The sequence below is a fragment of the Mercenaria mercenaria genome, unplaced genomic scaffold (assembly GCF_021730395.1).
Source record: "Mercenaria mercenaria strain notata unplaced genomic scaffold, MADL_Memer_1 contig_877, whole genome shotgun sequence".
NCBI classification, from domain to species: domain Eukaryota; kingdom Metazoa; phylum Mollusca; class Bivalvia; order Venerida; family Veneridae; genus Mercenaria; species Mercenaria mercenaria.
The window spans coordinates 1-62,128 of record NW_026463787.1 but is presented as its reverse complement, the minus strand read 5'-3'; the positions used below and the strand labels follow the sequence as shown (position 1 = coordinate 62,128).

General features: G+C 37.5%; 1 protein-coding gene across 1 annotated transcript; it reads left to right on the top strand.

Annotated features, from left to right (window-relative positions):
- Positions 1-12,881: 12,881 nt before the first annotated feature.
- LOC128554926 (uncharacterized) lies at positions 12,882-56,229 on the top strand (the record flags this gene model as incomplete). Its single annotated transcript, XM_053536259.1, has 8 exons — positions 12,882-12,991; positions 17,464-17,802; positions 26,547-26,616; positions 28,135-28,235; positions 29,588-29,677; positions 34,869-34,952; positions 50,000-50,095; positions 56,122-56,229. Coding segments are annotated over exons 1-8 (961 nt in total), but the record flags the coding sequence as incomplete, so codon positions are not given.
- Positions 56,230-62,128: the final 5,899 nt, after the last annotated feature.

Here is a 62,128-nt window from a genome sequence, read left to right as displayed (position 1 = left end):
AAGGTCACAGTTACCCAGAACAGTTAAACGGTTTCCGGATGATAACGCAAGAACGCTTGGGCCTAGGATCATGAAAGTTTATGGGGAGGTTTGTCATGACCAGCAAATGACCCCTATTGATTTTGAGATCAGTGGGTCAAAGATCAAGGTCACAGTGACCCGGAACACTTAAACGGTTTCCGGATGATAACTCAAGAATGCTTTGGCTTAGGATCGTGAAAGTTGATAGAAAGGTTGGTCATCACCAGCAGATGACCACTATTGATTTTGAGATCAGTAGGTCAAAGGTCAAGGTCACAGTGACCAGGAACATTAAAACAGTTTCCGGAAGATATCTCAAGAACGCTTGGGCCTAGGATCAGAAAAATTGATAGGGAGGATGGTCATGACCGGCAGATGACTCCTATTGATTTTGACGTCATCAGGTCAAAGTTCAAGGTCAAATTGGCCAGGAACAGTTAAACGGTTTCCGGAAGATAACTCAGGAATGCTTGGGCCAAGGATCATGAAAGTTGATAGAGAGGTTAATCATGACCAGCAGATGACCCCTATACATTTTGAGATCAGTAGGCCAAAGGTCAAAGTTACAGTGACCCGGAACAGTTAAACCCTTTCCGGACGATAACTTGAGAACGCTTGGGCATAGGATCACGAAACATAATAGGGAGGTTGATCATGACCAGTAGATGACTCCTGTTGATTTTGAGGTCAATAGGTCAAAGGTCAAGGTCACATTGAATCAGAACAGTAGAACTTTTGTTTACAGTGAGGAAATAATTTCTGTTCCTTGCAATTACTGAATGCATCAAGGGGGGCATTTCGTGTTCTACAAGCTCTTGTTTACTAAGAATTTCATATTAATTTGAAAGAAGTGTCTAAATCACTGTGTAGAGGGATGTGTACATTTATGGGAGAGAAATGACTTGACTGTGCATACATGTTTGTACATTAATTGGGAAAAAAAGACTTGACTGTGTACATTAATGGGAAATATATAATTTGCCATTGTGGGCAGGTGTGTATGTTGCAGACGTTATACAGTACTGATACATGTATCTTATTCTATATGTATCTTTTTGTGATTGACTAACCTTTTCCTACATATAATATACAGTAAAATAGGGTACACAAATAATCAGAATAACAGACTAATAATTATACCCCAAGATAATAATAGTAAATGTGCACTGATGGTATGTAAAAGGTTTATAAATCTGTCTTTCTCACTTTTGGTTGATGCTTCCATTTGCGAATGGTTATATTTTGTGACCTCTCCATATAATCTAAACCTGGAAAGGATTTTGTCGAGCCTGCTTGCAAAAAGCGAAGACAGTTGTCCAAATGGCAGTTCCTTTCAAAGGTCAAGGTCACATCTGTTTACACAGGTTCAAGGTCATTTCATATATTCTTCGGGTCATAACTTCGATATGCATGGAGGAATCTCGTTTATATTTGACATGAATGTTTACCTCAATGAAAGGGATTGTCATGCACAAACCCCAGGTGCCTTTCTCAAAAGTCAAGGTTATACTTGGAAGTCAAAGGTCAGATCTTGTTTGGGTCATAACTTTGAAATGCATGGAGTAATCTTGTTGATATTTGGCATGAATGTTTACCTCAATGAGATGGAATGTAATATGCAAACCCCAGTTCCTATCTCAAAAGTCTAGGTCACACTTAAGAGTCAAAAGTCAGTTTAGAGCTTGTCTGGGCCAAAACTTTGATAAGTATGGAGCAGTCTTTTTCTCTAATCTGGCATAAATGTTCACCTCTATAAGATGAGTGTCATGCGCAAAGCCCAGGTCCATACCTCAAAGATCAAGGTCACACTAAGTGTATACTATCTGTATATTGGGTTTAAATACTTGTATAATGTCAATCAAAGTTTTACTAGGCATCGATTGAATGTCCATTTCATCTATCGTAACAAAATCTCTGTTCAGTTGGGGAAAAAAACTAAAACCAAACTGAAACTGGTAGACTATACTACCAGTACGTCAATCATTAGCCGACTCTCAGGCCCTTCAGGCCTTTGATTAGCTCACCTGCCACGTAGTGACAAGGTGAGCTTTTGTGATCGGCCTTCGTCCGTAGTCAGTCCGTTGTCTGTCCACAATTTCTTGTGAACACGATAGAGACCACAGTTTGCAATCAACTTTAATCAAACTTGCACACAACTTGTATTGGCATAATATCTCATTTCCTTTCATAAACTGGTCAGATCCCATCATGGGTTCCAGAGTTATGACCCCTTAAAGGGCCAAAATTTACTATTTATGGCTTCATCATAGAGACCACATTTTGCAATCAACTTTAATCAGACTTGCACACAACTTGTATTAGCATAATGTTATGGTTCTTTTTGAAAACTGGTCAGATCCCATCATGGGTTCCAGTGTTATGGCCCCTTAAAGGGCCAAAATTTGCTTTTTTGTCGAGCCTGCTTGCGGAAGAGAAGACATAGTTGTCGAAATGCTTGTTTGGTGTATGTGTGTGCGTGCGTCTATGCGTGCATGCATCCGTCCGGATTTGTTTGTCCGGACCATAACTTTGACATGCATGGAGCAATCTCGTTTATATTTGGCATGAATGTTAACCTCAGTGAGATGGAGTGTCCTGCGCAAACTGCAGGTTCCTATCTCAAAGGTCAAGGTCACACATGGAGGTCAAAGGTTAAATTCAATAATGACTTTGTCCGGAGCATTTCTTCTTCATGCATGGAGGGATATTGATGTAACTTGGCACAAGTGTTCACAACCATGTGACGGAGTGTCATGCGCAAGAACCAGGACCCTAGGTCTAAGGTCAAGGTCACAGTCACACTTAGAGGTCAAATGTTAGCTACAAGAATGACTTTGTCCGGAGCATTTCTTTTTAGCTCGACTATTTGAAGAATAGGGGAGCTATCTTACTCGCCCCGGCGCCGGCTTGAGCGTGAGCGTCACACAAATGTTTAAAGTTTGCGTACCACCCCAAATATTTTCAAAGTCCATTGAAATATTGTTTTCTTATTTTGCATACTTGTTTACCATCATGACCCCAATCTGTAAAAAGGAGGAGGCAACTCTATCAAGCATTTTGACTGAATTATGGCCCCTTTTCGATTTAGAATAAATGTTAAAGTTTGCGTACCACCCCAAATACTTTCAAATTCCATTGAGATATTGCTTTCATGTTTTGCATACTTGTTTACCATCATGACTCCAGTTTGTAAAAAGGAGGAGGCAACTCTATCAAGTATTTTGACTGAATTATGGCCCCTTTTCGACTTAGAATATGCTTATTGTAATGTTAAAGTTTTACTCATTGCTTATATTATACTATCAAGCACTGAGAATAGTCGAGCGCGCTGTCCACTGACAGCTCTTGTTCATGCATGGAGGGATTTTGATATAACTTGGCACAATTTTTCACCATCATGAGTCGGAGTGTCATGTGCATGAACCTAGAATTACTTCCCTTTGTTGTTACTTTAAATAGCTTATATTGTAACTTTTCTATTACTGGTCGTAGGGAAAAATCAAGACCACTTTTCTGTAGTACAATATGCATGTTACATCCAATTTTGTGGTGTATTTTGACCTATCTCTACTAGTAAGGATTTTTGTGTGGACTTAGATTTGTTTTAAAGATTTACTTCCCTTTGTTGTTACTATAAATAACTTATATTGTGACTTTTTTCAATCATTTTTTATTTGGCATAAATGTTTGTCTCAATGAGACAGGGTGTCATGTGCAACTCTTAGTCCCTTTGACAGCTGGCGGGCTCGACATGTTGCCCGTGGGCATCTAGTTTTGCTTGTGAACACAATAGAGACAACATTGTGCAATTAACGTTAATCAAACTTGCACATAACTTGTATTAATATAATGTCTCGGTTCCTTTCGAAAACTGGCCAGATCCCGTCCTGGGTTCCAGAGTTATGGCCCCTTAAGGGTCCATAATTTACAATTTTGGATGTTGCAGCCATATAGAGACTTCGTTTATGGTTTGATCTGATACAAACTTGCAAAATATCTTCGACAACAATAAATCTTTGATTCCATGACGAATCTCTCAGATCCAATCATAAGTTCCAGAGTTATTTTATATCTGATTACCTCCCCTGATTGTAATCAAAATGGATTTATATTGATCATCTGCTGACATAAATGAAATTTTAGATCAGTATTTTCATTAGTTACAGAGATATACCCATTTTAATTTGAAATAAAGGTAGGTAATTTGACTTAAAATCAGTCCATAATTTTCTACCCTGATTGTCTCAGTCCAACTAATGACAATAATGAAGTTTCAAATAAATCCTATAAGTACTAACTGATCAGTATATTTATGTCTCCCCCAGGAGACATATTGTTTTTGCCCTGTCCGTCCGTCCGTCCTTCCGTCCGTCCGTCACACTTCATTTCCGAGCAATAACTGGAGAACCATTTGACCTAGAACCTTCAAACTTCATAGAGTTGTAGGGCAACTGGAGTAGACGACCCCTATTGTTTTTGGGGTCATCCCATCAAATGTCAAGGTCACAGGGGCCTGAACATTGAAAACCATTTCCGATCAATAACTAGAGAACCACTTGACCTAGAGTGTTGAAACTTCATAGGATGATTGATCATGAAGAGTAGATGACCCCTATTGATCTTGGGGTCACTCCGTCAAAGGTCAAGGCCACAGGGGCCTGAACATTGAAAACCATTTCCGATCAATAACTAGAGAACCACTTGACCCAGAATGTTGAAACTTCATAGGATGATTGGTTATGAAGAGTAGATGACCCCTATTGTTTTTGGGGTCACTCCGTCAAAGGTCAAGGTCACAGGGGCCTGAATATTGAAAACCATTTCCGATCAATAACTAGAGAACCACTTGACCCAGAATGTTGAAACTTCATAGGATGATTGTACATGCAAAGTAGATGACCCCTATCGATTTTGGGGTCACTCCATTAAAGGTCAAGGTCACAGGGGCCTGAACATTGAAAACCATTTCCGGTCAGTAACTAAAGAACCACTTGACCCAGAATGTTGAAACTTAACAGGATGATTGGTCATAAAGAGTAGATGACCCCTAACGATTTTGGGGTCACTCTGTGAAAGGTCAAGGTCACAGGGGCCCGAACATTGAAAACCATTTCCGGTCAGTAACTTGAGAACCACTTGACCCAGAATGATGAAACTTCGAAGGATGATTGGTCATGCAGAGTAGATGAACCCCTTACGATTTTAGGGTCACTCTGTTAAAGGTCAAGGCCACAGGGGTCTGAACATGGAAAACCATTTCCGATCAATAACTTGAGAACCTCTCGACCCAAAATGTTGAAACTTCATAGGATGATTGTTCATGCAGAGTAAATGACCCTTATTGTTTTTGGGGTCACTCCGTTAAAGGTAAAGGTCACAGGGGCCTGAACATTGATAACCAGTTCCGATCAATAACTTGAGAACCACTTGACCCAGAATGTTGAAACTTCATAGGATGATTGAACATGCAGAGTAGATGACCCCTATTGATTTTGGGGTCAGTCTAATAAAGGTCAAGGTCACAGTGGCCTGTTCATGTAAAATCATTTTTTGGAAATAACTTGAGAACCACTTGACCTACAATGCTGAAACTTAATAGGATGATTGGACATGCAGAGTAGATGACCCCTATTTATTTTGAGGTCACTTGATCAAAGGTCAATGTCACAGTAGCCTGAACTGTGACTTGAGAACCACTAGGCCACTAGTGTTGAAATTTAGCGGGATGACTGGACATGCCAAGTAGATGATCCCTATTGCAGCCAGCCATCAGTGTCTCTTTGACTTTCCCTCCAGACCCCTATTGACTTCGTGCCTATAGGACTTTGCATTGGGGGAGACATGCGCTTTTTTACAAAAGCATTTTCTAGTTATTTATTTTGGTTTTACGGCGCACCAACACAGTATAGGTTATATGGCGCCAAAATTTGTAGTCCTGTTTGGCGCCATATAACCTATACTGTGTTGGTGCACCGTAAAACCAAAATAAATAAATAAATAAATATATTGATCAGTAAGTAAATTAAAATGGGTATATCTCTGTAACTAATGAAGATACTGATCTGAAATTTCATTGATGTCAGCAGATGGACTTGGACAATCAGTGAAGATACTTATTGACTGAATTTTTGACAAATTACCTCCATTTATTTTTTATCTAAATGAATACACCGTAGCAGCTTCTAATTAGATTTGTTTAAAACGTTATTGATGTCTTCCATGGTAAGAAATAGTCATGTTAGATAACTCTTGATTTAACATTTATCGATATGAATACTTTTCTAATATATTGTCATATAGGCGTGTACATTGTATCTTCTGCATGCATATACCAATGCATGATTACCTCCCCTGATTTCAATAGAAATAGATTTATCTCGGTAAATATTTATAAAGCTCATTTGAAATTTCATTATTGTCTTTAGTTGGACTGAGGCAATCAGGGTAGATAGCTATGGACTGATTTTGTGTCAAATTACCTCCCGTTGTTTCAAATTAAAATGGGTGTATCTCAGTACTGAAAATCACTCTGTACACAGATGCCAGTGATACATGTATTGGTGCATGGTTGACTGAGATACATAACTATTCAGATGATTAGGCGGATGGGGGAGATAATGTGCTTTTCTCAGCCCCTTTGGGCTACATTTTTTTTTACAAAACATATGTCTGTTGTCATAATCATAATGATGTGTATGAAGTATGATTCAGGAATCTTGCTCGAATGTCAAAACACACTTTGAGGTCCAAAGTTGAAATAGTTTTATTTCATATCCACTGGTAGAATTTTGATAAAAGTTGCATTAGTTTTTTACCTCATCAACACGACAGTGTGTCATGCAAGCTATATAAAATTAGTGTCTGGTGGTATCAATCACAATGTCTTACAGTTACAGCTGTAGTTGTTTAGATTGTGCCTCCCAGTATTTTCTTAGGAGATTTTTGTATTTCCTTAAAATGATACTTAAATGCTATAAATTTTATATTGCAATGTCGGTATCACCTGAATGCCAAATTTTATATACATGTATAAAACATAGATATACATTTTGTAGCAATGATGTGACATCTTTAATATTTATATTAAACATTTGTAGCAATGATGTGGCATCTTTAATATTTATATTAAATGTTATGTGTCATTGGCTTAATTTTTTATTATGTTTTAGTCTTGTAGGTCTTAGAATCTGATTAGTTGTATCTGTAAACATATTGTTTTGGACTGGTATATTAGGCCAGAGTTCCAACCTGGTCACAACAAAGACTTTGTGAATCTGTACTTTTTCTTTGATGTCATCTATTCTTAAAGCTTTTTAGCTCACCTGTCACGAAGTGACAAGGTGAGCTATTGTGCCCGCTTGATGTCCGTCGTCCATCGTGCGTCAACAGTTTGTAAAAAAATCTTCTTCTTGAAAACCACTGGGCAGAATGACACCAAACTGCTGGGTTTTTTCTAGCTAATTTGGGAACATAGCCTATACCCCCAAAATTGGGAATTTTGACGCGTAAATGTTTCAAATTGGGAAATATTTAGTCCCATAGGATATAGTAAAGATGTGTTTAAGCACTTTCTCATGCACTTGTTTCACATTGTACAACCTCTTTTAACATACTTCCATTACAAAATTGTCCATAATTTGGTCAATGTTTGTGCAATTTTGATGAATTTTTTTTCAGAATGTAGATTGGGAATTTTTGCACTCGTTTTGGGAAAAGTACATACTTTTTGGCATTGGGAATATAGCCGAATAACGGCTATAAAAATGGCCGAAAAAAAACACCTGCCAAACTTCACAGGAATGATCCTTGGGTGGCCCCCTTTCAGAATTGTTCAAAGAATTGAATTCCATGGAGAACTCTGGTTGCCATGGCAACCGAAAGGAAAAACTTTAAAAATCTTCTTCTCAAAAACCAGAAGCCCTAGAGCTTAGATATTTGGTGTGAAGCATTGCCTAGTGGACCTCTACCAAGTTTGTTCAAATCATGACCCCGGGGTCAAAATTGACCCCGCCCCAGGGGTCACTTGATTTTACATAGGAAAATCATAAAAAATCTTCTTTTCAAACAGCAGAAGCCCTAGAGCTTAGATATTTGAATTGTAGCATTGCCTAGTGGACCTCTACTAAAGTTGTTCAAATCATGACCTCCGGGTCAAAATTGACCCTACCCCAGGGGTCACTTGATTTTACACATGAAAATCTTCAAAAAATTTCTAAAAATAAACCAGAAGGCCTAGAGCTTAGATATTTGACATGTAGCATTGCCTAGTGGACCTCTACAAAATTTGTTCAAATCATGACCTCCGGGTCAAAATTGACCCTACCCCAGGGGTCACTTGATTTTACACATGAAAATCTTCAAAAAAATTCTAAAAATAAACCAGAAGGCCTAGATCTTAGATATTTGACATGTAGCATTGCCTAGTAGACCTCTACAAAATTTGTTCAAATCATGACCCCCGGGGTCAAAATTGACCCTGCCCCAGGGGTCACTTGATTTTACATAGGAAAATCTTAAAAAATCTTCTTCTCAAAAACCAGAAGCACTAGAGCTTAGATATATGGTGTGAAGCATTGCCTAGTGGACCTCTACCAAGTTTGTTCAAATCATGACCCTGGGTCAAAATTGACCCCGCCCCAGGGGTTACTTGATTGTACATAGGAAAATCTTAAAAAATCTTCTTCTCAAAAGGCAAAAGCCCTGGAGCTTAGATATTTTACATGTAGCATTGCCTAGTGGACCTCTACTAAAGTTGTTCAAATCATGACCCTGGGGTCAAAATTGACCCCGCCCTAGGGGTCACTTCATTTTACATATGAAAATATTCAAAATTTTTCTAAAAATAAACCAGAAGACCTAGAGCTTAGATATTTCACATGTAGCATGGCCTAGTGGACCTCTACAACATTTGTTCAAATCATGACCCCCGGGGTCAAAATTGACCCTGCCCAAGGGGTCACTTGATTTTACATATGAAAATCTTCAAAAAATTTCTAAAAATAAACCAGGAGGCCTAGATCTTAGATATTGGACATGTAGCATTGCCTAGTAGACTTCTTCAAAATTTATCCAAATCATGACCCCCGGGGTCAAATTAGCTCCGCCCCATGGGGTTACTTGATTGTACATAGAAAAATCTTCAAAATTTTCTTTAAAAAAAAACCCAGAAGGCCTAGAGCTTAGATATTTGACATGTAGCATTGCCTAGTGGACCTCTACAAAATTTGTTCAAATCTTGACCCCCCCCCCCCCCGGGTCAAATTGACACAGCCCCAGGGTTACTTGATTGTGCATAGGGAAATCTTAATAAATTTTCTAAAAATAAACCAGAAGGCCTAGATCTTAAAGCTTTAGCTAAGAAATTTGTTCAAGCAAGCAACTCTACTCAGGTGAGCAATATAGGGCCATCATGGCCCTCTTGTATGTGGCTATTTTTAGCTCACCGGTCACAAAGTGACAATGTGAGCTTTTGTGATTGCGCAGCGTGCGTGCATCCGTGCGTAAATTTTTGCTTGTGACCACTCTAGAGGTCACATTTTTCATGGGGTCTTTATGAAAATTGGTCAGAATGTTCATCTTGATGATATCTTGGTCAGGTTCGAAACTGGGTCACGTGCGATTAAAAACTAGGTCAGTAGGTCTAAAAATAGAAAAATGTTGTGACCTCTCTAGAGGCCATATTTTTCACAAGATCTTCATGAAAATTGGTCAGAATGTTCACCTTGATGATATCTAGGTTACGTTCGAAACTGGGTCACGTGCCGTCAAAAACTAGCTCAGTAGGTCAAATAATAGAAAAACCTTGTGACCTCTCTAAAGGCCATATTTTTCATGGGATCTGTATGAAAGTTGGTCTGAATGTTTATCTTGATGATATATGGGTCAGGTTTGAAACTGGGTCAACTGCGGTCAAAAACTAGGTCAGTAGGTCTTAAAATAGAAAAAACTTTGACCTCTCTAGAGGACATACCCTTGAATGGATCTTCATGAAAATTGGTCAGAATGTTCACCTTGATGATATCTAGGTCAAGTTTGAAACTGGGTCACATTCCGTCAAAAACTAGGTCAGTAGGTCAAATAATAAAAAACCTTGTGACCTCTCAAGAGGCCATACTTTTCATGGGATCTGTTTGAAAGTTGGTCTGAATGTTCATCTTGATGATATCTAGGTCAAGTTTGAAACTGGGTCAACTGTGATCAAAAACTAGGTCAGTAGGTCTAAAATTAGAAAAATCTTTTGACCTCTATAGAGGCCATATTTTTCAATGGATCTTCATGAAAATTGGTCTGAATGTTCACCTTGATGATATCTAGGCCAGTTTTGAAACTGGGTCACGTGCGATCAAAAACTAGGTCAGTAGGTCTAAAAATAGAAAAACCTTGTGACCTCTCTAGAGGCCATACTTTCAAATGGATCTTCATGAAAATTGGTCAGATTGTTCATCTTGAGAATATCTAGGTTAAGTTCGAAAGTGGGTCACGTGCCCTCAAAAAGTAGGTCAGTAGGTCAAATAAAGAAATAACCTTGTGACCTCTCTAGAGGCCATATTTTTCATGGGATCTGTATGAAGGTTGGTCTGAATGTTTATCTTGATGATATATGGGTCAAGTTTGAAACTGGGTCAACTGCGGTCAAAAACTAGGTCAGTAGGTCTTAAAATAGAAAAAACTTTGACCTCTCTAGAGGCCATACCCTTGAATGGATCTTCATGAAAATTGGTCAGAATGTTCACCTTGATGATATCTAGGTCAAGTTTGAAACTGGGTCACATTCCGTCAAAAACTAGGTCAGTAGGTCAAATAATATAAAACCTTGTGACCTCTCAAGAGGCCATACTTTTCATGGGATCTGTATGAAAGTTGGTGAGAATGTTCATCTTGATGATATCTAGGTCAAGTACTAAACTGGGTCAACTGTGGTCAAAAACTAGGTCAGTAGGTCTAAAATTAGAAAAATCTTTTGACCTCTCTAGAGGCCATATTTTTCAATGGATCTTCATGAAAATTGGTCTGAATGTTCACCTTGATGATATCTAGGTCAGTTTCGAAACTGGGTCACGTGCGGTCAAAAACTGGGCCAGTAGGTATAAAAATAGAAAAACATTGTGACCTCTCTAGAGGCCATATTTTTCATGAGATCTTCATGAAAATTAGTGAGAATGTTCACCTTGATGATATCTAGGTCAAGTTCAAAACAGGGTCACGTACCTTCGAAAACTAGGTCAATAGGTCAAATAATAGAAAAACCTTGTGACCTCTCTAGAGGCCATATTTTTCAATGGATCTTCATGAAAATTGGTCAGAATTTTTATCTTGATGATATCTAGGTCAAGTTCAAAACTGGGTCACATGAGCTCAAAAACTAGGTCACTATGTCAAATAATAGAAAAAACGGCGTCATACTCAAAACTGGGTCATGTGGGAACAGGTGAGCGATTCAGGACCATCATGGTCCTCTTGTTCTTAAACGTGACTGAAAGAATATTTTAACACTTTTATGATTTACTTTCATATAAACAAAGAAGAATTTTACTGTGTATTGTCATGTTGATTAAAATACATTTTGCCAGTTGGAAGTGATGCGTCCATTTACGCCTAAATACTGACTCCAGATTATTTTCCCTTCCTGGTGTAATTTAAATGTGTTTGAATGGAAATAGATTTTAGGTTTGCATGCTTTGTTGGCAAATAAAGACTTTTTTCCCCCTTTAGATGCGTTGTAATTAATCACTGGCCTACAGTCATTGTGTTTGCATCCTAACTCAAAACTATGTTTTATTTGCCAACAAAGCATGCAAAACTGAAATCTATTTCCCAAATAGAGAGAACAAAAGAGGAAACACATAAATACACATATCTAGGAACATTCATCCTCCGGTCATAGTTCATTTACAATCAGTAACTGGAGAACCATTTGACATTGAACCTTCAAACTTCATAGGAGGAGGGAGCAGGGCTTATTGAGTAAACAATCTTTGTCATTTTTGGGGTCAGTCCATCAAAAGTTATGGTCACAGGTACCCGAACATGGAAAAAATATTTCCGATCAATAACTGTAGAACCAACCGCCCCGGAATGTTGAAACTTCATAAAATGATTGGACATGTAGATGAACCCTATTGATTTTGGGGTCACTCTTTTAAAGGTCAATGTCTTAGGGGACTGAACATTGAAAACCATTTCCGATCAATACCTTGAGAACTACATGAACCAGAATGTTGAAACTTCATACTTAGGATGTTTTGACATGCAGAGTAATGACCCTTTTGATTTTGGGGTCACTCTATTTATTAAAGGTCAAGGTTACAGGGGCCAGAAAACTGTTTCTAGTTCATAACTTGAGAACCACTAGGCCCAGAATGTTGAAACTTGGTGGGGTGATTGGATATATTGAGTAGATGATCCCTATTTCAGCCAGTTATCCGTGTGTCTTTGACTTTAGCTCCTGTCCCCTACTGACATCTTGCCTATTACTACTGTGCATTAGGAGAGACATGCACTTTTTACAAAAGCTTCTTCTAGTATCAATATTATTGTCTAATATTTATAGAGCAATATGTGAATCAAACTTAGCGTTACATAAAGAAAATATTGCCCAACCATTGTTTGATCCAGTTGTTAATTTCATAGCAATAATTAGTGGTCATGTTGATTTTGCAGTTACTGAATTTGAGTTTGGTTGTACTATTGCTGCTGTGCAAGGTTAATCCCACGTACGAGAATCCTGTCAGGGACAAGCATCAGGATATGGGAACAAAGAGGGACGTTTTCCATAAGTTTCAACTGCTGAAGTCAGAAGTATGCCAAAATCCAGAGAAAAATACAGAGTGTCAAGGACATAATTTTTTTTTTGAGCAAAAGTTAAAATTTTGCAATTACACGTGTGGATCTTCAGAGATGGTTAAATGCATGAACAGCCCTTATGGGATGGTGTTTTTCTGCATTCCCAATGGGACAAGTTGCCCAAAAGGTATTCAGATCAGCAGCTATTACTGTTGTTGGTACTCTTGGCAATTCCATTGTAAAATAAAAAGGATGAAATATGAAATTACAAAGAAACATTTATTTAAATTCATCAAAATTCAGAAGTTCTCAAGGTTGTAGTTATACTTTAATTGGTTCAGACTTTCATATATAGCCATTCATAATGCCAAGATGTACAAAAAAAACAACATTTTTGAATGGCCATATTTTCTGACAGAGGTGTATGATGAAAGGTGAAAATGTAATTTGAAAGTAACCTATAGATTATGTTAAAAAGCAGTATAATTATACACTCTTAGTGGATGGGTGTTATTATGCTCCCTTTGAAGAAGTGGGGGTATTTTGCTTTGCACTTGTGACTTGCAATGGTCAGTCGGGCCATCTATTGGTAGAGTTAATAGTTACTGCCTAATAACTTAAGAACTGCTTGACCCAGAACAGTACCCTGTTGTTTTTGGGATTTGTAGGTCAAAGGTCAAGTTCACAAAGAAAATAATTTCTGCCTAATCACTTGAGAATTATTTGATTTAGAACCTTCAGACTTGTTTGCATGATTGGGCATACATGTATGAAGAAGATGACCATTAATGTTACTATGGTCAGTGGATTGAAGTTTAAGGTCACAGGGGCCTGAAACATGGAAACAGTTTCCGCCGAACAAATTGAGAACCACTCAACCCAGAACCTTCAAACATAATAGCATGATTGGGCTGTGGAGAAGACAAGGTCACAGGGGCCTAAGCCTTGAAAACAGATTCCACTCAATAACTTGAGAACCGCTTGACCTAGGACCTTTAAATTTGTTAGCATGAATGGTCTTAAGAAGAATATGACCCTATTATTTTAAGGTCAAAGGTCACACCCGGGCAACCACCCCTATCACACACTACATGCCCATATTCATTTTATTACCATGGTAACTTGAAAAAGTCTTGTCAGAATTCAAAATAATTTCAAAAGTATTTGTTTGTGTGAACCAGACTATTAAAGCAAGCTGTGAAATTTAGGTGAGTGATCTAGGGCCACCATTGCCTTCTTTGTTTGGAGTTCAGTTCTACAGTTTTATCCATTCTTTTACAGTTTTATTAATTGTATGACTATTTTTAGCTCGACTATACGAAGTATAAGGAGAGCTATCCTACTCGCCCCGGCGTCGGCGTCGGCGTCTTTCCGCGTCCCCACCTTGGTTAAAGTTTTGGTGCACTTTCTCTTTTTAGCTCACCTGTCACATAGTGACAAGGTGAGCTTTTGTGATCACCCTTCGTCCGTCGTCCGTCGTGTGTCCGTGCGTCCGTCCGTGCGTGCGTCCATCAACAATTTCTTGTCTGCACGATAGTGGTTTCATTTATGATTTTATTTTAACCAAACTTGCACACAACTTGTATCACCATAAGATCACGGTTCCTTTCTTGAACTGGCCAGATCCCATTATGGGTTCCAGAGTTATGGCCCCTGAAAGGGCCAAAATTAGCTGTTTTGACCTTGTCTGCACAATAGCAGCTTTATTTATGATTTGATTTTTACCAAACTGGCACACAACTTGTATCACCATAAGATCTTAGTTCCTTTCTTGAACTGGCCAGATTCCATTATGGGTTCCAGCGTTATGGCCCCTGAAAGGGCCAAAATTAGCTATTTTGACCTTGTCTGCACAATAGCAGCTTCATTTATGATTTTATTTTAACCAAACTTGCACACAACTTGTATCACCATAAGATCTCAGTTCCTTTATTGAACTGGCGAGATTCCATTATGGGTTCCAGAGTGATGGCCCCTGAAAGGACCAGAATTAGCTATTTTCACCTTGTCTGCACAATAGCAGCTTCATTTATGATTTGAATTTAATCAAACTTGCACAAAACTTGTGTCACCATAAGATCTCGGTTCCTTTCTTGAACCGGCCAGATCCCATAATGGGTTCCAGAGTTATGGCCCCTGAAAGGGCCAAAATTAGCTATTTTGACCTTTTCTGCACAATAGCAGCTTCATTTATGATTTGATTTTAACCAAACTGGCACACAACTTGTATTACCACAAGATCTTGCTTCCTTTCTTGAACTGGCCAAATTCCATCATGGGTTCCAGAGTTATGGCCCCTTAAAAGTCCAAAATTGGCTATTTTGGCTTTTGCAGCAATATAGATACTTCATTTATGGTTTTATTTGATACAAACTTCCAAAATATCTTTAACAACAATAAATCTTGGATTCCATGACAAATCAGATCCAATCGTAGGTTCCAGAGTTATTTTATATCTGATTACCTCCCCTGATTGTAATCAAAATGGATTTATATCAGTAAGTACTTATAGGACTTATTTGAAATTTCATTATTGTCATTAGTTGGACTGATTTAATCAGGGTAGATAACTATGGACTGATTTTATGTCAAATTACCTCCCTTTATTTCAAATTAAAATGGGTATATCTCCGTAACTAATGAAGATGCTGATCTGAAATTTCATTTATGTCAACAGATTTATTTGGCAGATCCTTCTTTTGTTCACTTACAATAATTTTTTTTTAATTACTTCCCTTTTACGTTACTATAAATAGCTTATTTTTAGTAACTTTTTTATTATTGGCCATAGAGAAAAACCGAGACCACTTTTCTGTGGTACAACATGGATGGTACCTCCAATTTTTAGGTTTATTTTGACATATCTGTACCTTGTAAGAATTTTTTTTTCTTTTTGGTTAAATTTCTTCCCTTTGTTGTTCCTGTCCTTTGGACTTAGATATGTTTTCTGAGGACCTTCTTGTCCTCAAGTGCAATGATAACAGGTGAGCGATATAGGGCCATCATGGCCCTCTTGTTTCAATTTATCTCTGTAATTACTTGATGGATTTGATTCAAACTTGAAATACTTATTCCTCATCATCATCCACATCATCTGACATAAGGGTCGTAACTCTGGCACCAATATTTCATGAATTATCCTCCCTTTTCACTAAGATTTTCAGGTTAAAGTTTTGATGCTCTTTCACTCTATCTCTGTTATTACTGAATGGATTTGAGTCAAACTTAAAATAGTTGTTCAACATCATCACCCACATCATATGACACAAGGTGCATAACTCTGGCACCATTTTTTCATGAATTATTCCCCCTTTTTACTTAGAATTTCGGGTTAAAGTTTTGGTGCACTTTCACTCTACCTCTGTTATTACTGAATGGATTTGATTCAAACTTAAAATAGTTGTTCAGCATCATCACCCACATCATATGACACAAGATGCATAACTCTGGCACAATTTTACATGAATTATTCCCCTTTTTACTTAGAATTTCAGGTTAAAGTTTTATGCACTTTCACTCTATCTCTGTTATTACTGAATGGATCTGATTCAAACTTAAACAATTGTTCAACATCATTACCATTATCATATGACACAAGGTGCATAACTCTGGGACCAATCTTTCATGAATTATTTTCCCTTTTTACTTAGAATTTTAGGTTAAAGTTTTGATGCACTTTCACTCTGTCTCTGTTATTACTGAATGGATTTGATTCAAACTTGAAATAGTTGTTCAACATCATCACCCACACCATATGGTGCAAGGTGCATAACTCTGGCACCAATTTTTCATTAATTATTCCCTCTTTTTACTTAGAATTTTATGTTAAAGTTTTGATGCACTTTCACTCTGTTGCTGTTATTACTGAATGGAATTGATTCAAACTTAAAATTGTTGTTCAACATCATCACCCACACCATATGACATAAGGTGCATAACTCTGGCCCCAATATTTAATGAATTATGCCCCTTTTTGCTTAGGATATACTTATATAGTGTTTTGATACATTTTATTTTTACCTCTCTTATTACTTTAAGTTGATATTTTTGACACAGACTCAGGCTATTGTGTAATATCTTCATCCACAATTGGAGTCATTAAACACTCCAGTGCCAGCTCTAGTTTCCTCAGATGTGCCCAGTTTCACTATCCAGCATCGAAATAGTCGAGCGCGCTGTCTCCTGTGACAGCTCTTGTTGCAATTTCTAGTTGCTTCACTCTATCCTTTTATCAGCTTATCTGATTTTGGAAAAAAAATCTACAAGGTGTTGTCATCACCTGTTTGTTGGTGTTGGTTAAACTTTTTGTTTAGGTCCATCTTTTCTCAACAACTACTAGTTAATCATCATTAGGTGACTGTGTAGGCCAAAAACCATATCTCTGATGTGCATTTATTTAATTTTTGTCAAAATTATGGCCGTTTTTGGTCTTTCAAAATTTGGGTTTCTTGTTTAAATTTTTTTGTTCAGGTTCATCTTTTCTCAAAAACAATAAGAGCTGGGGTGAAACTTGCAGTTTTTTTGTACTTAGAAATTCTGAACTGTAATTTGTTTCTTGCATATAGTCCAGCACTTGCAAACAAGCAATGGCACCTGTAGGTAGTGCTATGTTTCTTCATATACTAACAGAAGTTCATTAAAAATGTTATTTCTTTCCAGGTATTGGGTGGCAATTTGAAGGTATTGATGGCAATGGTATGGTTGTGATAAAAAAAAGTATTTGTCCAGAAGGCTACTACCAAGTTGAACCATCTAAATGTCACAATGCCTGTAGGACCAAGCATGAATTACTGGAAATGATTCCAGAAGGGTTTAAAGTCGTGTTAAAAGGAAACCATATCCGTCAAACTCTGCTGATGTGTGACTACAAAGCAGGATACTTTAATGCTGACAACAAATCATTTGTCAATTATGATGACAATTTTTTAGGTCATCTTGATTTCTGCACACATATCAACCACTCTAACCCTTGCTCCAGTGGACAAATGCCCTTATACAGTAAGTATGCTTTTAAGTCAGAAAAAACTTTAGACTGCCAAATTTCTTCTTTTCATTTTGCTGACCGTTCAAATGTGGTGTCATTGCTCTAGATGAGTAACTGGGATACTGTGTCTTCCATTTGTTGTGCGATATGCGTTGTCAACAACTTTACTGTTAATATCTTAAGAGGTCACAATTCACAATTTCACCCCTGTCATAATGAATTGTCAGAATGGGTGCCTACTAAAAGAAATCTTGGTGAGTTTAATACTATAGGGATAAGATACATATTTTGTGTATTAACATCTGCAGAAGCCCTCAGGAATGTTAAGTTTCGGTGAACATATCCCAAGGGCTTCTGCAGGCATTATTACACAAAATAAATGTGTATTATCACGTGTAATTTTGCACATTACTTAAAAATTTGGTAAATAGGAACACAGTTTCAAGAATAATAATTTGTATTATTTTGGGTACAAACACTTATTTAGCGTAAGAATGAGTACAAGATTTATATGAATTCAATGAAAAATTAAACAAAAACATTCCGACTGATACTTCCCAAATTCATGACTATGATCCTAAAAACAAACAATTGCACAAGTTACATGCAATTCAATACAATTACAGTCATCTACAAAAATTGAACAAATGCTGAATTTAAATGTTAGTAAGCAGAGGGAGAAGCTAGTGAGCAAATTGTTGTCCCCCTCCTTTTTGTCATGCCCCCGAAGGTGGGCATATTAAAATCGCATGTCCGTCTGTCCGTGCGCGAGTTTGTGCATCCAGTTAATTCTTGTCCGAGCTGTAACTCTTCCATCCATAAAGGGATTTTGAAATCACTTGGCATAAATGTTCACCATAAGGAGACGATTTATCATGCGCAAGACCCAGACCCCTAGCTTCAAGGTTAAGGTCACACTTAGAGGTCAAAGGTTATCAGGGTCTGTTTCGTGTCCAGTCCATAACTTTGCCATTCATCAAAGGATTTTGAAATAAATTGGCATAAATGTTCACCATAATGAGACGACATGTCTTGCGCAAGACCCAGAACCCTAGCTCCAAGGTCAAGGTCACACTTAGAGGTCAAATGTTATCATGGTCTGTTTTGTGTCCGGTCCATAACTCTGCCATTCATAAGGGATTTTGAAATAAGTTGGCATAAATGTTCACTATAACTTAGACGATGTGTCATGCGCAAGACTCAGACCCCTAGCTCCAAGGTCAAGGTCACTCTTAGAGGTCAAATGTTATCATGGTCTGTTTCATGCCTGGTCCGTAACTGCCATTCATCAAAGGATTTTGAAATCACTTGGCATAAGTGTTCCTCATAATGAGACAACATGTCATGCACAAGACCCAGACCCCTAGCTCCAAGGTCAAGGTCACACTTAGAAGTCAAAGGTGTTTCTTGTCTGGTGCATAACTCTGCCTTTTATCAAGGGATTTGAAAATAATTTGACACAAGTGTTAACCATATTGAGAAGATGTGTCACTGAGGCCTTGAAGGTCAAGGTCACAAAATGATATGTGATTTCTTGGGCACACAGCTGTGGCATTCTTGAGCCTACTTTGGGGGCATTTGTCACCAATATTGACAGCTCTTGTTCAAAGAAAAAATGGGGGACATAGAAATAGGCTATGTCCTTCCGTCCTTCCTTCCATCCGTCTGTCTGTCACACTTAGTGTCCGGTCCATAACTCTGCCATCCATTAAGGGATTATGAAATAATTGAATTAATGTTCCCCATAATAAGACGACGTGTCATGCCCAAGACTCAGACCACTAGCTTCAAGGTAAAGATCACAGATGTCAAAGGTTAGCAGGGTATATTTCATGTCCAGTCCATAACTCTCCCATTCATGAAGGGATTTTCAAATAACTTGCACAAAATAATGTTCCCAATAATGAGACGATGTCTCATGTGCAATACCCAGACCACTATCTCCAAGGTATTAAGGTCACAATTAGAGGACAAAAGTTAACATGGTCTCTTTCATGTCCAGTCCATAACTCTGCCATTCATCAAGAGATTTTGAAATTTCTTGGCACAAATGTTCCTCATAATGAGACAACGTATCATGCACAAGAGCAAGACCCTTAGCTCTAAGGTCAAGGTCACACTTACAGGTTAAAGGTTAACATGGTCTGATTCTTTTTCGGTCAAGAACTCTATCATTCATAAAAGGATTTTAAATAACAAATGTTCCCTATAATGAGCTTATTTGTCATTCCCAAGAACCAGGTCCCTAGGTCTAAGGTCAAGGTCACACTTGGAGGCCAAATGTCAAATTTAACCCTTTCCCACATCGATACGTTTATCACCGTATCTATCGATTACCAAACAGAAACGTATTGACCCGTGTCTATCGGTTCCCTGATAGAAACGTATTATACCGATTAACGGCCATTTGAACAGAATCGTTTTATCCCGTGTCTCATAATCAATCGCTTTATTTTCGTTTCTTTCCTAAAGAAACAAATTCCGGATGTTTACTACTCAAAATAATGGGATTTCGTCATCATTATTTACGTACAAGATCATGTGGTTAATATTTAAATTTATCGAGTACTTTGCAAAGAAAGACATCGGGGTTTTTTCCTACATGTGCACGACGCTACGTCATGGAAAATTACTGAGAAAACTGCTTGCAACTGGCCGGTTCGCGGGCTTTCCTCGTTCTAAAAATAACAACCATTTAACATCAAAGTATTTTTAAATGTGTTAGGTCATGAAGGTCACGCGTGATACATGCAGATTTCCCCTAAACAACAATTTGTGTATACGATGGCTTGGAATTTATGTCCTTACATAACGGGAAGTGTTAATCAAAACAGAAGGACCACGGCTTTCAAATATTTTATGACACCCCAAGAGTTAATTGCAGCGGAAGTCACCCTTGATGTACCGACGTTTGATCATCAAAATATTACGTAATATGATCCTAAAAATATTTTAATTTTTAGCACAAGAATACTGTAGTCGGTTACGAGTCTCGATCTCAGCGATCTTTTTGCACTTTCAGAAATTTTACGATCCGTTATTTTTGTAGTGTTATTCAGTTTGATGGTTGTTTTTTTATATAAATACTTACTGATTCCGATTCGGAAGATAAGTCTATTAACTATAAATCAAACTTTCAAACATCAAAATGAAATTGTATATGAATTTCAATGTGAAAGTAATCCAAAACGGAATTTTATGCCTAAAAATATATATTCCCGTACTTTAACACTTTATATCTTCGAAACTCAAAGAGAAACTACAATAAATTTTGTATCATCGGAAAGAGAATTTAAATTGCTATAAACTTTATATTGACAAAAATAATGTCAAACTTATAGAAAATATTAAAATAATGACATTTTTTACATAAGTGTGTGTAATCACAAAATAATGCCAACACCTCTGTTCAGATAAGACAGTCACCTTTATCAGCCATATACCGATTATTGATTATTGATTATCACTTATCAGTGTTATGTAAAAGAGGTTACTTTGGTTTCTGTTCTGTGTGGTAAAGGGTTAAGGATCATTGACTTGTCTGTAGCTTTTCATTTTCATGCATGGAGGGATTTTTATGTAACTTTGCACAAATCTTCACCACTAGGAGGCAGTCTTGTTTTTAGGATTACTTTCCTTTGTTTTTACTATAAATAGCATTTATTGTAACTTCTTAATTCTGGCTGTAGGGAAAATTAAGACCTCTTTCCTGAGGAACAACGTGCATGTTACAGGCAATTGTTATTAACCTATCTATTCCTGGTAAGGCGTTAAGTGTGGACTTATATACACATAGAGATTTTTTCATTATTTTTAGGATTAACTTCCCTTTGTTGTTATTATAAATATCTTATATTTCAACTTTTTTTATAATTGGCCAAAAAAAATCCATATGCAAATGCATGTTCTTGTGTAAAGACATTTGCTATGACTGGCGAATATTGTGACATTCCGACACTCCTATCTATTTTTCCTTACCAATCTAGAAATAGAATCACATTAAATATCTGAAATACAGATACAGTGTAACTTCCGAAAACCGAACGACCTCCGGACCAGCCTAAAACTTCGGTATTTGGAAGTTTCCGGAATTCAGAAGTTTGGAAGTTTGTAGGCAAAGTGGACATTATGCACTAGAGTTATGTTTTCTTACACGTTGGATGAAAGATGAAGGAGATTATTATCCTTTTTAATTGTACAAATTTGTATCAAGTGATTTATTAATTGATTTAATAATTATTGAATTAATATGTTACAAACATTAAGGATAATTACGTATAATAAATTTCCTTTTTTGTATATAAAACAATAATAGCATCTACTCAAACATTTTCCACTATCATTTTACCACCTTTGAAGTCCCGAGTTCATCAATATTTAATTGATGTTGATATAACGATGAACTGTAAATGTTCAAGTTAGATATAATAAAATGTCTGTTCTGTTCTGTTCTGATAAAGTGTAGTTTAATCGATGTACCTAAATCAGTTAAAACATCTATCTTGCTTTCATTCAGACATTACAAAAGTTTTCCACACATAAGATATTTAATAAATCAGTTTTTATATATTGAAAACAAATAAAGTGATTGCTGATTAGTTCTTTACTTTTGCATCAAATGATCATTGTGATTATAATGTGTATCAAAACAAACGCGCACCGCTAATAGATAAACAAAGAAGATGATGACAATTTGCCACGGGCATTTTTGGATTAAAAACATGTTAAAGACAGACCGGTTAGTATTTTGCTGTTTGGTTTTCGGAGGTCAATTTTAGTGTTAAAATATAAACGGTCCTTCAAAATGCGTCCGGTTTTCAGAATTCGGAAGTTCCGGTTTTCAGAAGTTAAAAATGTATAGAAATAAGAAGGAAAAAAACATGACTTTGAGTTTCGTGCGGTTTTTAAAGCCAAAGGTTTCCGGTTTTTAGAAGGTCCGGTTTTCAGAAGTTACACTGTATTAGCATTTAACCCTGCATTCCCTTCAATTATAGATGACGAGAAATTTTCGAAGTTCATTATATCTTCATGAATTATATATTATTATGTACATTGTTAGTATGTTGCCCGATTACCTAGAATTTGTGGCATTGGCATGCAATATGTTTTGTGAAAAATATCCCTAGGTGGGGAACGTTGATAACTCTGTTACAAATTTTTGTTGACTGAAGGGGAGAGTGCAGTGCATTATAAAAATTATGAGGTTGGTAACTGATACTGTAACAGCAAACCTTATTATGTCTCCCCCAGGAGACATATTGTTTTTGCCCTGTCCGCCCGTCCGTACGTCACACTTCATTTCCGAGCAATAACTGGAGAACCATTTGACCTAGAACCTTCAAACTTAATAGGGTTGTAGGGCTGCTGGAGTAGACGACCCCTAATGTTTTTGGGGTCACTCCGTCAAAGGTCAAGGTCACAGGGGCCTGAACATTGAAAACCATTTCCGATCAATAACTAGAGAACCACTTGACCCAGAATGTTGAAACTTCATAGGATGATTGATCATGAAGAGTAGATGATCCATATTGATTTTGGGGTCACTGCGTCAAAGGTCAAGGTCACAGGGATCTGAACATTGAAAACCATTTCCAATTAATAACTAGAGAACCACTTGACCCAAAATGTTGAAAATTCATAGGATGATTGGTCATAAAGAGTAATTGACCCCTATTGATTTTGGGGTCACTCCATCAAAGGTCAAGGTCACAGGGGCCTGAACATGGAAAACCATTTCCGATCAATAACTAGAGAACCACTTGACCAAGAATGTTGAAACTTCATAGAATGATTGTACATGCAAAGTAGATGACCCCTATCGATTTTGGGGTCACTCCATTGAAGGTCAAGGTCACAGGGGCCTGAACATTGAAAACCATTTCCGGTCAATAACTTGAGAACCACTTGACCCAGAATGTTGAAACTTAACAGGATGATTGGTCATAAAGAGTAGATGACGCCTAACGATTTTGGGGTCACTTGTGAAAGGTCAAGGTCACAGGGGCCCAAACATTGAAAACCATTTCCGGTCAGTAACTTGAGAACCACTTGACCCAGAATGATGAAACTTCATAGGATGATTGGTCATGCAGAGTAGATGACCCCTAACGATTTTAGGGTCACTCTGTTAAAGGTCAAGGCCACAGGGGCCTGAACATGGAAAACCATTTCCAATCAATAACTTGAGAACCTCTCAACCCAGAATGTTGAAACTTCATAGGATGATTGTTCATGCAGAGTAAATGACCCCTATTGTTTTTGGGGTCACTCCGTTAAAGGTCAAGGTCACAGGGGCCTGAACATTGATAACCAGTTCCGATCAATAACTTGAGAACCACTTGACCCAGAATGTTGAAACTTCATAGGATGATTGAACACGCAGAGTAGATGACCCCTATTGATTTTGGGGTCAGTCTGTTAAAGGTCAAGGTCACAGTGGCCTGTTCATGTAAAATCATTTTTTGGAAATAACTTGAGAACCACTTGACCTACAATGTTGAAACTTAATAGGATGATTGGACATGCAGAGTAGATGACCCCTATTTATTTTGAGGTCACTTGATCAAAGGTCAAGGTCACAGGAGCCTGAACAGTGACTTGAGAACCACTAGGCCAAGAGTGTTGAAATTTAGCGGGATGACTGGACATGCCAAGTAGATGATCCCTATTGCAGCCAACCATCAGTGTCTCTTTGACTTTCGCTCCTGACCCCTATTGACTTCTTGCCTATAGGACTTTGCATTGGGGGAGACATGCGCTTTTTTACAAAAGCATTTTCTAGTTATGGATTAGATTGCATCTTTTATGCTACAAATTGAGTTTATTATGGGAGAAACAAGATGCAGATATTAGACACCCATCTGCAGAGAAATACATATATGTTCCTGGCCATGAATTTCAAACATAAAAATCATGTATTATCTGCCATGTTTTGTTTGTGCACGTATTTATGCAAGGGTAATCATGTTATTAAGTCATCTAGGTCAAGTTTTTAACTTATTCATTGTAGGGTAAAAGCAAGGTAACCAGGACAAATCATTGAAGAAAATCTTGTTAACTCTCAAGATGCAACATTCTTTATCTGATGCTCATGACCAGAATGTTCATTTCAGCCAGATGTGGTCAAAATTGTAATCTTGATCATCGTAGATATAGCACTAGGCTAAGTTTTAGAAATATACTCTAGAAGCCACATTTTCTGTCTGATCTTGTTAAAATTTTATCAGAAACTGAGGTCAAAACTGGGTTGGAGGGTAGAGTCATTGAAAACCAGTAAACAGACTAGAGATCTTTATGAAATGTGACCAGAAAATTTGTCTGTATTAATTATAGGTCAATTTTGGAATTGGGTATAAAGTCAGGTAAACTATAGAAAAAATACATTTACACTTATATATTATTTTCTGTTTGAACATTATGCAACATGGTCAGAATGTGTATCATAATGAGATCTATATCAAGTTCAAAAATAGGTCATTCAAGTCATTAGGTCAAATCATAGACATGATTTTTATCAAGTTAACACTGTAGAGACCACATCTGTTGCATGATCTTCTTAAAATAGGATCCCTAGTCTTAACAAAACCTACAAATCTGCTTGATTTTGAAACACAGTATAGATCTTCATTGGCATTGCATTTTCAATGCCACTGCCAATGCCAATAATAGTTTTAGGCTTGCTTTTAATAGATTAGACAAAATGTACAACAAAATATGCAATGTTCTATACAAACTTCTGCCAAATCAGGCTGCAATAAAAAAAACAACAACAACATTAAATCATTTTTTCAAGACCGGTAGTAGCCTAATGTTTGGAGAGACAAATAAGTTTTTTTCACTTGACTGCCGTTCACATTGTACATCCACTGATCTAACTGCATTTATCTGTACCATTACAGTAACTTCAATATCAACTGCTGTTCACTTTACCCAAATCACCAAGGCATACCAACTTAAAAAGTAAATATCTTTGCATATAAAGCAAACTGGAAGCTGTTGTTACGAGTAATTACAGAGAAATAATTGAACTTTGTGATGGTATATTTCAAATATTTCAGGCTTGTGAATAAAAAAGAATATTTGTGGCTGATTCATCAAATGACTCATTTTGTTGAAAATTTGAACACTTTTTCTGCAATTTCTAGCTGAATAATATCCTGTTTAAGTCATGATTTCATCGGTATAGTCCTTTTCAAACAAGGAATAAATCTGTATAATTCTTTCTGCTAAGATAGTGCGGGAAAATGTAAAAAATCAGGCCAGTACTCACTTTTACCAAAATATGTACATGTATATACTGAACTGTCGTCGGCAGGCCAACGGCATTCACTAGATTCGGTTGAACTAGGTTATATTTTTGAGAAGAAGCCTTGTTCACATTCCAGAGACAACATTTTATACATAATCTACAGAAAACATAGAAGGGTTTACTATTATGAAATGTTAGTAAGGTAATACTGGGTCATCTAGAGTAAAAAAATCCTACTAGGTAAGAATTAAAAATGGACATTGTTAGTATACCAGAGGCCATAAAAATGCCATCTAAACCTGGTAAATAAAGAACCAATAGAGAAACCGATGAAGCACAATTCATTAAGTTACCAGTAACCATTTAAACAGATAATATATGGTTTAACATTTATTTAATATAAAGAATGAAATATTTACATTATTGTAATGAAAAAAGATTATAATGTTAAATTTTTGAATTGTTTTTCTCGTATTTGTTTTAACAAAGGCTAAAATATTTGTTCTTCAGATGGGACCTGTGTGGAACCATGTAGACCAGGGTATGAAAGAGACGAAACTGACTTCTTATGTAAACAAGTGTAAGTGATATTTGTTTGCTGTTTGCCAAGGTATACCCCCCAACCCCCCCATCTTCCACTGAAATTGATAAATTGCTTCAATCTTTTCAAGAATGTAAGATTTATTAATTGTAAACCTGTTGAAGTGCTGGCTTGTTTGGTTCTCCTGATTCATTTACACATGCTATCATTTGTAGATGTGCATCTGCTTTTTTTACAGCACAATATAGAGCTTTAAAATTGTAAGTTGCCAAAGAATTGGTCAGTTGACTTTCATCGCAAATGTTGACTTGATTTGATTGGAAGTGAAAGAGTTAGTTAATTAACATAAGTGTTTAAAGGCTCATAATGCCTTTGTTTAAAATGTGGCTTCCATTTTCCCTTATGAACATCAGATACAATGATTTCTTGTTAAAACTCCTATTTCTGATAATTGCTTTCTTTAACATTTGTCAAAAATTTGAATATTGCTGAATATACTAGAATGTTTTAATGAATCTATTGTTTTTATTACATCTCTTTAATGCTCTTAACTCTAACAGTTCATGGGCAATATAAAAAGCACTGTTTTCTAACCATGTTAATGCGCATAACATATGTTCTATTTGGAAAGCTGTTTCATCAGTTTTTAAGATAAGAATTTAAAGCCTGACGGACATTTAAGTTATAACAGCCTTTGTTACAATAGTCTCAGAATCTGTAACAACACAGATAGGGTATTTTAACGTGTGCACGCTACATCTCAGTGTTCCTTACTGTGTGAAAAAAACTAGTTCAGTCTGTTTTGGCAGCTAAGAAAGTGTAGAACACTCATTGCTAGTTACTTGCCCAACTGTCAATACCAGTTCACACTGAAGAGAAAATTTCAAGAAAAAGACAGAACATAGAAGCATGTGTTAGGCAAGGTGAAATACTTTATAGCAGTTACTTCTAACAAGTCTGCTTAAAGATGATTCTGTGCTACTGAAATCATTTTTTACTACAAAGGCTACTTTTGAAATAGGGAGGTTCCATTGGTCATAGCTTCATATTCAAGGTCTTAAAGAATGCTTTATCTTTACAAAGAATCATAACTTGTAGCTTTGGTTAAAACTATTTCTGCAAATATTCATAAATGAATCATATGATGTATAGAGCATGTTGTAACCTGTATCTTCAAGGTTAACAGAACTGGTTTGTATTTTTTTTCTGGTCCTTATTTTCTGTAAGTTAAAATAAATTTTTGACACTCATATGATGGAAGGGCTGGTTATTTTTTGGAAGTCATAGTCATATTATATTTTTGTAGTTTTCTTGTCTGACTTAATATGGTAATATAATATTGTGTAATATTTGTCTATGTTACAGACCCTTGTTTACATTAACTGTGTTATTACCTCCCCTCTAATACATCCAAGAGTTTTTGTCCTTGTCACATTAAAAAACTTCTTTTCCATAGTGGAGCAAAACAAGTCACTGATACAAGAGAAATACATTTGAAAAAAAGAATTTCAGTGACTTGCTATCAGTCCAGTATAATACTTGTTTGTTTTTAAGCAGTGGTTATATTGTGACATCTGACAAAGATACTCAGTTGGGACAACCTACAACTTCAAGACCTACTGTGAAACCAGAACCTAAAACAACAACGACAGATAATGGTAGCCTTTTGCTTTTGTTTTCTATATATTGGTCATTTTGTAGTCTAATTATTGTTATGGCATAAATAACATTATTTACATAATTATGAAGAATGATTCTGCTTTTGCATGTTGAGATATTGTGAGCTCAGTCCTTGGCAAAGTGAAATGTGTTACAATTTCCTACCTCAGATTCTTTGAGGAAGTTGTCAGTGTTGTCTGAGAACAAATAAGAATGTTACACAACCCAGGAATGCTGAGTAGTTTTACTTATTGTGGAAACATGGCTGAAACAGCATTGAAAAAACAGCATAAGACCCATATCAAACAAACAATTATCCTGGCAATATTATATGCCAGTTTTGGAAAATGGTCATCTGCCAAAGGTCAATTCTGTCCATCATATTTCATGTCTTGAGAAAACCTAGTAACAGTTCAAGGTATATACTTCAAACTTTGCATGTAGGTAAGTAGAATTTAATGCGAAACACATGAATCAGGTCAGTGGGACAAAGGTTAAGGTTACAGCGAGGTCAAAACTCTCCATCATGTTTTGTGTCCGGAGCATAGCTTAATAAGTGACTTTAAATTTGTTGTATAGGTAGTGAGCAATGAGATTATTTTCAGAGAGCAAGAACAGAGTCATTACATCCTGATTTGATAAGATTAGGTCAGATTGACAGATTGAGCTCAGATTTAAAATCAGTCTCTGGAGTATCATTTGAAAATCATTCTAGATATTTACTTCAGACCTGGCATATAGGTAGGTGGTGATAGGATGTTGTGCAGAGAACATGAACAGGTTCAATAGTTCAGGGGTTATGGTCCGGGAGGGTCACAAATTGATCTCAAAGGTCAGTGTAATGTGTCCTGCCCATAACATAAAAACTAAACTAGTCAACTTAAATGGCAAATTAGTTCAAGTTATTTGTAGTTTGAGATATGGAAAAATATACATGATTGTTAAGTGAATTTACCAGGGCCCTAACAATGAGCAGAAGCGAGGAGTGGTGTTCTGATGTATTTTCCAAGCTTTGACTACATTAAAGTCGTTGACTTCAGTTAGATGGTGAAGTTAGGATCTGCAGATGTCAAACACTAACATTACTAGCAACCCATTCCCATCTTCATTCCCTGTAGTAACCCCACCCCTACAAAAATTTTGGTCACTTTTAGCTTCTTGTGCTTCAATATCCCGTCATTGCTGCTACACAAAATACAAAAAACCCTCTTCCTGCCCCAACACCTAACTACTGCCACTTTGACCAGCCCTGCTTAAACTGATTCACACATACACAGTCTTTCTTTAAACTCTAAATCCTCAAATACTTACATTGGACATTTATTCACATTTCTGCTTTATGTATTTGCAGGTCATGAAGATGACAAAGATAAAGGCAGAGGGATAAATGGAAAATCTGAAAATTCTAATGTATTACCTTGGTACATGTATTTTATAATAGGTAAGATGATTTGGCATGTTCTATACATGCATAAGAAAACATCGTTTTTAGCTCACCTGAACTTTGTTCCGTGTGAGCTATAAGTATAGGTGGATTGTCCATTGTCTGTCATCCCTGCAACAACATTTTAATGACCCCTTTGAAGAAGGAGGAGTATATTGTTTTGCAGATGTCAGTCGGTTGGTGGGAATGTAGACCAGTCTGTTGCCGGATGATAACTCAAGAATGCTTTGCCCTAGGATCATTAAGTTTGATAGGAAGGTTGGTCATCACCCCTATTAATTTTGAGATCTGTATGTCAAAGGTAAGGTCACAGCGACCCTGAACAGTTAAACGGTTCCAGATATTAACTCGAGAACACTTGGGCCTAGGATCATGAAAGTTAATAGGAAGTTTGGTCATGACCAGGAGATGACCCCTATTGATTTTGAGATCAGTAGGTCAAAGGTCAAGGTCACAATGACCCGGAACAGTTAAATGGTTTCCGGATGATAACTAAAGATTGCTTTGACCTAGGATCATGAAAGTTGATAGGGAGGTTGGTCATCACCAGTAGACCCCTATTGATTTTGAGATCAGTATGTCAAAGGTCAAGGTCACAGTGACCAAGAACAGTGAAACAGTTCCCAGGTAATAACTCAAGACTGCTTGGGCCTATTCTCATGAAAATTGGTAGTTAAAGTTTTGATGCACCTTCAATCTATCTCTGTTATTGTTGAATGGATTTGATTCAAACTTAAAATAGTTGTTCAAAATCATCATCAGCATCATATGACACAAGGTGCATAACTCTGGCACAAACCTTTCATGAATTATTCCCCCTGTTTACTTAGAATTTCAGGATAAATTTTTGATACACTTTCACTCTATCTCTGTTGTTACTGAATGGATTTGATTCAAACTTAAAATAGTTGTTCAACATCATCACCCACATCATAGGACACAAGGTGCATAACTCTGGCAATATTTTTAGCCCACTATCATCAGATGATGGGCTATTCAAACGTCTGTCCATCTATCCATCTGTTAAGAATTTCTTGGTATTGCATCTCCTCAGAAACTACTGGGGGATGTTGACCAAACTTTGTCAGAACAATGCATTGGTACCCTAATTGTGTCCCCCTGAAAATCAGACTGGTTCAACAATTTTTAAGTGAGTTATGGCCTTTTGTTTATTTTGATTTCTAATATAATTTTATATCCAGTGGCCCTCCAACTAGTTAATTGGTTATTTATGGCCTTACCAGTAGAAGGATCATAAAGTCTACAGACACTAATGAGATAATGATTAAAGTTGTTCATTATTGTCCTATTACACCTCAGCAGTAGCAGATTGATGATTAATTTGTTTAGTACTCAAATTTCTGGGTTTAATTATTAATTATAATGTAAGAAATTATATGCGCATTCTTTGTTTCATAATGAAAAAAAAAATATTGCATATAGCTCATTAATGGTGGCATCTCTCTTGTTCAGGGAGTGGGTTTAATTATTAGTTATAAATATTAATTACCTACTTTTAGGATTTTTTGAAATTTGGAACATTCAAAAATGACTCGATGGTGGGCTCCAAGGTCACACTGTGATCTCTTATTCATTAATTATTCCCCATTTTTAGCTCACCTGATTTTTTGAGAGAAAAAAATGATGATTTATTGTCATCACTTGATCGGCATCTGCGTTGCCTAGTTAAGTTTAATGTTTAGGTCAGCTTTTCTCCTAAACTATCTAAGGTATTTTTTTGAAACATGCAACACTTGTTCACCATCAATAGCTAACCATGTACAGCAAGAAACATAATGCCATCCTGCTTTTTGCAAGAATTATGGCTCCGTTTGGACATAGAAAATACAAGATTTCTTGGTTGAGTTTTAGGTTTATGTAAACTTTTCTCCTAAACTATCAAAGCTATTGCTTTGAAACTTGCAACACTTGTTCACCATCATAAGCTGACCCAATACAGCAAGAAACATAACTCAATCCTGCTTTTTGCAAGAATTATGGTCCCTTTTGGACTTAGAAAAATATCAGATTTATTGGTTAAGTTTTATGTTAAGGTCAACTTATCTCCTAAACTATCAAAGGTATTGCTTTGAAACTTGCAGGTCTTGTTCACCATCATAGGCCGACCCTGTACAGCAAGAAACATAACTCCATCCTGCTTTTTGCAAGAATTTTGGCCCCTTTTAGACTTAGAAAATCAGATTTCTTGGTTAAGTTTTGTGTTTAGGTCAGTATTTCTCCTAAACTATCAAAGCTATTGCTTTAAAACTTGCAACACTTGTTTACCATCATAAGCTGACCATGTACAGCAAGAAACATAACTCTATTCTCTTTTTTGAAAGAATTATGGCTCCTTTTGGACATAGAAAATGTCAGATTTATTGGTTAAGTTTTATGTTAAGGTAAACTTTTCTCCTAAACTATTAAAGCTATTTCTTTGAAACTTGCAACAGTTGTTTACCATCATAAACTAACTCTGTACAGCAAGCAACCTAACTCCATCCTGCTTTTTGCAAGAATTATGGCCCTTTTTGGACTTAGAAAATCATGGGTAGGACAATATTTCTATTATACAGAAAAATCAGATGAGCGTCAGCACCCTCAAGGCGGTGCTCTTGTAGAGTTTCAGGTTGAATTCTTCATTTGAGGAAGCCATCCAGCTGACTTAGGGAGGGTCGGTGGTTCTATCCAGGTGCCCGCTTGTGATAAAAAAAATAATGCACAGAGGGGCACATGGGGTCTTTCTCCACCATCACAGCTGGAAAGCTGCCATATGACCTATAATTGTGTCGGTGAGATGTTAAACCCAACAAAATAAATAAACAAATAAATAGAGTTTCAGGTTAAAGTTTACTGCTAGAGTTAAAAATGAAAAGAACCTTTAACGACTTCTGATGAATTGCTTGTTGGATCTTAATCAGACCTGATCTAGATGATCATTAAAAGGACCTTTCTGAAATTTGTTTGATTAGGGGCACTATAGCTAAAAATAGAAATGCCTTTAACCCTTTACCACACAGAACAGAAGCCAAAGTAACCTCTTTTACATAACACTGATTAGCCTGGGAATCCAGTCTGACAATTTCTAACTTTTTTTCTACCTGCAAATTGACAGCCTGGGGAAACATGTTTTCCGACCGCAGCGCCACCTATATTACACCCGAAATATGTGGGTGTCTGATAAAGAACGATAACTTCTGAAAGCAATAATCCATGGCTAAAAATAGAAACGGAATTCTCACGGAAAAGGTTTCCGAACATTTCCGGGCCATGGACAAATACCAGTTTTTACCTCCCATAGCTTTTCCAGCAAATTGTAATAACTTTTAAATATGTCAGTAAACTTAAGTTTGCGTCATAGCCATCAAGATGTTATATAAATGCAGACCTAGTGATCTACGAAAATTGCCGAGTTTTCGGCAGCATTGCCTCGTTTTCGTTTCAAACAAGCGCAAATATGATCACATGTTAATTAGGCTAATTATAGAAAATCGATAATCAGTACTGACATGGAATCTCCGTCAGATTTCCCCAGGCGTTGATAATATCAGAAACTCGACGAATGCCAATTAACACAAATTAGCGCAGATTAATTCGGATCTTTAATGCATAGGTATTATGTATTATTTCTTCTGACAAAGAACAAATATTATCAACGGCTTCCCAGGCTAAACACTGATAAGTGATAATCAATAATCGGTATATGGCTGATAAGCATGACTGTCTTAATTATCTGAACAGAGGTGTTGGCATTATTTTGTAATTACACACACTTATGTTAAAAATGTCATTATTTTAATATTTTCTGAAAGTTTGACATTATTTTTGTCAATTTAAAGTTTATAGCAATTTAAATTCTCTTTCCGATGATACAAAATTTATTGTAGTTTCTCTTTGAGTTTCGAAGATATAAAGTGTTAAAGTAAGGGAAATATATTTTTAGGCATAAAATTCTGTTTTGGATTACTTTCACATTGAAATTCATATACAATTTCATTTTGATGTTTGAAAGTTTGATTTATAGTTAATAGACTCCTCTTCCGAATCGGAATCGGTAAGTATTTATATAAAAAAACAACCATCAAACTGAATAACACTACATAAATAACGGATCGTAAAATTTCTGAAAGTGCAAAAAGATCGCTGACATCTAGACTCGTAACCGACTACAGTATTCTTGTGCTAAAAATTAAAATATTTTTAGATAATATTACGTAATATTTTTATGATCAAACGTCGGTACATCATGGGTGACTTCCGCTGCAATTAACTCTTGGGGTGTCATAAAATATTTGGAAGCCGCGGTCCTTCTGTTTTGATTAACACTTCCCGTTATGTAAGGCCATAAATTCCAAGCCATCGTATACACAAATTGTTGTTTAGGGGAAATATGCATATATCACGCGTGACCTTCATGACCTAACACATTTAAAAATACTTGGATGTTAAATGGTCGTTATTTTTAGAACGAGGAAAGTCCCGCGAACCGGCCAGTTGCAAGTAGTTTTCTCAGTAATTTTCCATGACGTAGCGTCGTGCACATGTAGGAAAAAACCCCGGTGTCTTTCTTTGCAAAGTACTCGATAAATTTAAATAGTAACCACATGATCTTGTACGTAAATAATGATGACGAAATCCCATATTTTGAGTTAGTAAACATCAGGAATTTGTTTCTTTAGAAAAAGAACGAAAATAAAGCGATTATGAGAGACGGGATAATACGATTCTGTTCAAATGGCCGTTAATCGGTATTATACGTTTCTATCAGGTAATCGATAGACACGGGTCAATACGTTTCTGTTTGGTAATTGATAGATACGGTGATAAACGTATCGATGTGGGAAAGGGTTAAAAGACTTCTTGGGCTAAAAAGATGATAATGTACATGAGACATGTTTGAAGAAAAAAAAATAAATAAATAAATTAAAGCTTGATGGAATGTTTTCACCGCTACTAAATTTTAAATGTCAGTGTCAAAAAAGAGGTTTTCTTTTAAAATAAACATGAGTAGTATTGTAAAATGGCTAATAACAGAGTCTGACTCAGTCAACAAATCTATGTACAGACAGAAGTTTTCATTCACTCTTAATTAATGAAATAGGGATTTGATATTGATGGGAAAAAAGTTCTGTATTATCCAACCACTGCAAAACACAACTTATTTTCAGTGCATTTTTTTTCTTTTCAGTTTTGGTAATTGTTGCAGGTATTACCATTATTGCATTGGTCACTGCATTGGTCATCAAAATATGTTGCCCACAGAGATGTCAAGGTATACTTTTTTGACTTGCTCAGATCTTTTGTGAAAAATTTGTTTTTCTGTCTACCTATGATTGTAGTGACAGAATTTTTATGCTCCCGAAGGGAGGCATATAGTTTTTGAACCGTCTGTCCGTCTGTCGGTCTGTCGGTCTGTCAGTCTGTCGGTCTGTCAGTCTGTCAGTCTGTCCGCAATTTACGTGTCCGGTCCATATCTTTGTCATCGATGGATGGATTTTCAAATAACTTGGCATGAATGTGTACCACAGTAAGACGACGTGTCGCGCGCAAGACCCAGATCCGTAGCTCAAAGGTCAAGGTCACACTTAGACATTAAAGGATAGTGCATTGATGGGCGTGTCCGGTCCATATCTTTGTCATCGATGGATGGATTTTCAAATAACTTGGCATGAATGTGTACCACAGTAAGACGACGTGTCGCGCGCAAGACCCAGGTCCGTAGCTCAAAGGTCAAGGTCACACTTAGACATTAAAGGATAGTGCATTGATGGGCGTGTCCAGTCCATATCTTTGTTATCGATGGATGGATTTTCAAATAACTTGGCATGAATGTGTACCACAGTAAGACGACATGTCGCGCGCAAGACCCAGGTCCGTAGCTCAAAGGTCAAGGTCACACTTAGACATTAAAGGATAGTGCATTGATGGGATTGTCCGGTCCATATCTTTGTCAACCATGGATGGATTTTCAAATAACTTGGCATGAATGTGTACCACAGTAAGATGACGTGTCGCGCGCAAGACCCAGGTCCGTAGCTCAAAGGTCAAGGTCACACTTAGACATTAAAGGTCATTTTTCATGATAGTGCATTGATGGGCGTGTCCGGTCCATATCTTTGTCATTCATGCATGGATTTTAAAAAAACTACGCATGAATGTGTGGCACAGTAAGACGACGTGTCGCGCGCAAGACCCAGCTCCGTAGGTCAAAGGTCCTAAACTCTAACATCGGCCATAACTACTCATTCAAAGTGCCATCGGGGGCATGTGTCATCCTATGGAGACAGCTCTTGTTTATGCTAGTATGGGGAATGTATATTGTGTACATTTTTCTACACCAGCCCTTTTTAGCTCACCTGAGCCAAAGGCTCACGGTGAGCTATTGTGACCGCTCAATGTGCGGTGTGCGTCGTGTGTCCGTCAACATTTTCTAAAAAAATCTTCTTCTTGAAAACCACTGGGCAGAATTACACCAAACTTCACAGGAATGATCCTTGGGTGGCCCCCTTTCAAAATTATTCAAATAATTGAATTCCATGCAGAACTCTGGTTGCCATGGCAACCGAAAGGAAAAACTTTAAAAATCTTCTTGTCCAAAACCACAGGGCCTAGGGCTTTGATATCTGGTGTGTAGCATCATCTAGTAGTCCTCTACCAAAAATGTTCAAATTATCCCCCTAGGGTCAAATATGGCCCCGCCTCGGGGGTCTCAAGTTTTACATAGACTTATATAGGGAAAACTTTGAAAATCTTCTTGTCTGAAACCACAACACTTAGACCTTTGATAATTGGTTTGTAGCATTGTCTTATGGTCCTCAACCAAAATTGTTAAAATTGTACCCCTGGGGTGAAAAGAGGCCCTGCCCTGGGGGTCCAAAGTTTTATATAGACTTGTATAGGAATTTTTTTTTTAAATCTTCTTGTCTGAAACCATACAACCTATGCTTTTGATATTTGGTAGGATGCATTGTCTAGTAGTCCTCATCCAAAATTGTTCAAATTATGCACCTGGGGTTAAAGGAAGCCTCACCCTGGGGTAACTTAGTTACTATGTGAGTTATATAGGAAAAAATACTTAAAAAATCATTTGATCCTATTTCCAAGACTAATAATAATTACCTGATGAACCCAAGTAATATGATTTCATTTGACTTTGACCTTGACCTACTGACCTACTTTCTTGTTTTTTAAGATACAGCTTTGAAATTTTGATGACATACACAGTTTGCACACCAATTGTAAAACTGAGGTACTACCTGATGTTTTGTGAAATTAGTAACGGTACTACCTGATATTTTGTGAAATGAGAAACTGTTCTACCAGATAACAGACAAAAATTAGTAACAAGGAAATTTGTTTAGTATCGATACCACTCAACTTACTTTTAAGATAAAATTAGTAAGACTCTTATATAATCATACTTTGGCTAAAAATGTGTCATATATTAAACATGGTTTCTTTGTTTGGATTTCACTCAACCAGGCTGGAGTTATGGTCCTTGACATAGTGAAAATAAATGTGAAGTGCTTAAAAGTTTGTGTTGCATATATTTTAAAACATAGAGTCATGAAACCATGTAGGAATGTTCTCCAGCACATAAATTTGATGAGTTTTTTGAGTCGGCTAAAGGCTGAAAGCCTTTTGACGAGTCCTTGCTATCCAACGATTCTCTAAATGGACCAGATAACACAGTGAAGGGATGTAGTTCCATTAGATTTCTCAAACTTCAAACAGTCCACTGCATGAATGAAGTTAAGTTGTGTCATTTCCCTTTGCTATGACCAATATACGATGTAATCTGTCATATTTATGACTTGTAATTGTGCAATACTCGAATGTAACTCATTAAGCATAAATGTGCATTTTAAGAATTGCGCAGGCTTACAAAGCTTGGGTAACATCCAGCGAAAGACAAAAAATAGTTCCACAGGGCTCCAGATAAGATGCGTATTAGCGTAAATTACGTATAGAAATAATGCAAATACGCATGTCTAATAATTTCTAAGCGTATAAAAACGTATATAAAATTACAGAAACGCATACAATGCTTTTTTAAAAACAAAATCTGAATCGTTTGGATGCGTTAGGTAACATAGCCGATCAGCCTTAATTCTCCCACATTGAACGTAAACACGCATCGTATGATTTCTATAAACTTTGCGTGGGTTGAATTTTGCAGTCAGTAAACGGATAAATTATCGGAAGAAGAAGCTCTTACTGGTTTGTTTAGTTACTACTGATATTAAAAATGATTTTAATTCTTATTTTTCGAGAAATAAACAAATCGGCGAAACATTAAATTGTATTTTCTTGTAGTTTTGGAAATCGAAAGTAGATCGTCTATGTTTGGCTGCTTTCACGAAACGAAACAACTTTTTTATGAAAAGATTTAAATAAGAGGTAATTTAACCGTAAACTTCAATGTCAGATACTGCCAATTGCTGCTAAATGTCTTCGTATCATCACAATTTGTAAAATATATTGTTCAAACTGGAGAAAAGTGTAATCGTATCCGGATATAATATTTTGGGTAAATATCGAGCTGTGTTATGAAATTTTAAGAAAAAAACTAAAAACAAACTGAAACTGGTAGACTATACTGTCAGTACATCAATCATTAGCTGACTCAGGCCATTCAGGCCTTTGATTTTTTTATGCCCCCGAAGGGAGGCATATTAGTTTTCAACTGTCTGTCCTTTAGTTCGTTCGTTCGTTCGTTAGTCACAACGTTAACTTTTTGCATGAAGGCACTTTACTCGCGAACCACTGCACCCAGGACCTTCAAACTTCACATGCTGATAGTACTTATTGAGTACACCACCCCTACTGACTTTGGGGTCACCAGGTCAAAGGTCAAGGTCACAGGGGCCAACGTTAACTTTTTTGCATGAAGGCACTTTACTCGCGAACCACTGCACCCAGGACCTTCAACCTTCACATGCTGATAGTACTTATTGAGTGCACCACCCATACTGACTTTGGGGTCACCAGGTCAAAGGTCAAGGTCACAGGGGCCAACGTTACCTTTTTGCATGAAGGCACTTTACTCGCGAACCACTGCACCCATGACCTTCAAACTTCACTTGCTGATAGTACTTATTGAATGCACCACCCCAACTGACTTTGGGATCACCAGGTCAAAGGTCAAGGTCACAGGGGCCAACGTTACCTTTTTGCATAAAGGCACTTTACTCGCGAACCACTGCACCCAGGACCTTCAAACTTCACATGCTGATAGTACTTATTGAGTACACCACCCCTACTGACTTTGGGGTCACCAGGTCAAAGGTCAAGGTCACAGGGGCCAACGTTAACTTTTTGCATGAAGGCACTTTACTCGCGAACCACTGCACCCAGGACCTTCAAACTTTACATGCTGATAGTACTTATTGAGTACACCACCCCTACTGACTTTGGGGTCACCAGGTAAAGGTCAAGGTCACAGGGGCCAACGTTAACTTTTTGCATGATGGCATTTTACTTGCGAACCACTGCACCCAGGACCTTCAAACTTCACATGCTGATAGTACTTATTGAGTACACCACCCCTACTGACTTTGGTGTCACAGGTCAAAGGTCAAGGTCACAGGGGCCAACGTTAACTTTTTGCATGAAGGCACTTTACTCGCGAACCACTGCACCCAGGACCTTCAAACTTCACATGCTGATAGTACTTATTGAGTACACCACTCTTACTCATTTTGGGGTCACCAGGTCAAAGGTCAAGGTCACAGGGGCCAACGTTAATTTTTGCATGAAGGCACTTTTCTTGCGAACCACTTCACCCAGGACCTTCAAACTTTACATGCTGATAGTACTTTATGAGTACACCAACCCTACTGACTTTGGGGTCACCAGGTCAAAGGTCAAGGTCACAGGGGCCAACGTTAACTTTTTGCATGAAGGCGCTTTACATGCAAACCACTTCATTCAGGACCTTCAAACTTCACATGCTGATAGTACTTATTGAGTACACCACCCTTACTGACTTTGGGGTCACAAGGTCAAAGGTCAAGGTGCTGCGGGGGCATTTGTCACCATTAGTGACAGCTCTTGTTAAATTATATTTTACTTTGCAAAAGAGTTGTGGCCTGTGACTGAGTAAAACAATAAAAATTTTGTGCCGGATATATCCCAAAATGTACTCGACATAGAGTCATTAAATGTTAAAGGATTGTTTTGTAGCATGTTAAGTTGTGCACCTGGTGTTCTCCTTTGCATTTCAGTCAGCTAGACCGGGGTTATGGTCTTTCACTAGGTGAAAAATACACATAAAGTTCTAAAAAATTTGTGTTGCAAACATCTTAAAAAGTATTTCACCTAGGGTCATGAAATCATGCACAGTGGCAGGAGTAGGGGGAACATGTGTCCTATAGAGACACATCTAGTTATACCCATACAAACAAAGTTTTAAGGGGTATATAGGAATAAGCTGGTCAGTCTGTCTGTTGATTGGTCTGTTGGTCCGTTGGTTTTCATGGTTTCAGGACAATAATTTACGAAAGGCTCGACAAATTGACATAATTTTTGGTACACAGGTGTAGCTTCATAAAATACAGTTCAAGTTTGACTTTGAGGTCAGTAGGTCAAAGTTCAGGGTCACAGTAACACAAAACAGGAGAAAACAAAAGATAAAAATGTCATTATTCTAGAATTAAATTCCTGGGCTGACGTACCATTAAATTACCTATGCTTTCATGAATAAAAGAAGAAAAAAACCATAAGTTTATTTTTAGTTTAAGGTAAGTGTGGATTAAAAGACGGTCATAGTGGCTTAAGACTTAAAACGTTAAATGGTGATTGAAGTTGAAAATCCTCACAAAGGGAGTGACCCGGGCATGCCTTAGATAATTTTAACCTTGTTGCGCTAAAAATATGGCACACACTATGCCATACCATCCCCTGTACCCCTCGGTACGGTTAGCCAGGTAGAACCATATATATGGTACATGGAAGTACCTGGTTCTTATATGGTACCAAAGAAGGTACCATATAAGAACCAGGTACTTCCATGTACCATATACGCACCAGGTACCCCTAGGTACCATACAATAACCAGGTACTTCCATGTACCATATACGAACCAGGTACCCCTTTGGTACCATATACGAACCAGGTACTTCCATGTACCATATACGAACCAGAAACCCGTTTGGTACCATACAGTAACCAGGTACTTCCATGTACCATATACTTACCAGGTACCTGTTTGGTACCATACTGTTATACAGTAACCAGGTACTTCCATGTACCATATACAAACCAGGTACCCCTTTGGTACCACAAGCCTGGTACACAATTAGTACCGAGATAACACCATTGGCGCAACATAAACCTAATAACAACAAATGTAAAAATGTAACCTATGTAAATGGTTGAGCAACTATTAAGAACGCCTAGCCATTTTCGCTCTCTGGCCAATTCTTATATGCTCGAAAAAATGAACCAGAAAAAACTGAATTTTGAACCCACGAGTGTCACCAGCCCCGTTGAATGGCGGCGGCTGGTCAGGGACCCATGAGTATGCAAAAAGATTTAGAAATTGACAGTTAACAACTCAGTATGGCATGCCCAAGCCGCACCCAGACATAAGAATTTTCCACCACAAAATAACAAAGAAATTACTGAAATTTCTTTTAATTTCCCCAAAATTCTTACAATACTAGTTATATAACACATTCATTCAAAGAATCGAAGTAATAATCCAGAACAGGTTGATCCGTTATTATCCGAGATTCCCCTATGAAGCTGTGGGAAAATGTCTATCCAAATAATGTGGTTCTAGGAAAACCCTATTCAAATTTAAATATGAAGTTTACAGAATGTTTGGTAATTAATGTCATTACCCCCAACGTGTATGACAAGGAGTTTAGGAAAAGAGCAAGCAACTGCATGGCTTCTTTAGGTCCTAAAGACACACTCCTCTCTTGCACCACCAAGCGACTGACAAATCGTTGGGTAACTTCGGGTTAACATTGCTTCTGTTACAGCCTAGTATGTGATGAAGTCCCCGATTATCTGTCGGTAAAAGGATGTCATTAATACCGAATGTATGACATACAAATACTGAGTGTGACAATGTGACATATGACAGTGAGCGCCGCCTGCTTAATTCCATAATGACGGATCCCGAGATTCCCCTACTAGCTAAATCAGTAGCCTTGCCAATACGAAAACTATAAGTTCAAAAGTTTTAGTCATAAACCTAGGAAAAGATGTGCCGAAAATTGATATCAAGTAGCGTGATTACCATTTTTGTGAACAAATATTGGGCCTTCCAGACTCGAACTTGCCTTCAAATGAGTTGGGGCAGACTCAGTTGTTAAATTAAAACCGTATACTGATCGTATCCGAAGTATGACGTTGATTTGTTTTAAGCATCATGATCTGAACCGAATTGATACATTTAAAAACAATGTCTTTAAATTGTATTGTTTCATTGTGCCTTGCCAACGCGAAATAGTCAAGAAAAAACAATAAAAACAAAAGAAAACCAAACAACTAAACAGAAGACGGTCCGGAAAAGCTTGGACCATTAACCATTATATTAAACAAATCGCAAGTATAAGCCAACATATTTCCTCTAACTTATCAAAGGTAAAAGGTGTCCTGTAGTTGAAAGAAGGACGTGATCTGTGACAGCCTTCTAAAAGGTTTTTTTTTCTTCTTTTTTTATTAGCTCACCTGTCACAAAGTGACAAGGTGAGCTTTTGTGATCGCGCAGCGTCCGTCGTTCGTCCGTCAGTCTGTGCGTGCGTAAACTTTGCTTGTGACCACTCTAGACGTCACATTTTTCATGGGATCTTTATGAAAATTGGTCAAAATGTTCCCCTTGATGATATCTAGGTCAAGTTCGAAACTGGGTCACGTGCGGTCAAAAACTAGGTCAGTAGGTCTAAAAATAGAAAAACCTTGTGACCTCTCTAGAGGCCATATATTTCATAAGATCTTCATGAAAATTGGTCAGAATGTTCACCTTGATGATATCTAGGTCAAGTTCGAAAGTGGGTCACGTGGCCTCAAAAACTAGGTCAGTAGGTCAAATAATAGAAAAACCTTGTGACCTCTGTAGAGGCCATATTTTTCATGGGATCTGTATGAAAGTTGGTCTGAATGTTCATCTTGATGATATCTAGGTCAAGTTCGAAAGTGGGTCACGTGCGGTCAAAAACTAGGTCAGTAGGTCTAAAAATAGAAAAATCTTGGGTCAACTGCGGTCAAAAACTAGGCCATAGGTCTAAAATTAGAAAAATCTTTTGACCTCTCTAGAGGCCATATTTTTCAATGGATCTTCATGAAAATTGATCTGAATGTTCACCTTGATGATATCTAGGTCAGTTTCGAAACTGGGTTACATGCGGTCAAAAACGAGGCCAGTAGGTATAAAAATAGAAAAACCTTGTGACCTCTCTAGAGGCCATATTTTTCATGAGATCTTCATGAAAATTAGTGAGAATGTTCACCTTGATGATATCTAGATAAAGTTCAAAACAGGGTCACGTACCTTCGAAAACTAGGTCAATAGCTCAGATAATAGAAAAACCTTGTGACCTCTCTAGAGACCATATTTTTCAATGGATCTTCATGAAAATTGGTCAGAATTTTTATCTTGATAATATCTAGATCAAGTTCAAAACTGGGTCACATGAGCTCAAAAACTAGGTCACTATGTCAGATAATAGAAAAAACGATGTCATACTCAAAACTGGGTCATGTGGGAAGAGGTGAGCGATTCAGGACCATCATGGTCCTCTTGTTTATTTGTTTATTTAATACAATAAAACATAGTGTAACATCTTCCAAATTGCTCATTTCGAGGGAATGTGTTCAAGACATAAATTATTATAACGTATATATAAAAAGAGGTTTAATTTAAAGCCTGAATCTTTTATACTTGAATTGTTTCCCGTTAAATCTGCCAAATTCCCAGATGTCTAGATATTCCGGTATTATTGGTAAAAGATGACGGCCGCAGCCAAGATTAGTCCAACTAATTTGAAGTGAACCTAAGAAATACTGAGAATTTTATTTATATTTTATTTTTTTTTTTTTTTATTAGCTCACCTGAGCCAAAGGCTCATGGTGAGCTATTGTGACCGCTCAATGTCTGTCGTGTGACGTGCGTCGTCCGTCGGTCAACATTTTCTAAAACAATCTTCTTCTTGAAAACTACTTAGCAGAATTACACCAAACTTCACAGGAATGATCCTTGGGTGGTCCCCTTTCAAAATTGTTCAAAAGAATTGAATTCCATGCAGAACTCTGGTTGCCATGGCAACCAAAAGGAAAAACTTTAAAAACCTTCTTGCCCAAAACCACAGGGCCTAGGGCTTTGATATCTGGTGTGTAGCATCATCTAGTGGTCCTCTACCAAAATTGTTCAAATTATCCCCCTAGGGTCAAATGTGGCCCCACCCCGTGGGTCACATGGTTTATATAGACTTGTATAGGGAAAACTTTGAAAATCTTCTTGTACAAAACCACATGGCCTAGGGCTTTGATATTTGGTATGACGCATCATCTAGTGGTCCTCTACCAAGACTGTTCAAATTATTCCCATAGGGTTAAATATGGCCCCGCCCCGGGGGTCACATGGTTTATATAGACTTATATAGGGAAAAATTTGAAAATCTTCTTGTCTGAAACCACATGGCCTAGGGCTTTGATATTTGGTATGTAGCATTATCTAGTGGTCCTCTACCAAGATTGTTTAAATTATCCCCCTAGGGTTAAATATGGCCCTGCCCCGGGGGTCCCAAGTTTTACATAGACTTACATAGGAAAAAAAGTTTAAAAATCTTCTTGTCTGAAACCACAACACTTAGACTTTTGATATTTGTACTGTAGCATTGTCTTATGGTCCTCAATCAAAATTTTTCAAATTATACCCCTTGGGTGAAAAGAGGCCCTGCCCTGGGGGTCCCAAGTTTTATATAGACTTATATAGGAAAAAGCTTTAAAAATTTTCTTGTCTGAAACCATACGACCTAGGCATTTAATATTTGGTATGATGCATTGTCAAGTAGTCCTCTACCAAAATTGTTCAAATTATGCCCCTGGGGTTAAAAGAGGCCCCACCCTTGTGTCACTTAGTTATTATGTGAGTTATATAGGAAAAAATATTTAAAAATCATCCGATCCTATTTCCAAGACTGTTTAATTATAATTACCTGATGACCCCAAGTAATATGATGTCACTTGACTGTGACCTTGACCTACTGACCTACTTTCTTGTTTTTAGCTCACCTGTCACAAAGTGACAAGGTGAGCTTTTGTGATCGCACAGCGTCCGTCGTCCATCCGTGCGTGCGAGCGTGCTTGCGTAAACTTTTGCTTGTGACCACTCTAGAGGTCACATTTTTCATGGAATCTTTATGAAAATTGATCAGATTGTTCACCTTGATGATATCTAGGTCAAGTTCGAAACTGGGTCACGTGCCATCAAAAACTAGGTCAGTAGGTCTAAAAATAGAAAAACCTTGTGACCTCTCTAGAGGCCATATTTTTCACAAGATCTTCATGAAAATTGGTCAGAATGTTCACCTTGATGATATCTAGGTCAAGTTCGAAACTGGGTCACGTGCCATCAAAAACTAGGTCAGTAGATCAAATAATAGAAAAACCTTGTGACCTCTCTAGAGGCCATATTTTTCATGGGATCTGTATGAAAGTTGGTCTGAATGTTCATCTTGATAATATCTAGGTCCAGTTCGAAACTGGTTCACGTGCAGTCAAAAACTAGGTCAGTAGGTCTAAAAATAGAAAAACCTTGTGACCTCTCTAGAGGCCATACTTATGAATGGACCTCTGGGGGAGACATATTGTTTTTGCCCTGTCTGTCCGCCCGTCCGTCCGTCCGTACATCACACTTCATTTCCGAGCAATAACTGGAGAACCATTTGACCTAGAACCTTCAAACTTGATAGGGTTGTAGGGCTGCTGGAGTAGACGACCCCTATTGTTTTTGGGGTCACTCTGTCAAAGGTCAAGGTCACGGGCCTGAACATTGAAAACCATTTCCGATCAGTAACTAGAGAACCACTTGACCCAGAATGTTTAAACTTGATAGGATGATTGGTCATGAAGAGTAGATGACCCCTATAGTTTCTGGGGTCACTCTGTCAAAGGTCAAGGTCACAGGGGCCTGAACATTGAAAACCATTTCCGATCAATAACTAGTGAACCACTTGACCCAGAATGTTGAAACTTCATAGGATTATTGGTCATGTAGAGTAGATGACCCCTATTGTTTTTGGGGTCACTCTGTTAAAGGTCAAGGTCACAGGGGCCTGAACATTAAAACCATTTCCAATCAATAACTTGAGTACCACTTGACCCAGAATGTTGAAACTTCATAGGATGATTGTACATGCAAAGTAGATGACCCCTATCGATTTTGGGGTCATTCTATTAAAGGTCAAGGTCACAGGGGCCTGAACATTGAAAAACATTTCCAGTCAGTAACTTGAGAACAACTTGACCCAGAATGTTGAAACTTAATAGGATGATAGGTCATGCAGAGTAGATGACCCCTATCGATTTTGGGATCACTCTGTCAAAGGTCAAGGTCACAGGGGCCTGAACATGGAAAACCGTTTTCGATCAATAACTTGAGAACCTCTTGACCCAGAATGTTAAAACTTTATAGGATAATTGGACATGCAGAGTAAATGACCCTTATTAATTTTGGGGTCACTCTATTAAAGGTCAAGGTCACAGGGGCCTGAACATGGAAAACAATTTCCGGTCAGTAACTTGAGAACCACTCGACCCAGAATGTTGAAACTTCATAGGATGATTGCTCATGCAGAGTAGATGACCCCTATCGAATTTGGGGTCACTCTGTTAAAGGTCAAGGTCACAGGGGCCTGAATATTGATAACCATTTCCGATCAGTAACTTGAGAATCTCTTGATCCAGAATGTTGAAACTTCATAGGATAATTGAACATGCAGAGTAGATGACCCCTATTGATTTTTGGGTCAGTCTATTAAAGGTCAAGGTCACAGGGGCCTGGTCATGTGAAATCATTTCCGGAAAATAACTTGAGAACCACTTGACCTACAATGTTGAAACTTAATAGGATGATTGGACATGCGGAGTAGATGACCCCTATTTATTTTGGGGTCACTTGATTAAAGGTCAAGGTCACATGAGCCTGAACAGTGACTTGAGAACCACTAGGCCAAGAGTGTTGAAACTTAGCGGGATGACTGGACATGCCAAGTAGATGATCCCTATTGCAGCCAACCATCAGTGTCTCTTTGACTTTCGCTCCTGACCCCTACTGACTTCTTGCCTATACCACTTGGCATTGGGGGAGACATGCGCTTTTTTGCAAAAGCATTTTCTAGTTTTTATAAGATCTTCATGAAAATTGGTCAGAATGTTCATCTTGATGATATCTAGGTCAAGTTCGAAACTGGGTCACATGCCTTCAAAAACCTGGTCAGTAGGTCAAATAATGGAAAAACCTTGTGACCTCTCTAGAGGCCATATTTTTCATGGGATCTGTATGAAAGTTGGTCTGAATGTTTATCTTGATAATATCTAGGTCAGGTTCGAAACTGGGTCACATGCGATCAAAAACTAGGTCAGTAGGTCTAAAAATAGAAAAACCTTGTGACCTCTCTAGAGGCCATACTTATGAATGGATCTTCATAAAAATTGGTCAGAATGTTCACCTTGATGATATCTAGGTCAAGTTTGAAGGTGGGTCAAGTGCCATCAAAAACTAGGTCAGTAGGTCAAATAATAAAAAAACTTGTGACCTCTGTAGAGGCCATATTTTTTATAGGATCTTTATGAACGTTGGTCTGAATGTTCATCTTGATGATATCTAGGTCAAGTTCGAAACTGGGTCAACTGCGGTCAAAAACTAGGTCAGTAGGTGTAAAAATAGAAAAACCTTGTGACATGTCTAGAGGCCATACTTTTGAATGGATTTTCATGAAAATTGGTCAGAATGTTCACCTTGATGATATCAAGGTCAAGTTCGAAAGTGGGTCATGTGCCATCAATAACTAGGTCAGTAGGTCAAATAATAAAAAAACCTTGTGACCTCTCTAGAGGCCATATTTTTCATGGGTCTGTATGAAAGTTGGTCTGAATGTTCATCTTGATGATATCAATGTCAGGTTCAAAACTGGGTCACGTGCCGTCAATAACTAGGTCAGTAGGTCAAATAATAAAAAACCTTGTGACATCTATTAAAATAGATGTTCCACATCATGTGACACAAGGTACATAACTCTTACACCAATTTTTCATGAATTATGCCCCTTTTTACTTAGAATTTAAGGTTAATTTTGATGTATTTTCACTATATCTCAATTACTACTGAATGGATTTGATTCAGACTTAAAATAGATGTTCCACCTCATCACCCATATCATGTGACACAAGGTGCATAACTCTGACACTATTTTTCTTGAATTGTGTCCCCTTTTACCTAGAATTTAATGTTAATTTTGATGTATTTTCACTATATCTCATTCTGATTGGCTTAGAGCCAAAGGGAAGTAACCTTTTTTTAACCTTTGTACTGAGTTTCTTCCCCTTAAATTCCAGGAATTAGTCTATTTTTAGAAATCCTATTTTTAGATTTTCAATATTTTAGGTATTTTTCTAACTTTTTTATTATAAGTCCTATGTAAAAAGTAAAAACATTTTTCCATGGTAACATGGGTCGGTAAGACACTTTTTTGTATTCACTTTTAGTGTATCTCTAATATTAGAGATTTAATATATTTACTAGTATTACTATACTAGTATTATACTAGTATTACTTATATGTGGAAGCCCAGGATGAAGTACTCCAAAGTATTTTTAAGATTCCTTATGGTTGCCATTCTTCTGTGACAAGACCGTATGGTGGGGGTATGAGTCACTCCTGTGACAGTTCTAGTTTTACTGAATAACACTACCTAACTAACGGACCATTCTATTATTAAAGCTACTGAAACATCGATCACCGCAAAAACGCACTTCACAGTACACGTATATGTACTTAAACAGGTGTATAAATTTTGCCAAATAACAGTTAACGCCATGTATTTAAATTGCTGCCATGCTTTCGTTATTTGATATTTTCCTATTCTGATTTTTGCATTATGCAATCCAACGTCTGAACTTTATGCCTATTGTATGTTATATTTATTTACTTTCTAAACGAACTAAAAAATAAAGATCGCGCTGTATGAATTTTTAACAGGCATTTTCATTAAAATCGACCGTTTTTTATAGAATTTTGTCTACATTTCTTTCGTTATCTTATTATAATTGTTATAGAATTCAAACTACTCTGCATGTCCAAATAATTTCACAAGCGATGATGAAAATATTAAGCTGTAATAGTGGAAAATGAAGGTTCCGTGCGAGTGTTTTTGTATGTATATGTATATCTACGTGGCGCCTACGGATCAAGATGTCTCTGTTTAAACATTTTGATAAAATTTCATGGAATTCCGATTTATAAAATAATTAACTAATTTTAAATGGATTCAGCAGTTCCTGAATTTTGTCAGGATGGGCCAAGGGGTATATATAAAAATATCCGTCCGACGTTAGCTTAGCGTATTTGGTATATGGCCTCATGCTTAATGGCAAATGCCGAAGCGCGGCAAACACGTGACTTTCCTTTTCACCAAAATTTGTTGCTATATATATGGGCATAATATTGCAGCTTAGTTTGATAACTAGCATGATTGTACTAGAAGCTATAGACCAATCTGCTCAGCTCAATTGGTAAAGTGCAGATCTGCAGATCGCCAGATACAGAGTTCGATCCCTGGGCTAGGCGAATGTTCTACCTGACGATTTGGTAAAAGACATTGTGCCTGAAATTATTCGACCTCCACCTCAGATTCATGTGGAGAAGTTGGCAGTAAAATATCTTTATATAAAATAGTTCAGTGGAAGATTGCCATTAGATATCTTTAATTAATAGAGTATTTTAAAAGTCAAAAGTAAGTTGTTGCGACAGGCTTACATTGCAACAGTTTTCCTACCATTGCCACAATGTGTCAAAAATGGATTAAAAATAAAAATATCTAAAAGAAGTTTTAAATTTAGTTTTGTAGTAGAGAATCATTCATCTTGAAAATACGCTGAACACTGCTTCCACCACTCTTTGTTAGTTTTGATATGATCATCGGATGACATATTTTAGGTAGATTTATGAGACTTGGAAAATCTAGCTTTACATAATTATTCATGTTGTAAATCTCCGGTCACATGATAAATCTCCAGTGGCATGTTTAGAAAAAACAGGCCCCTCTCATCTTCAAGTAGCTCAGTGAAACCTGTTTTTCTTTAAAGGAAAACATAAAGGACCCTCATGTACTTACCAGGCTGTGTTCAGAGAATGTACCGACCAAAGTGGTTCTGACTTGTCAACTGCCAGCTATACTGAAGGTCAGATTTTTGTTTTACTTAAACTTATGACATACAGTTTTGTTTTTTGTAGAAATAGTTTATGAATGAAATGTAGTCATTGAAACAATAACAAATCATTTTTATGCTCCATGAAAAAGATTGTCACCTTATATTTAATTTCTCTGTCTGTCCAAAACTTTTGTCTGGATAATGCCTAGTTTTTGAGGGATTTGGCCAAATCTGTGTCACACTACCATATATATGGACATGAATATACCATACCAAGTTAAGGTGTTATGGACCACTAAAATTTTACAGAACAATATTTATTGGCAATAATATCTTGTTAGCTCGACTATCCGTCTGAAGTTTGTGACACGCCTAGCTCAAAAAGTATTTGATATAAATTAATGAAACCTTGCATGAGTCTTTATCATGATATGAACTTGCGCACCTTCTATTTTTTGTCTGGCTCCGCCCCCTAATTTTAGAATTATGGCCCCTGAAATAGTCAAAAATGCACATTTTCACCTTGTGACACGCCTTGCTCAAAAAGTGTTTGATATAAATTGATGAAACCTTGCATGAGTCTTTATCATGATATGAACTTGCGCACCTCCTATTTTTCATCTGGGCCCACCCCTATTTTTAGAGTTATGGCCCCTGAAATAGTCAAAAATGCACATTTTCACATTGTGACACACCTAGCTCAAACAGTGTTTGATATAGATTCATGAAACCTTGCATGAGTCTTAATTGTGATATGAACTTGCGCATCTTCTATTTTTCATCTAGGTCCGCCCCCTATTTCTAGAGTTATGGCCCCTGAAATAGTCAAAAATGCACATTTTCACCTTGTGACATGCCTAGCTCAAAAAAGTATTCGATATAAATTGATGAAACCTTGCATGAGTCTTTATCATGATATGAGCTTGTGCACCTCCTATTTTTCATCTGGGTCCGCCCCAATATTTCCAGAGTTATGGCCCCTGAAATAGTAAAAAAATGCACATTTTCACCTAATTGTGTGCCTCACTCAAAAAGTATTTTATGTAAATTCATGAAACCTTGCTTGAGTCTTTATCATAATGTGACCTTGCACACTTGGCATTCTTCTTGAAAATTTTAGCGTTTATTACAAAGTTACGGCCCTTGAAATAGCCAAAATAGTGGATTTTTTGTTTGTGATGCTCATAACTCAAAAAGTATATGGTATAGAATAATGAATCCATTTCATAAATTTTTTTTTGAGGCTGTACCCCATTAAGATTGCAAACATTTGAATGATTTCCCCTTATTTGTGACAAATGTACCAGTGGGGGGCACACCCTGTGTCCTACAGACACATTCTTTTTCTTTTTCTAGGTCAATTACTAACCTCACTGGGTCAAGTCCCATAACTCTGACATGTATTTTGGCCAAATTAAACCCCCTTTTGGACTTTTTGGAAAGTCCTGGTTAAAGTCTAGCATGCAAGTTACTATCTCCAAAACTAATGCAAAAATTGAATTGAAACTTCATATGTGTCTTCGGGTTATATAACCAGGTGATAGCATCAAGTCCCGTAACTCTGACATGCATTTTAGCCAAATTATGCCCCCTTTTGGATTTAGGAAATCCGGGTTAATGTTTTGTGTGTAAGTACATATAGCTATTATGTAAAGGCATACAGCTTTGAAACTTACTTTCTTTTTTCTTTAAGGTCAATACCCAACCTCACAGGATCGGATCCCATAACTCTTTGTTTTGTATGCCTTGATATATTTTTGACATAATGCTTGCATTTCACCTTTATAGTCTCTGACGCATAACTATACATAGATACAGTAGATGCTCCAGTTCCAGAAGCTTCCCCGTTTCTTTATTGTACCAGGTGTAAAGCTGCCCCTTACAAGGGACTTTTTTCCAAAATGCTAATGATTTTACTCAGAGGAGTGGGCTTTCGAATTCATGATCCCAGGTTTAATATTGGGACTATGTTACAACTAGACCACTGCTTCTGGCCTAAAATAGTCTCGGCTATAAATACTCTGTGATCTGTCAAACCATTTAGCTGTTTAGAATAGTTTCACACCTGTTTGTTTGAAGTAAAGCTAACGTTTACTGCATAATATAGATGTAATAGAGCCAAGATTTTTAGCTCACCTGAGCATGAAGTGCTCAAGGTGAGGTATTGTGACCGGTCATTGTCTAACGTCCGTCGGTGTGCGTCATCAGTCGTCTGATGACGCACACCAATGGACGTGAGACAATGACCGGTCACAATTTTTGCATTAGTGGCCTCTAGAGTGTCAACAAGTCTTGTGAACACTCTAGAGGCCACAGTTGTGACCCAATCTTTATGAAACTTGGTCAGAATGTTTGTCTTGATGATCTCTAGGTCAAATTTGAATATGGGTCATGTGGGATCAGAAACTAGGTCACCAGGTCAAATCAAAGGAAAAGCCTGTGAACACTCTAGAGGCCACAGTTGTTATCTGGGTCATGTGGGGTCAAAAACTAGGCCACCAGGTCAAATCAAAGAATAAGCTTGTTTATACCCTAGAGGGGGCACATTTTTATGCCCCCAGCATCTGCTGATGCGGGAGGCATATAGTGATTGTCCTGTCCGTCCGTCCATCTGTTTGTTCGTTCGGTCGTCTGTCCGTACGAGGTTAACCAAATGGGACCGTTTCTTCTAGCATCAATACCCCTTACTAGAATGACTTGATACTGATGCAGATGTAACCTGTCACCATTCCTCATCTTCAGACATCACCTGACCTCAGTTTGACCTTGACCTCATTTTGGACTTAGGTTGCTTTATATGGGCCATCTCTTGGTTAACCAAATGGGACCGTTTTGTCTAGCAACAGTACCCCTTACAAGAATGAATTGATACTAATACAGATATAAACTGTAACCATTCCTCATCTTCAAACATCACCTGACCTCAGTTTGACCTTGACCTTGACCTCGTTTTGGACCATCTCTTGGTTAACCAAATGGGACCGTTTTGTCTAGCAACAGTACCCCTTACAAGAATGAATTGATACTAATACAGATATAAACTGTAACCATTCCTCATCTTCAAACATCACCTGACCTCAGTTTGACCTTGACCTTGACCTCGTTTTGGACTTAGGTGCAAAATCTATCTACAAGGATGCCACTGGGGGGCACAAGCGTTTATTGAACGCAGCTTTTTGTTGATTCTGTCTTCATAAAACTTGGTCAGAATATTTGTTATCATGAAGTCTTGGATGATTTCAAATCTTGTTCATGTGGGTTAAAAAACTAGGTCACTAGGTCAAATCAAAGGAAAAGCTTGTATACACTTTAGAGGCCACTTTTTTGCTCCAATCTTCCCGAAACTTTGCCAGAATGTTTGTTTTCATGAAATGGACAAGTTTGAATCTGGGTAATATGGGGTAAAAAACTAGGTCACTAGGTCAGATCAAAGAAATGTTTGTTTACACTCAAGAGGCCACGTTTTTTGGTCCAATCTTAATGAAAATTGGTCAGAATATTTGTCTCCCTGAAATCACTAGGTAAAACATGTTTACACTGTTATGGTGTGTTACTCAGGTGAGAGACCTAGGGCCATGTTGGCCCTCTTGTTCTTAAAATAAATTATAGCAGCACATAATGTTCTAACAGTGTTTTATTATAATTATAGAGATTTTCAATAAATCAAAATGTATGAAAAGTAAAAGTAATAATTGTTATTAATCCCCCCGCCACAAGTGCTGGGGGGTTATAGGAATGGTTGTCGTCCGTCCTTCCGTCCGTCCGTCAGTCCGTAACACTTTCGTGTCCGCTCCATATCTCCTAAACCCCTTGAAGGATTTTCATGAAACTTGGGTCAAATGATCACCTCATCAAGACGATATGCAGAACCCATGAATCAGCCATGCCGGCTCAAGGTCAAGGTCACAACTCAAGGTCAAAGGTTTGAGCCTTCCATTTTGTGTCCACTCTATATCTCCTAAACCCCTTGAAGGAATTTTATAAAACTGGGGTCAAATGATCACCTCATCAGGACAATGTGCAGAACCCATGAGTCAGACATGCCGGCTCAAGGTCAAGGTCACAACTCAAGGTCAAAGGTTTTAGCCTTCCATTTTGTGTCCGCTCTATATCTCCTAAACCCCTTGAAGGATTTTCATCAAACTTGGGTCAAATGATCACCTCCTCAAGACGATATGCAGAACCCATGAGTCAGCCATGCCGGCTCAAGGTCAAGGTCACAACTGAAGGTCAAAGGTTTGAGCTTTCCATTTTGTGTCCACTCTATATCTCCTAAACCCCTTGAAGGAATTTTATAAAACATGGGTAAAATGATCACCTCATCAAGACGATGTGTAGAACCCATAAGTCAGCCATGCCGGCTCAAGGTCAAGGTCACAACTGAAGGTCAAAGGTTTGAGCCTTCCATTTTGTGTCCGCTCTATATCTCCTAAACCCCTTGAAGGAATTTAATAAAACATGGGTCAAATGATCACCTCATCAAGACGATGTGCAGAACCCATGAGTCAGCCATGCTGGCTCAAGGTCAAGGTCACAACTGAAGGTCAAATGTTTGAGCCTTCCATTTTGTGTCCGCTCTGTATCTCCTAAACCCCTTGAAGGATTTTCATCAAACTTGGGTCAAATGATCACCTCATCAAGACGATGTGCAGAACCCATGAGTCAGCAATGCCGGCTCAAGGTCAAGGTCACAACTCAAGGTCAATGGTTTGAGCCTTCCATTTTGTGTCCACTCTATATCTCCTAAACCCCTTGAAGGAATTTTATAAAACATGGGTAAAATGATCACCTCATCAAGACGATGTGTAGAACCCATGAGTCAGCCATGCCGGCTCAAGGTCAAGGTCACAACTGAAGGTCAAAGGTTTAAGCCTTCCATTTTGTGTCCGCTCTATATCTCCTAAACCCCTTGAAGGAATTTTATAAAACATGGGTCAAATGATCACCTCATCAAGACGATGTGCAGAACCCATGAGTCAGCCATGCTGGCTCAAGGTCAAGGTCACAACTGAAGGTCAAAGGTTTGAGCCTTCCATTTTGTGTCCGCTCTGTATCTCCTAAACCCCTTGAAGGATTTTCATCAAACTTGGGTCAAATGATCACCTCATCAAGACGATGTGCAGAACCCATGAGTCAGCAATGCCGGCTCAAGGTCAAGGTCACAACTGAAGGTCAATGGTTTGAGCCTTCCATTTTGTGTCCGCTCTATATCTCCTAAACCCCTTGAAGGATTTTCATCAAACTTGGGTCAAATGATCACCTCATCAAGGCGATGTGCAAAACTCATGAGTCAGCCATGCCGGCTGAAGGTCAAGGTCAGAACTCAATGTCAAAGGTTTTAGTCTTCCATTTCGTGTCTGCTCTCTATAATTATCCTAAACCCCCTTCAAGGAATTTTATAAAACTTTGGTCAAATGATCACCTTATCAAATTGATGTACAGAACTTACGAGTCAGCCATGCTGGCTCAAGGTCAAGGTCACAGCTTAGGGTCAAAGGTTTGAGCCTTCCATTTTGTGTCCACTCTGTATCTCCTAAACCCCTGGAAGGAATTTCATCAAACTTGGGTTAAATGATCATCTCATCAAGAGCTCATGAGTCAACCATGTCAACTCAAGGTCAAGGTCACAACTCAAGGTCAAAGGTTTACCCTTTCACTATCCATAACAGTGGCGGGGGATTTAGCTGTCTTTCAGACTGCCTTGTCTAAATGTTATCATAAAGTCATGGTCACAAGGTTGTTACTGACCACAGCTTATTTTATAGATTTTATTGATAAATTTGCAGTTACATGTAATAATGATTGGTTCAAAATGAACAAAAATTTTGTATTACAGTTAATTGCTAATTAAAATGTTATGTCTTGTAACAGGTCTGTTAGTTGCCAATCATGATAAATTATGTACCAAGACAATGACAAGACTGATCCGGCTATGAGTTTACTTTAATTGCTTAATAGTTTGTTCCATATATCTGTTCAAAATAATACTACTGAAGGCTCAAATCAGAACACAAGAGTTGGTCATTAATAAGTATTACTTTAAATTGCAATTGCAGGTGGTCGAAGCACCACAGATGAAAGTACAGTGGATGTGAATGAGACCCCAGATGCTGCACAGGGAACTACAAAAATGGAGATTTCACCCAGTTCTGAGTCGATAAAGGGTAATACAGCACCATGATTTGTGGGTTTATCAAACACATAATTTGAATAAATTACCTTTACCTTGCTATAGTACTTTAGTAGAAAATATTACCAAATAAATTAAAAAGCATTAAAAACAGGGATTTTGCTCTGTGTAATTAAAAAATCTAGACAGCCTGAACATTTTTGGTCATGAAATTTTCATTAAGTTAGTCAGGTAATTGCAAACAAATTTTTATGGTTTGCCTTTTGCAGATGAATTGAAATATGAAAGGTAAAAAATGCCCTGAAATTTTATATGAATGCAAACAACTAACTTTCAAAACAAAACAACAAAATGTTTTCCAATTTTTAGCTCGACTTTCTGAAGAGAAAGTAGAGCTATTGCCTTCGCCCCAGCGTCGGCATCGCCGTTGGTTAAAGTTTTTGATAAAGTCAAATATCTCTGTTACTATCAAAGCTATTGACTTTAAACTTAAAATAGTTATTTACTATCAAAGTCTACACCAGGAGAAACAATCCCCATAACTCTGATTTGAATTTTGTCAGAATTATGCCCCTTTTTAACTTAGATTTTTTTTTTTATTTTGATAAAGTCAAATATCTCTGTTAGATTTTTAATACCCCGCCGTGGCGGAGGGATTATAGGAATGGTCTGCGTCCGTCCTTCCGTCCGTCCTTCCGTCCGTAACAAATTCGTGTCCGGTCCATATCTCCTAAACCCCTTGAAGGATTTTCATGAAACTTGGGTCAAATGATCACCTCATCAAGACGACGTGCAGAACCCATGAGTCAGCCTTGTCGGTTCAAGGTCAAGGTCACAACTCAAGGTCAAAGGTTTGAGCCTGCCATTTTGTGTCCGCTCTATATCTCCTAAACCCCTTGAAGGAATTTTATAAAACTTGAGTCAAATGATCACCTCATCAAGACGATGTGCAGAACCCATGAGTCAGACATGCCGGCTCAAGGTCAAGGTCACAACTCAAGGTCAAAGGTTTGAGCCTTCCATTTTGTGTCCGCTCTATATCTCTTAAACCCCTTGAAGGAATTTTATAAAACTTGGGTCAAATGATCACCTCATCAAGACGATGTGCAGAACCCATGAGTCAGTCATGCCGGCTCAAGGTCAAGGTCACAACTTAGGGTCAAAGGTTTGAACCTTCCATTTTGTGTCCGCTCTATATCTCCTAAACCCCTTGAAGGATTTTCATCAAACTTGGGTCAAACGATCACCTCATCAAGGCGATGTGCAAAACTTATGAGTCAGCCATGTCAGCTCAAGGTCAAGGTCACAACTGAAGGTCAAATGTTTGAGCCTTCCATTTCGTGTCCACTCTATATCTCCTAAACCCCTTGAAGGAATTTTATAAAACCTGGGTCAAATGATTACCTCATCAAGACGATGTGCAGAAATTATGAGTCAACCATGCCAGCTCAAGGTCAAGGTCACAACTAAGGGTCGAAGGTTTGAGCCTTCCATTTGGTGTCCACTCTGTATCTCCTAAACCCCTTGAAGGATTTTCATCAGACTTTGGTCAAATGATCACCTCATCAAGAACTCATGAGTCAGCCATGTCAACTCAAGGTCAAGGCCACAACTGAAGGTCAAAGGTTTCAGCTCTGTATCTCCTAAACCCCTTGAAGGATTTTCATGAAACTTTGGTCAAATGATCACCTCATCAAGACCTTGTGCAGAATTCATGAGTCAGCCGTGTCAGTTCAAGGTCAAGGTCACAGCTAAAATCAAAGGTTTTACCCTTTCACTATCCATAGCAGTGGCGGGGGATTTAGCTGTCTTTCAGACTGCCTTGTTTTTTTATAATTTTGATAAAGTCAAATATCTCTGTTACTATTAAAGCTTTTAACTTGAAACTCAAAATAGTTATATACAATCGAAGTCTGCACCAAGAGACACAATTCCCATAACTCTGGTTTGAATTTTGACAGAATTATGCCTTTTTTAGCTCAAAGTGCTCAGGGTGAGCGATTGTGATCGCTCACCGTCCGGCATCCATCCGGCGTCCGTCCGTCCACACTTTCCTTTAAACAACATCTCCTCCTAAACCAACAGGCCAATTTTGATGAAACTTCACAGGGATGTTCCTTGGATGGTCTTTTTTAAAAATTATTCAAAGAATTGAATTCCATGCAGAACTCTGGTTGCCATGGCAACAGAAAGGAAAAACTTTAAAAATCTTCTTCTCAAAAACCAGAAGCCCTAGAGCTTAGATATTTGGTGTGAAGCATTGCCTAGTGGACCTCTACCAAATTTGTTCAAATCATGACCCCGGGGTCAAAATTGACCCCGCCCTAGGGGTCACTTTATTTTACATGGGAAAATCTTAAAAAATCTTCTTCTCAAAAACCAGAAGCCCTAGAGCTTAGATATTTGACAGTAGCATTTCCTAGAGGACCTCTACTAAAGATGTTCAAATCATGACCCAGGGGTCACTTGATTTTACATAGGAAAATCTTCAAAATTTTTCTAAAAATAAACAGAAGGCCTAGAGCTTAGATATTTCACGTGTAGCATTGCCTAGTGGACCTCTACACAATTTGCTCAAATCATGACCCCCAGGGTCAAAATTGACCCCGCCCCAGAGGTCACTTGATTTTACATAGGAAAATCTTCAAAAACTTTCTAAAAATAAACCAGAAGGCCTAGATCTTAGATATTTAACGTGTGGCATTGCCTAGTAGACTTCTACAAAAAAAATTCAAATCATGACCTCCGGGATCAAATTGACCCCGCCCAATGGGGTTACTTGATTGTACATAGAAAAATCTTCAATTTTTTCTAAAAATAAACCAGAAGGCCTACAGCTTAGATATTTGACATGCAGCATTGCCTAGTGGACCTCTACAAAATCTGTTCAAATCATGACCCCCGGGGTCAAAATTGACCCCGGCCCAGGGGTCACTTGATTTTACATAGGAAAATCTTCAAAACATTTCTAAAAATAAACCAGAAGGCCTACAGCTTAGATATTTGACGTGTAGCATTGCCTAGTAGACTTCTACAAAAAAATTTCAAATCATGACCATCGGGGTCAAATTGACCCCGCCCCATGGGGTCACTTGATTTTACATAGGAAAATCTTCAAAAATGTTCTAAAAATAAACCAGAAGGCCTAGATCTTAGATATTTGACGTGTAGCATTGCCTAGTGGACTTCGAAAAAAAATTTCAAATCTGGACCCCTCAGGGTCAAATTTACCCAGCCCCAGGGGTTACTTGATTGTATATAGGGAAATCTTCATAAATTTGCTAAAAATAAACCAGAAGGCCTAGATCTTAGATATTTGATATGTTACATTGCCTAGTAGACTTCTACAAACATTTGTTCCATTCATGACCCCCGGGGTAAACTTGGCCCCGCCCCAGGGGTTACTTGATTGTACATCAGAAAATCTTCTAAAAAATTCTAAAAATCATCAGTTTGACATTTGAAACATGTAGCTCATATTACTCTGGTGAGCGATCCAGGGTCATCATGACCCTCTTGTTTAACTTAGAATTTTTGGTTAAAGTTTTTGATAAAGTCAAATATCTCTGTTACTATCAAAGCTTTTGTCTTGAAACTTAAAATACTTATTTACCGTCAAAGTCTACATCAGGAGAAACAATATCCATAACTCTGATTTGAACTTTGACAGAATTATGCCCCTTTTTAACCCTTTCCCACATGGATACGTTTATCACCGTATCTATCGATTACCAAACAGAAACGTATTGACCCGTGTCTATCGGTTCCCCGATAGAAACGTATTATACCGATTAACGGCCATTTGAACAGAATCGTTTTATCCCGTGTCTCATAATCAATCGCTTTATTTTCGTTCTTTTCCTAAAGAAACAAATTCCGGATGTTTACTAACTCAAAATATGGGATTTCGTCATCATTATTTACGTAAAAGATCATGTGGTTACTATTTAAATTTATCGAGTACTTTGCAAAGAAAGACACCGGGGTTTTTTCCTACATGTGCACGACGCTACGTCATGGAAAATTACTGAGAAACTGCTTGCAACTAGCCGTTTCGCGGGGCTTTCCTCGTTCTAAAAATAACAACCATTTAACATCAAAGTATTTTTAAATGTGTTAGGTCATGAAGGTCACGCGTGATACATGCAGATTTCCCCTAAACAACAATTTGTGTATACGATGGCTTGGAATTTATGGCCTTACATAACGGGAAGTGTTAATCAAAACAGAAGGACCGCGGCTTTCAAATATTTTATGACACCCCAAGAGTTAATTGCTGCGGAAGTCACCCGTGATGTACCGACGTTTGATCATCAAAATATTACGTAATATTATCTTAAAAATATTTAATTTTTAGCACAAGAATACTGTAGTCGGTTACGAGTCTCGATCTCCACGATCCTTTTGCACTTTCAGAAATTTTACGATCCGTTATTTTTGTAGTGTAATTCAGTTTGATGGTTGTTTTTTATATAAATACTTATCGATTCCGATTCGGAAGATAAGTCTATTAACTATAAATCAAATTTTCAAGCATCAAAATGAAATTGTATATGAATTTCAATGTGAAAATAATCCAAAACAGAATTTTATGCCTAAAAATATATATTCCCGTACTTTAACACTTTATATCTTCGAAACTCAAAGAGAAACTACAATAAATTTTGTATCATCGGAAAGAGAATTTAAATTGCTCTAAACTTTAAATTGACAAAAATAATGTCAAACTTACAGAAAATATTAAAATAATGACATTTTTAACGTGTGTGTGTAATCACAAAATAATGCCAACACCTCTGTTCAGATAAGACAGTCACCTTTATCAGCCATATACCGATTATTGATTATTGATTATCACTTATCAGTGTTATGTAAAAGAGGTTACTTTGGCTTCTGTTCTGTGTGGTAAAGGGTTAACTTAGAATTTTGTGTTAAAAGTCAAATATTTCTGTTACTGTTAAAGCTTTTGACTTGAAACTCAAAATACTTATTTACTATCAAAGGCTACACCAGAAGACACAATTCCCATAACTGATTTGAATTTTGACAGAGTTATGTCCCTTTTTAACTTAGAATGTTTTTTACTGGCAAAGCTCTAATTCAGAGTTAAGCACTGAGAAAAGTCGAGCGCGCTGTCTTACGGACAGCTCGTTTATGCACCAGCCATTTAAAATGAGAGAAGGCAGTAATTTTTTTTTTCGAGTTTTCAAAATAGCCTGTGACTTTCTGTAGGGGAAAATACAGAGCAATAAACCACCAAAAGGGGGAAATCCAAATCATTTGATTTTCATGATAACAGGCATCATACTAGTTATTTGCCGCCAGATGAGAAGTAAACACAGCTAATGTGACATAATTATCAGTCCTTAACAGCTGCAGGAGTTGTAAATTTGAAGAAACATGGATGTAAGTGAGGTTGAAAAATACATAAATGCTGACTTTAAAAACCTATTCACTACCCATATTATGGAACATTCCAAGGGGAAAGTATGACTTTTATTGGAAATTTAACAATTTTAGGGGAAAATGTAGCTATTTTATGCTAGGGGAAATGGGGGAATAGCCTGTATTTGGCTGTAAAAAATAGCCCAAAAATCACTGGATGGGGTGGGGTGAGGGGTGTGGTGCAGTTTCACAGTAAGTGTGTGTATGTGTGTGTCCATCCATGCATATTTGTGTGTCTTTAAAAATCATGTAAAGCTTAGACCTTTGACTAAGGATATGCAAGATCTAGACCCCTAACACAAAGAGGTCAAGGTTACACCTAAGAGGTCAAAGATTTAAGGTAGTTTTTGTCCTGTTTTATACATGAACATATATTCAAATCAGAGGGGCCATAACATGGAAAAACGTTTCCGATCAATAACTTTAAAACCATTTGACCCAGAACCTTCAAACTTTATAGGGTAGATGACCCCTAATGTTTTTGGAGT